Source organism: Nematolebias whitei, chromosome 9 (genome assembly GCF_014905685.2).
Source record: "Nematolebias whitei isolate Nwh7 chromosome 9, NemWhi1, whole genome shotgun sequence".
Taxonomy (NCBI): Eukaryota; Metazoa; Chordata; class Actinopteri; order Cyprinodontiformes; family Rivulidae; genus Nematolebias; species Nematolebias whitei.
Window position 1 is genome coordinate 27061658 of NC_056506.1, and position 72089 is coordinate 27133746.

Sequence of the window (72089 nt, forward strand, 5' to 3'; positions counted from 1 at the left end):
ATCTGTCACTGTGCGAGAGGCGGGGGACACCCTGGACAGATCTCAGTCCATCACAGGGACATAGAGACAAACGAGACAACACTCTCACTCACACCTAGAGACAATTTAGAGTTACCAATCAGCCTAACATGCATGTTTTTGGTCTGTGGGAGGAAACTGGAGTACCCGGGGAAAACCCACGCATTCATGGAGAAAACATGCAAACTCCACCCAGGAAGACCCTGGGCTGGCGACCTTCTCGCTGAGAGGCAACAGCTCTACCAACTGAGACACCATGCCGCCCTTTTGAAAATCATATTTCATATATTATGTCTCGGTCTTAACTGGATGGTGTTGTCCAACAGATTTGTAAAGCTGAAAAGGAGCTCATGGAATTGGACAACGAAGTTGAAAAAACTAAAGAGAGAAAGCAATCGATGACTGAACACATGAAAAGTGCTAAACAAGAGCTGAAGTACGCTGAGGTGAGGATGTTAGAACATTACTGCATACCAGACAAGTCTGGGTCTTTTAGTCAATTTGATTTCTTGTAGGCTCTGCTGAAGACAAAGGAACAAGAGGTGGAGTTGGAGCATCACCTGACTGCCCTTGCCCAGAGGGAGTCGGGCCGTCTGGCTCAGCAGTCAGCCATGATTCAGAAAGAACTCAGGTTTTTAAAGGAACAGAGAGAGGGGATAGAGGTCTGTACTTAAGAGGAGAAAACATATCAGCTTACAGCAATTTGTGCCAAAATGCACTTCTTAACTTTTTCAATTATTATTGTTTTTTTCAGAAAGCCTTGTTTACAACAAATGAGAAACTTGAGGAGTTTAAGCATCAGATGAACTGGGACCAGCAGACGTTGGATGCCTTCTTGGAGGAGTCGACTCTCAAAGAGGAAGACACGATGGCCATCATCAAGTACGCTCAACAAGATGAGCAAAGAATCAAAGTAAACAAAAAAATCTGATTATTTTACCTACAACTTTTAACATTATTTTAAAAATGCTATATGTTTTATATACAGTTTGTTTATTTTAGAAGATACAGTATAAGTGATGCTCAGTTTTCATTTTTTAATACCTATATGTTTTAGCTAATTCCTTACTGTGGACACCATGTACTGTGCATCAATCTAAACTTTATTCAGTTTTTTTGATTACAAAAATATCAAAACATCTCCCATCACTTCAACAAAGTTCATGCTCAATCATCCAGGTATCAAATCCAATAATCTCCCATCACTTCTTTTGAGGATTAGCTTTTGCTGAGTTTCTTAAATGCATCTTATATTAGAACTAGAGAAAATGCAGTGTAAATGCTTATTGCTGAAGAACTTGATGAAAACAGCTGATTAGCTAAAACATGCTGAAATGTAGCTGAAAAGGAAGAACAAGCCTAAGCTAGCAGAAGAAAGCAAAAAGAACACATGTTTTCTGCATTAAATTTAAATAAGCAGAAATGGACACAAAAATTAGTAAATTGGTTTTAAAAGTTGAAATTAGCAGCAAAAAAAAAAATAGCTGAGAAGGTAGAAGCTTAACTTATCACAAGGAATTGGAGAGAGCACAATTTTGCCCAATTAGGCTGAAAGAAGCAGAAATGAGCACAAAAGTGGAAATGAACTGAAACCCCGCCCCCTACCAGAAATTAGAAGAAAAAAAAAAAAAAAAAAAAAAAAAACCAGCTGAAAAGCTTTAAAAAAAGAAAAGAAAAGAAATAAGCTTAAATTACCAGAAGGAAGTGAAGAGAGCACATTTTTGCTGAATTGGGCTGAGAAAAGTAAAATTTTAAAACAAGCCCAAAAAATGTGGAATTAACTGAAAAAGTTAAAACAAGCATAAAAAAACTAAATAGAAGCAGAAATAGCAGAAATGGTTAAAACTTGCATAAATAAGCTGAAAGGAGCATAACAAGCTGAAATTAGCAGAAAGATGTTAGAAGACGCATAAAAATATTGTAGTTAGAAGAAAGAATATCAGAGGATCATAACTGTGGAAGAACAGCTGAAAGTAGCTAAAAAAATACATTTGCACAAGGAAGCTGAAAGAAACTGAACCAGAACAAAATGTGAAAGGAGCAGTAAAAGGTTGTAAACAGATCTAAAGATGTGAAGGATGGAAAATGAGCTCAATTCATTTTCTATGAGAAAAAAACGTGGCAGAAAAGGCTAAATATTTCAAAAAGCTAAAGTTGCACCAATACCAAAAGTCATAGCAGGATTGTCCTGAAAGAGCTGAACATTTTGAAATATGATTTGTTGAAATAGCACAATAGTGTGGAATGAGAAAGATGCTGAAAAACATACAGAAGAAAAATGGATCACAATGGTGTGAATGTTTCATAAACATTCACGCAATGAGAAGATCAGCTAGGCACTGTGCTACATTCATTTTTTTTGTCAAGCCCAGGTTTTGAATTAAAAAAAAAAATTTGTAGCACCTAAATATGTATACTGTGCTCAGTTTTATTCATAACATTTTCTAGTAAAAGTTGTCGTGTACACAGCCTAATCTGTGTCAGGAGTGATTTCTCAGTTTCTACATTTCTTTTAGGGTTTTATTCTTTATTTCACCCCTGAACCTCTTCTGGGTTTTAAAGAAGTGCCTAAATATCTCACTGGACTGTGACTGTTGGCAACAAACTGCGAACAGCATTCGCGAGGGGTTTTCAAAATGTCTCAAAAGGTTCTTTAGGATTCTTAATTTTCTCATGTACTGAAAGGTGCAGTGTCTTACTCCCACTTCGTTGGAACTTTGAACATGTTCGACAAAATGTGCCAGACAAATTGCCTCTTACAGTGAATAGCCACAGACATGTTGGGCATCTGTATGTAACCCTTCTGGTATTCTTCTCAGTTTAGTTTCTGTGATTCAGAAAGTGTAAGAAATGTGAGACAGTGGTGCTGTTGGAGGAGCTGGTGGTCTAACTAAAGGAGACAACCCCTCATCCCTGAGTAGGACATTTTTTAGGACAGGTGCAAACTAATAAATATACTTTCTTACTAAACTGAGATGAAAAGCTTGCACAAAACAGAAGTGTCTCATAAGTACCAATTCAGTGTGATTCCAAGTGAAATTTTGCTTATTTTCTTGCAATTTTGTGCCTCCATCTAGTCAAGTTCAAGAATCTTCATGATGTCCAAGAGGCAATTTCTTTCACAGTCAGTAGAGATATAAAATATCCTTACTAGAGAAGACATTGAGACATTACAGTAACAGTATAGGAATCATCAGTGTTCGTTGAGAAGACTGATGGCTGCAGGAATGAATGAGTTTTTCAGTCTGTTCGTCCTATATCTGGGCAGCAGATACCCATGTCCAGATAGATTAAACCTGAACTCACCATGGAGTGGGTGATCAGGATTTGCCAGAATCTGCCTGGCCTTGGTCACTGACCTCGCTTTGTGTAGGTCAATGAGGTTTTGTAGGACTATGCCAGCAGTTTTGATATCTTCCTGACAATCCCAGAGAGTTTGAGTTAGAGTCACTAACAGTCACAACCCAGTGAGATACTACCCTAATATGAAGATATGCATCCAAGTACTATGGAACCGGTTTTAAAAGTTGAACATTTTAATGACCTTTGTGAGGGAAAGGGTCAAAACTATAACTTACAAAACAGTTTCCAGGTTTGACCCTTTCTCAGTTAATAACTTTCTAATGTGCCCTTGTGCAGTCCCTCACTCTGGATATTGAGAGGAAGACAGTGGAGGCCAATGAAAAGCACAAGACACTTGAGAAAGAGGTGACAGAGACGAGATCTGCACAGGTAATGTAAAATACCCAGCACATCTTTGGCATCTGTCCAAACATGACATGGCATTACAGATTTTAAACAGAACACCATGCAGGGTGTTTAAAACATACATTTAAAACTTTGTCCTAACCAAGGGCCAATCGTAGTCACTAACATCTTGTGCCTCAAGAGCTCACCATATTAAAACATACTCATATTTTGAAGACTTTTTTGTGATGCACAATCCAGCTGCTGTCATCGTGACTTCTTCTGACAAAATTATAATTGTAGTTACCCTTAATGTTTTTAAATAAGTTGTGTGAGAGCAGTTCAGATATGCCAAGCACAATATCCCTGGCTCACATTTGGCTGAACAGATCGCATTATAACCGCCCACAAGTGTACAGTACAGTACACAACAACTACAAACTACAAATACCAGAATGCACTGGAACAGTCAGCTTGGTCACATCACTCAAGCCTTGTGAGCCCAGTTATACCCACGTCTCTGTTATTTAGCCTTCTGCTAAACCTGCAGCTGCATGGTGACAGCAGAGTGTTCACCTTTGTTTACCTGATTAAAAAACAGAACATAGTTCTGAGTTCACGTGGTGATCTGCCTGTTTTGAAGCTGAGGAAATTGAGTTTGAACCATTTCTTCACTTGTATTAATTGAAAAGAAAGACGACAATTCAAACTTGCAAGTGATGTGTTGACATAAAACACACGATCATGGGAAATAAGCTGCTTATTGATCTCCGTGCTCCTCAGAATATATCATTTTGTAAGAAACTTCTTATGTAATGAAAATAATCACAACTTCTCACAGGTGTTTCACTCGAACATACACTTCAACCAATCGGTGCTGAGAACGTCAGCACTCAGACTTCAAACACAGATCAACTGACAGCATGACGAGAGGCAGGCTGTAGTTTATGTCAGAGGTATAAAATGTCTGATGGGATTTATATTCATTCATATCGTCTTTTTGTGTTTCTTCAGGATATATATATATATATATATAGTGTTGTTTTAAAGACCTTTGGTAAAATGTTTGGTAAAATTAGGCAGATTTTGAGCAGTGGCAGGACTTTGGACTGGAAAGTTACAGGTTCAATTCCCCACCATGTCTGTATGTCATATTTCCTAACTGCTGCTCGGGAGCTTACATAGCTGCCCGCTGCTCCACTTGGGTGTATCTCACGTGAGATGGGTTAATTGCAGAAAACAAGTTTTATCGTTGCAATGATTATGATGTCAATACATAACACTTTCACTTTCATGTTTTCATAAAAAGTAGCTAAAACCACCCCCACAAAGTAAATAAGGATGGGAAGCATAAAGAAAAACAAGTCATTAGTTACACATTTTCCAGGAATCTGTTTGGACAGATAAATAGAATTATTTGAGTAAAGTTCTTATTTCTGTGTGTAAATTTGTAACTTGGCAAATTTATTTATTGTTTAAAAATAATTTGATCGGGGTTGACCCTTAAGCAGTTTGACCCCCTGAATTCCTTAGACAACTTTTACTAATTGGCTTTCGTACAGTGCCCTGAGACGACTTCTGTTGTGATTTGGCACTGTATAAATAAACTGAATTTAATTCATAGGTCACGCAGCTTTAACAAGAAGTTCAAAGGTCGTAGCTGAAGCTCCGTTCTAAGATCTGAGACGAGAGAAACCAGCCGAGAGACAAATCATAAGAGTTTGTGGTAACACCTCAGAGTGCTTTATAAAACACTTTGATCCAGCATATAGTTCATTTTTATTTCTTTTTTAAAATGCATTAAAATCTTGTCCTTTTTTGTTCTCATCAATCTTTTCTTTGATATTAAAAAAAAAATGCTTACACCAAACAACTTTCATACTTGATCTTAAGACAGTGTTCAAGAATAAAATATCTTCCAATCCATGTGTTTCAGTCTTAGTTTATTTATTATGTTATAATGCATTGTGCATTGTTCATTATATATAGTTTGTCAGAGTGATAGAGTCTCTGGAAGAAGACCCAATAGATGCTCACCGCATTAGGATGGATGCGCCAGGTCATGTGACAGTTCTCTGTAAAACACTGTTTTTCTAACAGATGGGTTTGGATAAGACGACAGAGATCTCGCAGCAGGTTCATTTAGAAATCCAGCAGCTCATTCGTCAGTGGGGAAATTCTATCAAGCAGATGAAGCAGCAGGACTCTGAGATGCATCAGTGTGCACTGGTAACGTTTCAGACCTCGAGCTTCAAATCAAACCTGACAGAATGTACACACTGTCAAACTTGAGCAAACCCCATTTAGTTTCTTTATCTTTGCAGCAACTTGCTCAGGCTAACCAGAAGATCAGGGAAAACAAAGCCACCGTCTCAGAGAGCAAGAATTTACTGGATATTCAGAAGAACAACAACAAGGAAATTGAAAGGAAAATCACTGTAGCAAAGACGCAGTCAGCAAAACTACGACAGGATCTAAAGGAGCAGGAGACTAACTTCATCAGGCTGCAGGATGAGGTCAGTATCTCAAACTGTACAGAACGAGACCACAGATAAACTTGTTTGGTATTAAACGCCTCTGATTCTCACGTGTCCTTGCAGCTGAATAGCTACACACACGCCCTGAACAGATCGAGCTCTGATGTGAAGTCTCTGATGTCCAGTATTTCCAGGACAAAGAAAGAGCTTCTGGACAACAATGAAAAGTCGGTGAAATACTAACATGCTTTTATATAAATCATCAGTGCTGTACAAACTCTGCTGGTGTGTGTGTGTGTGTTAGACTAAAGAAGGCCAGGGTCCACAACGCTGCACTGGAGGAGAAGCTACAAGCTGTGACTCAGTCTGCTCTGAGCGAGGAGGAGAGAGCTGCTCAGATGGAGGAGTTCCTGAAAGAGACAGAGCAGGCCATCAAGGTGAGGAGCCTGATTTACCAGCTTTGCTTTACTATTCAGCTGAGTGAAAGATGTTGCTGTGATTTTTGTCTTTAACATTTATCAGAATAGCAACAATTTTTATGCCACTTTTTTAAAATAACATTGAGACTGAAGAAGTTGTTCAAATATCTTTGAGTATTGTCCAGACATTGCATATTTTCCACAATCCAAACCAAACTAGATCAATTGCATTTGCTGTGGAAATGCAGTGTGAATGCTTATTGCAGAAGAAGTTGCTGATTAACAGCTGAAATTAGCTAAAAAAACAAACAAAAAAACAACAAAGAACTGAAATGTAGTTGAAATGGAAGAACAAGTCCAAATTAGCAGAAGAAAGCAGAATAAACACATTTTTGCTGAATTAGGTTAAATTAGAATAAATTAGCACAAACATTAGGAAATTAACAAAAAAAAAGGCTTAAATTAGCAAAAAGTTGCTGAAAAGAAGCTGAAAAGTCAGAAAGAAGCTTAAACTACCAGAAGGATGCAAAAAAGTGCTGAAATGAGCTAAAAAAATGTGGAATTAGCTGGAAAAAAACTAAAATTAGCATAAAGAATAGCTAAATATTAGTTGAAATTGTAGAAAAACCTAAAACTAGCAGGAAAAAAGCTGAAAGGAGCATAACAAGCTGAAATGCTTCATAAACATTCACACTATTAGCATAAACTCTGGGATACTTGATGTTTTCTCTTGTGCTCAGAGAAACAGTGTTGTGCTGTCATTGTGTCACCCTGTTCTTATGCTTTTTTTTATAGGAGTTAACTGTTCTGCAGCAGAGCCTCATGGGGGAGCTGCTAGGTCACAGACAGCAGCAACAGCTCCTCCAGGCAAAGGAAAAAGAGAGTATCATGCAGGTTTCCAGGAGTAAATCCACTATTAGTGGCCTGCAAAGCCAACTCAGAAAGCTGGAGAAAGCACTGAGCAAACAGCAGAGGACCATGAAAGCCCAGGCATGTCTTCTAACAATACCACAGTACAGATGTTTCATACTGTCAAGCATTCAGCCCTGTTTCTTTATTTATTTAGATTATTTTCTCACTTTCCTGCATCGTGTAGGACACTGAGATAAACAAGCTCAATATAAAACTAGAGTGGCTGCAGGGGGACATTCACTCAGAAGAGAGACAAATGTTGGAGTTAAAGATTGCTGAGCTGCACAAAGATCTGGAGGAAAAGGAAAAGGCAGACAAGAAGCTCAGCAACGTCCTCAAAGAATGTGAGGTCTGTCCAAACTGCTGCCACATTATTCAGCATTTCCCTCCTCAGACAGTGAAATGTAGTCATTTTTATCACATGTTTCTCCTGCAGGATGGTATTCGTCATTTGAGGAAAGAGATGGAAAAGTCAGAGGCTCAGAAGAATGATCTGAGCGAGGAAGTAAAAAAGCTTGAGCTTGTTTGTGAGGGCAGTGAGAAGGAGCTGAAGAGTGTCAGTCTGAAGAGACAGGTAACTGATGCCATTAAAAGGTAACCTGACACACACAGACCAGTTCAGGTTTGTACATTTTATCAGGGCTCACTTTTGTCCTTATTGTCTGTCTGCATGAAGTTCTCAGATACAAGTTTTTAGAGGTATAGCTCACATTCATTGACAAAAGCTGTCTGACAGTTCTAGCAGTACAACAGTCTGGTGTTTTCTGTGGCTCATATGATGCTCCTAAAACTTGGCTAGAGTCTGTAATATGTAACTACTGTAAGTTTACTGAATGTAGGTCAGAGAGCCACATCAATCTTCAAAATTCCTTACTGTTTACTTTTTACTTTTTGTTTTTTTACAAGCACTAATGTAGCATGGTGTTGCAACTGGTAGAGCTGCTGCCTCTCAGCGAGAAGGTTGCCAGTTCAAATCCCGGTCCAGGGGCCTTTCTGGGCCGAGTTTGCATGTTCTCTCTGTGCATGTGTGGGTTTTCTCTGAGTACTCAGGTTTCCTCCCACAGACCAAAAACATGCATGTTAGGCTGATTGGTAACTCTTAAATTGTCCCTGTGAGTGAGAAAGTGAATGGTTGTCTGTCTCGTTTGTCTCTATGTGTCCCTGTGATGGACTTGCGACCTGTCCAGGGTGTACCCTGCCCCTCGCACTGTGATTGTTGGACATGGGCACCGGCGACCCCTGTGACCCAAAATGGAAGAAGCGGGTAAAAGATAATGGATGGATGGAAGCGAAGCACTTACTGTGCATGGCATGTTGTTAATCGGGGAACACTCAAGGAAAATCTCACGGACGTAGAAAGGGAACCACACAAAGACCAGACAACGCCTAGACAATAAGCAGCACAAAGACACAGACTTATATACACACAGAGTAACCAGACACAATCACACACACCTGGACAGGACACGTAGGTGGAAACAGTCAGGACAATTAACATGGAAACCAGGGGGTGTAGGGATGGGAACCAGCCACCAGAGGGTACCATCCCTACAACTAACTAGTTTGTAAATCTCCTGATGCATGCTCAATAATCCAGGTAGAAAAATCTAAAAAAGTTAAATCTGGTCCTCTGGACATTAAAAAAAAAAAACAAAGCAAAACAACAAAAAAATGTAGCTACGTTTCGTCTTTCATCCGAAGACTTCCTCAGTCTGAGGTGCTGTATTCAGCTCAGTCTCTTCAAAAATCAATCAATCAAAAATTACCTGGATTCATTTAACAGCTTACCTCTACATCAATCTGGTTTCAGGAAACAACACAGCACGACTGCTTCACTGAAGGTTCTTAATGACGTTGTTGAAGCACTGGATGCAAAGGATTTTTGTGCTGCACTTTTCTTAGACCTGTCTAAAGCTTTTGATACTGTGGATCATAACATCTTGTGTCATAAGCTCTCAGAAATCGGTTTCTCAGAACACACCATTGGTTGGTTCACTAACTATCTTTCAGATCGGAGGCAATGTGTTCAACATAATGGTACTTCCTCCAGTTATTTAACAGTCAACAATGGTGTACCACAAGGCTCAGTCTTAGGGCCCACCCTCTTTACAATCTACATACATGTAGTTAATGTAGGTCAGACCATCTTTGATGCATCCATACATTTCTATGCTGATGACACAGTTGTTTATTGTCGAGCTAAAACAGTTGATAAGGCTTTCCAGCTTTTGCAATCTGCATTTGACATCATCCAGTCAGATTTGTTCCGTCTCAAACTTGTCCTAAGTGCCGATAAAACCAAAGGGATGCTTTTTTCAAACAGGAGGTCGGTCCCAGCAGTTCTTTCTCTGATTTTTTCGTCAAATGGTGTCCCCATTGAGTTTGTTGATTCCTATAAATATTTGGGTATCTTGGTTGACTCTCATCTCTCTTTTAAGCTCCACGTGGAAAACCTAGTAAAGAAACTGAAAGTTAAACTGGATTTTATTTTTTTTTTTCAGAACCAGATCCTGTCTAACTCTGAATGTTAGGAAACACCTTGTAACTGTGACTTTCCTTCCCTCCATTGATTACGGTGACATTATTTACATGAACGCTCCAACGAGCACTCTGCAGATGTTGGATGCTGTCTATCATGGTGCACTAAGATTCATAACTGGCTGTGATTATCGTACCCACCACTGTACCCTGTATTCACTGGTTAACTGGACATCATTAACTTGACACAGACTCTCTCACTGGTACATTTTCATCTTTAAATCACTTCTTGGTCTGTTGCCTTCATACATCTCCTCCTACATGTCACTTTGTCAGTGCAGCTACAGCGTGCGCTCTCAGGACATTATTACCTGCAGTGTTCCCTCATTGAGGACTGAACTTGGCAAAAGGACCTTCTTCTACTCCGCTCCTGTTTCCTGGAATATCTTACAAAAAGATCTGAAGCTCTCGACCTTGACCTCTCTAAATGGCTGTAAAAATCTGTTGGACTCCTGGCAAGGATCATTGCAGACATGTTCCTGTTTTTAGTTTTCTACATTTGCCTTATAATCTAGATGTTTTTGCTACTTTTTTTGACATCTTATTTTAATTTGTAAAAAAAAAAAAAAATCTTTGTATGCCTCTTTTATGATTGTCTATTGTTTTTTTGGGAGCATCAGTGTCAAAATTTTATCTTCAGCTGTGAAATTTGAGTTAAGAAGAATGTCCATTGTCCAACTATCTGCTGAAGTTGGCTACTGATGATCTGAGTAAAAGTCCACCTTTTTTGTCCATGACATAAACATGTTGCAGTCCCAGAAAAATAAACACTTTGCTTTTAGTTTTCAACAGTCACTGTTGTTTATGTCACATATTTCTTGTCAGGACAATATGGTGGAGCAGAAAATCACCCTGCTGGGCGTGAAGCGTGTACGAGACCTCCTGTACAACAAAACAGACAGTGTGCTGTCTTTGGAAAAGAGGAAGTCCGAGCTGCAGACTGCCATGAAAGAGAGAGAGAAAGAGATCAAGGACTACATCAAAATGCTCAGCCAGCAGCTCAAAAGCACTGAGCAGGAAAAACAAAAACTCAGGTGATGCTGCAGCATTCAGCACTGCTCTCAGCTGTTGTCATCTTGAAAGAGAACCATCTATAACACGTTAGCATAGAACACTTTCTAGAGAAATGATCAGCTAATTTAGCCTTTGATTCTGTCAGTGCTGAACTGCATAAACAACTGATGAAGATTGACAAAATGAAGAGTCGTTTTGAGGTCATGGTTCTTCAGATGGCTGTGCCTGAGGGGGAAGAGGAGAAGTCTCAGGCCTACTACATCACTAAGGTCAGAGGTCCTCCCACATGTTGTGGCTACACAAACTCACACTGTTCTGTTTCAACCATGGCTGTGTGCTCTTCATTAGGCTGCCATGGAAAAAGAGGAGCTCAAGCGGAAAGGAGATGATATAGATGCCAAAGTCCGCAAGATGGAACTGGAAACCAAAGCTCTGGAGAACACTGTCCTGTTGTTCAACTGCGGGTTAAACTCATTTCGCAGCTCTCTTGGCAAAAATAAAGAGTCCAGTACGTCTGACAGTGAAAAACAAAAGACAGCACTGTAGTTTGGAGCAAACGGTTAAAAGTTGTGTTTCTGCTGCATGAGCTGGTCATTAATGTAAACCTGATGTTGGCTGTGTTTAAGCTCCTGAGTACCAGAAAAAACTGAAGCTGGAGGAACAGCTGAGGGCCTCAGAGAAGATGCTGAAGTACAAAAAACAACAAGTCCAAGATCTGCAACAAGACCTGCAGGTTATTGTTATGGAAAGCCTCTGAGAGGAGACGTACTTAGGAAAAACTATGACTGTATTCTGTCGTGGGAAAAGGGTAGTTTGCATTTTGTCTTAAAGATGATGTCACTGTGAAATCATAATCTGCAAAACAACAAGGAAATGGTGCAACGTAACAGTTCAAGCTATGAAAGTTTTGAAGCTTAAAGTTGATAGAAGGTGCCAAAATCTGGTTCGTAGGTGGATCCACTCAGATCAGACCTGAAGCTCGTCAATATACAATAGTTTGAGCAGACTTGAAGCAAATTTTGACATCTTAAAACATCTCATATCTTTAGAGTTTTAAAGCATTTCAAGCAAAATCAATTATTTGAACTTTGACATTGCCATCAGTTTTTCATTACACAGCTTTATTTTTTTGGGGGGTGCAGAAATATATTTCTGTCAGATTCAACTGTACCAGTTCAGTCAAAATTGTACAAAATTCTATGTAACTAACTGTGCATTGCGAAACTGATGGCAATAAAAACATTTATGAAATAGCATATGCATCTCTTTGAAATTAGTGGATTTAATCTGTTTCAAGTTTGGACTCAGCTGCACGCAGACTAGCTGTAAGCTCTGCAGCCCTGTCAGAAATGAACTCCACTTCTTCTAACTGACCTCATCTTCAAAGTTATCTACAAGTAAATTAATGTTCTTTACTTTTCCAAAGAATCACACACTTCAAAATATACAAAATATTTTATTCTATTCTATATTCTATTCTATTGAGTCCACTCTTATCTGGTCAAATCTGAACAATCAGGAAGAAAACCGCGTTTAACTTTTGTTTCATTTTACTTTTTCAAGGTGACGTGAAGAAATCGAAGATTTATTTACCTACAAAAAAACACTTTTCGTCTTTGTGCTGTTACCTTCATCTCTCATTTCTTGTCTCATAAAGTAGCTTGTTAAAATATGTTGGTGAGCTTTACTGTTTAGTGAAAATAATAAAATAAGTGTCTCTGTCGTTCATCACAAACTGATCTGTGTGTATTATTGTGATGTGTGTGTGCTGCTCTTCATTTCCAGGAGCTGACCGCTTCTCTGGAGACTCTGATGCAAGAAGAAAAGGCAGAGAAAGAGAAGATCCATCACAAACAGACCCTCACTGGTAAACTGAACAAAGACATTGCTTCCCTGCAGGAGAAAATTGGCAGAGCCACAAAGCAGGTTTGATGTGCAGTTTATTCATCTTAAATAAAAACATTTCACAAGACGGGCAACGTAAGACGTCATACAGTTAAGATTTCCAGTTAATTTGGTGTTATCCTATTTGCTAGTGCTCTAAACTGACCAAAGAGATCCGCTCAGCGAAGAACACTAAAACTGAGACTCTTGAGGAGCAGGACGTCAAACTGAAGGAGTTAAAGGAGTTTAACAAAAATATCAACAAGATGCTGAATGAAGCCGTTAAGGACAATTCTGAACTCCGATTAGTGCTGGACAAATACCTCCTGCAGGTCCACAAACGCACTGTTTTTGGAGGATGATGACTACTGTGCATGCAGGTGTAGCGTATTACCGCTTAACTTCAACATTTCTTTCTGTTTCTCTCAGGCCAACCTGCATCTTCCAGCTCCTTCCTCCATCGTCAGCAGCCAGCGAAGCTCTCGGATGAACGTTTCCCGCGACTCTGCCTCCTTCAGGTCTCCATTCATTCAGTCCAAACAAAACCTCTGACTCATAGAGAGGTTCAGTCCATGTTAGAGACAGAAAAGGGGTTGTATTATTGGTATAAACTGAAAAATGTACATGGAGAATAAGACTGAGTCACACTGAATGCTGAATGTTTTTTGTTTTTTGTGCTAAAGATAATAGTTTTTTTCTAAGTAAAAGAATGGATTAACATATTAAACCTTCTTTGGTAAAGCTTGGACCCTGCATATAGTCTGCTTTCTGTTCTGCAGGTCCTCAGCTGGCAGCAGCCCTGGAGGATCTGCACAGTCTTCCTCACAGCTGAGGAAGATCAACCTGAAGTTGGATCTGACCGGTGCCTCTCCTCCTCCCGTCTCCTCCAGAGCTTCTACCTCTGCAAGCAGCAGCAGCAGCAGCAGGTCAAAGCACTAAGTTTCATAACATGCTGGAGTATATGAAACAGTAACATCTGGATAGGAAAATATCCAGGTGTTCTGTTTCAACATGTCAGTAATTTTAGCAATATTCTTAAATTAACATTTTAATTTATTTCTTACTGTGAAACTATATGTGACTCAACCGACCTTAATTTGTTTGTTCCTTTAAACAATGTGCTCAATCTATAATTTAACAGTTATTTAGATATAATTTGATGTTTTTCTCAGACTATTCAAGCTATCTTTATTTATTTATGTATTTGTTTGTTAATAGTGTGAATGCTCATGAAGCATTCTCACTGAGATCCATTTTGCTCCCACATGTTTTTCAGCACATATCTCGTTACACGATTTTTGTGCAAGTTCAACAATTAAATATCCAGTGTTCAACTCATTTAAGACATTTCTGCTATAACCCTTTGGTATTTGTCACGTTCTACTTTTTGAAACATTTAGCTGCTTCAGACATGAAAACAGCGTTCGTTGTGCTGTTCAACCTCATTTCAGCTTGTGTTCTAGTTTAGCTTTTTTGTGCTAATTTTAGCTTCATTCTGCTAAATTCATTTTTTCGGCTACTTTTTAGGTATTTTTCTGCTCATTTTAACCCCTTTTCTGTATTTTTGTTCTCGCTATTGTTTGTGGAGTCGAGTTAGAATAAACGAAACCTTTTCTCTGCACCTGTTGGTTGCTGGCATCGTGTTTTTGTTGCCATCTCTTACGCAACAAGCCAAGAATGTGCAGAATGAGACATCTGGTCATCCCTGACTGACTGTGAGTTATGCTGTCATGTCCTCCCTTCTTTATCTGATCAAGAGAACCCAAATGTCTCTGAGAACAAAGGACGTGAACCGTTTTCAGTTTGTTCGTGAGCGGTGCAGCTTTTATTAGGTGACAGATTGGGAGTTCTTCATACCAGACATTAAACAGGTTTTTTATTTAAACATTTATTTTAAAGTTCTAACTTAAATGTGCATTCTGCTTTCAGAGAGTTATCTGCCTCCTTCTGTTCACATACAGTCCTATCATCTTCTCTCAGTTCATGAAGGGAGTTTGATCCTGTCAGCTGGACCTTTTCAAAATAAAGATGAGGCAAAGCTTGATCGTCACTTCTGACAAGATCTGTGTGTAAAATATTTTTTACTGCTCTGCCTTACAATCCTTATTATTTTACACCCACTGTCAGATCATGGAGTTAACAGAAACCCAGATCATGATCTCTCATGACCATAGGTGAGTTGGAATGGACCATCCTCTCATCTGCCAGGAGCAAGACTCAAGTTACTGACTGACACGGGTTAAATCCTCACACTGAATCAGGATCCACAAGTCTCAGGTGTCAATTAACCTTTAATTAATTAAAGATTCTTATTATATTAATATTATTTATTATTATTAACCATATTCGTTTGTGTAATAAAGCTGAAACACTCAAAAATAAATATTAAAGGTGACAATTTATACATTAAAAAAGATAAATAAACGTATTGGAAAAACAATTTTATGGAAATCCTAATATGTTCAGAAAAATAAATGTGGAGGGAAAATAAAAATAAATGTATGAATAAAATGTTAAATTTTCAATTTTGATAAAACTTTAGGTAAACGTTTATATTATTGTGGCTTTCTTTGGTTTTTGAATTATTGTTGATTTTAATCGTTTCAGTTTTTCATGTCAGCTCACTTTAATAAACGAGGTCAACAGCAGAACAATTCACAAACACACAAAACAGAAAGAACACCAAAGTCTGTTCATAACAGAAACAATTCACTTAATAAACATTTGTTTTAAATTCATATTTCAGCCATTCTGAGCTGAGGTTCAGGGTAAACATTATGAACAATCAACATCTTACCTGTTATACATACTTCAAAATGGCTGGAATATCCTTTAAAGTAAAAAGATTCAATTCTTTGGACAAAAAGTTGCAATCTTTCTGAAGTTCATTAAACAAACAAACAAAAGTAAACATTTTAGAACAAGTTTAAAATATCAGTGTTTGACAAAATTTCAGCATGTGGCAAGTGACGAGCTAAAGAAAATAATAATTTTGAAAATGTTAAACTAATAAAGTGCTTTTATTCAGAATTGCATGTTTACAATAAAATGTCAGTAAAATTTCTATTGATCAAAGTTTATCAGTCCAAGAATTGATGTTTGTGAAAAAGTAATGAAAATATTCCTGAATAATTATCATTAAACATGATTCTGCCAGCTGACACTACACAACTGATTTTAAGTCTTCGTTGTTGTTGTCTTAAACCATCTTCTGTTTATGTGTTTCAAACGTTTCATTCAAATCTTCACCGACACTTTTCAGTAGAAAAAAACTCTAAACTCAAGAGAAAGCAACAGTTTGGTGTATCTTTTGTGATTGTTTCTTCTCTGGGAGTCATCTGAGAAGGCAGGACTGTTTACTCCACCTGACAGAGGTTCTCTTCAGACACTCTGGTCGCTCTGTCCTCACAGCGCAGGAGTCTGACTCCAGCTCACTGTGTTTTACTGCTCTCTTGTGTTTCCGTCTCTGAGTCAAACTCAGTCAGGCAGCAGTAGAGTAACATCTGAGTGTATCTGGTGGCAAAGCCTGGGAGGAATGAGGAAAAAACGGTGCACAAAGGAAAGGAATTATGGGAAGCACAGACAATGTAATCAAAAGTGTTAAAATGGGCAATAAACACAAACATCTAGTACTTTCATAAATCTCAGAACATATAGATTTTAGATTACTTATTTTAATAGTGAATTTTATTCATACACCAAAGTTAGTAACGGAGTTCCTCAGGGTTCAATGCTTGGGCCAATACGCTTTAATTTATATATGCTTCCATTAGGAAATGACATGAGATAAATTTTTATTGTTATGCTGATGATAGTTATATTTATCCATGAAACCCAATGAATCCATTCAGTTACTTAGATTACAAGCATGTCTTAAAAACGTAAAGTCCTGGATGACCCTTAATGTTCTGCTTTTAAACTCAGACAAGACAGAGGTTGTTATTTTTGGACCAGAGAATCTTAGGAATAAACTTTACAGCCTTTCACTTCCTCTGGATGACATCATTCTGGCCTCCAGTTCTAATGTAAAAATCCTTGGTGGTATTTTTGATCAGGGTGTCTTTTAACACCATAATAAAAACGTTACCAGGACCGCTTTCCTCCACCTGCGTAATATTACTAAATTTTAAATTATTCTAGTTATTAATTCATAATTATTAAATCTGCTGGTTTCCTTAGATAGATAACTTTTACTAATAAACTGAACTGAATTGAACTAAAATTTAAAACATCTTCTCTCAAAATCAATGGAGAAAAACTGAGCTATGCTTTTATTACTTCAGGTTAGACTATTGTAATTCTTTATTTTGCTGTAATTTCTTTCTATGTTTGCATTTGTATACATTGCTGTCATCAGTCTTTGTTTTTGTCATTTATTTATTTATTTATTTATTCATTTATTGCCATAAAAAACACCTGGACCGTTCTTTCTGTCTGTCTCTCTTATTTGTTCTCTAAAACCCAGCTGTTTGAGATAGATAGCTGTCCATCTTGAGCCTGGTTCTGCTGAAGGTTCTTGTTTAAGGGGAGTTGTTTCTTTCCACTGTCACCATTATACTGCACAGGATGAGAGAATGCTCCAAAGTGAAGATTTTGCCTAATCTGCTGGTTTCCTTAGACTGATTTTTTTGTTGTTGTTGTAGTATGTCCAATTGTTATTGTACTAATAACAACAACTGACAATAACAATCGTACTGTAAATATTGTACAATTGTTATTGTCTGTTTCAGGCTGAACTGGACTGAATCTATTTTGATTTGAACTTATAACTTCTTTGAATCATGTCCTGAGATCACATGTGTTGTGTATTGGTGCTAAATCAATTAAATGAAGTGAATTGATAAATGGCCCATGACACATTGCAACAAAATTATCACTCAAATGTGTACAAAACAAACAATCTAAAGAACATTAAAGTGGAACACCTACGGTTTAGTTTACGTAGGAATCTGGGTCTCCTCTCCTCAGGAAGGTAAATGGCTACATAATAAACTGGAACACCCGATAGTGCAATACCAATCCCTATGAGGGAGTTAATGGTGTCTCCGTACAGAGGGACAATGACCAGGAAGATGCTGCACACGCAGTAGAGGATGGGGAAGAACAGGCTCAGCTGTGGAGAAGGGGAAAAACAAAATGGTGAATATTTTTGTGTCCACATTTGTGTATGTTAACAATCCATCCATCCATTTTCTTTACCCGTTTATTCCATTTTGGGTCACGGGGGTCGCTGGTGCCCATGTCCAGCAATCACTGTGCGAGGGGCGGGGTACACCCTGGACGGGTCACAAGTCCATCACAGGGCCGTATGTTAACAATATTTAGTCAAATTAACAAACTCACTGAAGCTGTTGATCTATTATTATTTTTATCATTATTATCATTATTATTATGATTATTTAATCTTAAGCCATACCATCCTTTTTACAGTTTTGTAGCTTTATGCAGCAGTCTTTTTTATTTTATTTTAACAAATTATTTTTCAAGCCTGTGGTGGTAATTTGATCAATATACAATTTGGATTTATTTATTTACTTATTAGTTTATTACTTACTTATTTACTTGCTTACTTATTTTCTTACGCACTTACTTATTTAATTACTTATTTACTTATTAATTTTTTTGCCCATTACTTTTGTCTAAGCTGTTCCAGATGGTTTTACAAATGATACCTCAGCTTTGACAGAAACAATCTGATTAATTAAAACATTGAAATGATGGTTCTGTGGAAAAGTTATGAACAATTAACATATTACCTGTTGTAGGTAGTTTAAATTTTTTTTTTTAAAGACTTCAGTGTTTGTTTGTTTTTTTGGGGGGAGGGGGACAAAAGGTTCCATCTTTGAAATAAATTGTGTTAAGGTTATTGAATAAAAATCACGTGTTGTATAAATGCAGTGCACTATGTAAATAAATGCAGTATTTGTAAGTAAAAATGAACAAGTGCACCTTGACAGGCCTGTGCCTGTCAGGCTGAGTGATGCGCAGGTAGATGAGTCCGGCCACAGACAGCCCAACATAAAACCAGTAACTGAAGCTGAAATAGTTGATGAGCTGAAACACGTCCTCCACGCACAGGAAGATCAGACCCATGAGCCCCTGCAGACACAAAAACATTTAAACTGAGTAAGAATCCTCCTGTGTGTTGATGAGCCATCTTGGATCCGCAGTGATTTCTCACATTAAACAGCAGAGCGGGTATGGGGGTGTAGCGGTGCAGGTGGATCAGACTCAGACTGTCCGGGAGATGACCCTCTCTGGCTCCAACAAAAAATAGCCTGCGAGATCAATAAAGACAAAGGTCAGTGGGAAGTACCTTGGATTTTTATTCTAACCTGAGCACTACATGAGCACCTTCTCGGGGTTTTCTCAGTACCGTGAGGCAGCGATGAGGGAAGCGTTGAGTCCTCCATAGCACGACATCGCCACCGAGACAGGGATGATCCAACTGAACGGCCCGAGCACCGCATTTCCAAACGTCTGTGGGGTCAAACGTAATTATTATTAGATTATTATTAGAGTCTAACATGGAAGTGACAATTAAAAGGAATCATTTTTATCCTCTAGCATATTAGAGAATAAAAATGAGCACACAGAATATAGACATTTTCATCTCACTCTTTCATCTCTTCCTTAGATTAAAAAAAAAGATTAATTCAGAATGTTGCATCTGTTAAAATGGTCAGCTACCTGTGGCACACCCATCCTAAGCTGGATTGACTCTGTAAGTTAATTAGCTGTAGAGGTACATCCAGTGATTATTTCCTGAAACTTTCATGTAAGTCCAACACACACAAATTAGAAGCTGTTTCACATTCAGAAATAATCTCATTGTTTTAACTCAATAATAAAAACTGATTAAATTAAACACAAAACACCATAGACGTTGCAACAATATGTGACGTATCCCTCTCGCACTTAATTCAATTCAATTCAGTTTATTTATATAGTGCCAAATCACAACAAAGTTGTCTCAGGGCACTTTACAGAAACATTCAAATACATAAAAAAGCCAATTAGTAAAGTTCTCTATCTAAGGTATTCGTTTGGACCCCCACCCCCACATTTACCATAAAACATTAGTTCACCCAGTGCTGTTTCTATTTCTCTGTGAATTAATCCATTCCACTTGAGTAATAGGAAAATACTCAAACCACTAAAAAATCCACTCCGGATTTTCCTGGTTACCTATTATAACTCACCACATGCAGTGTCCCCCGGAGGTCAGTTTATGGGGCTGGGGGATGAAGGGGTGACACCTCTGCGTTGCGCACTAGTTTAGCACTATGTTAGTGCTGGCAGTTGTTGACTGGGGGGGTTAGGATGGAGAGGCGGAGAGCTACATCTATAGCAGCTAGCACATCTGTATTGCGCGTTGCTAGCTTAGTGCTACATTAGTGCTGGCAGTTGTTGACCGGGGGGCTGAAGGGGGTTCGTACGCGTGAGAGAAGTGGAGTGTGCTCTATTCACACAAGGAGAGCTGTTGGTCAGGTTACTTCTTGTTGGGCCGTGTTCTTTAAAATTGTTATTGAATCAAGTGTTTATTTATGTAGGTAAACTTAGACTTTAACAACACATTAAAATACACCAGAATGCAGGAAATGGCATCTACTTTATACAAAATTTTCTGGGAAAGGACCCCCTTACCCCCCACTAGTGTGTCCCCCTACATTACAAATGCTTCTGACGCCAATGCTAAACACAATAAACTACACCCTAACTATAAAACCCAAACACGCTAAATATCACAGATCTCTCAAGTCTCATTGCTGCTGAACTTCCATCAGCGTTCGGGTCTTTTTATTCTTCTTCCTGTTGTTTTTTGTCCTGACAAATAACTTTGGGCCTCAATCAGAAAGGAGGTTTGGGGTTGTTTGTTCGGTGGTGGTGGGGGTGAGGACGGACGGGGGTGTTTTCTCCATGAGACTGCCTGTCTTTGCAGCAGCCACCAGCCTTGTGCAATAGAGATCTGGAGGTCAGGATCAGATCCATGATGTGACGTCACACACCATATATGGAAGTGAAGGGGTCGTTTCCAAAGCTCCGACCTCAACAGCTTGAAATCATCGCAAAAACTATGGTTGGTATTAGACTTTAAAATAAGTCCAGTGGTTGTTGAGATATTTTACTAACAGACAGAAAGAGTTAACCTCAAAGAGTTACTTCCTATTTTTATGCTGGCTGATGGGAAAGCTCTGGCGAGGGTGATAAAGCAGCAGATTTTTACATTTTTACTATTTTTGTGAGTTTCAAGTTATTTTAGTGATCTTGGTGGGTTTTTCTTAAACACAAGAATACAAACAAATTTATCCTTGTCTGCATAGTGCAAAGATATATATATATATATATATGTGTGTGTGTGTGTGTGTGTGTGTGTGTGTGTGTGTGTGTGTGTGTGTGTGTGTGTGTGAGAGAGAGAGAGAGAGCCATGCCTGTGACAGTACAACACCCCTCAGAATGCAGCTGTGTTCAGCAGCAATGATGGATTTTTTTCAGGCTGCTGTCAGTTTCTTACCACAGCGACGGCATCACTCGCCAGCAGTGATGGCATGTCTAGAACCACATAGTACGCTGCGTTGGTCAGCAGATAAATGATGGTCACCATGGGCATGGAGACGGCGATGGCCAGTGGGAGATTCCTGCAGACAGCACAACAGGAGCAAACTGAACAGCTGCAACAAACACACGACTTGACTCGTTTAACTCAAGTTAAAGTTTCAGACAATAAAATCTATTCTTCAGATAAAGGTTTTAGACTAGACTATAACAAAAGCATGTTGTTTTTTTCCCTAAATGTTTGTAGCTCTTCTTGTACTATTAACTAGCTTTACAGATATCACAGTGGCCTAATACTGGAAGGCCACCAGCACATGTTGCAGTTTCTTACTACCCAACAACGTGATTTAAAAAGAAGACACAAGAAGTGAATAACTTCTAATAAAACATCTGAACTTGTCTTGTGCGAAGTGTCTCATCACACCCCTGGACCTAAGTCCTCTCTGGTTGTGATTTGAAGAACCTTGACAGATTTTGAGGACTCCAATCAAATGTGAGATCAGCTCAGATACCACCTCCGATCCAGTGCTGATCTGTCAGTCTCTCATCAATTTGATCTGATATTGTAATCATTGTACATACAACACTGAACTTGTGACACGTTCCTTCAGCATCATCGACCAGTACCTATAGTTACTGAAGGTGGACTGAATGTCCTCACTGACTAACAACTGGACTCATTCATGTCCACCTCATCTCAAAACATTATAGGATGCACGGACTGTTTCATTCATGCCTGACAGAGCAGCAGCTGTCCACCTGGGCTTCGTAAGGTTTATGAAAAGGTCTGTAGTAAGGGTACATACTGTGGTATCACAGAGTGTGACTCAGAGTTATTGACTGTCCTTAAAGACTGAACACAACTCAACATGTAATGAGTTTCATTTCATTTCCACCCCTCTGTCTGGATGATTCGCTTTCTTTTTGTCAGTGAATGTCTTCTGCAGATTGGTGACAAATGAGCCAAGAGAAAAAAAAAGAAGCCCAATCCCACTAGAGCTTGTGTGTGATCACCTGTCAGGGTTCTGGATCTCCTCGGTGACAAAGTTGAGTGTATCCCAGCCAGAGTAGGAGAACAGAGCGGAGTAAAGAGCCAACGCTATCGATCCTGAGTCTGTGGCGGAGCCCTCAAATGGATTCTCAAAGCTCTTTGCTTCCCCTATAAAAAGACACATTGGAGCTTAAAGCACATGGCTCTTCCTTCTTTGATGAATTCTTCATTTTCCTTTCTCTTACCAGTCACCATATGCAGGATTCCAACAACGATGATGAGGAAGAGAGCCATGAGTTTTGCATAAGTGAAGACGTCCTGGACCAGAGTCCCCCATTTCACATAAGCACAGTTAATGAAGATGAGAATACCTGGACAGGTTGGAGGAAGAACGGGGTGCAGAGACTGTGAAAGTTCATTTACACAAACACCATTATCTGAAAAGTTATCAGGTTCACAAAAACAAAATTAACATGACAAATTAATTTAATAAAATCAAAGGAATTTATTTCCAATATTTTACCATCTTTTAGAAATTATACATTTGAAACCACTGTAGGTTTTGGAAAAAAGAAGTTTGCGCATTATGCACATGATGACACTGCAAACTGATTTGTGATGGATGATGGTGCCAAGAATGAAGATAAAGGAAGCATCAACCAAAGACTTTGTTATCCTTGTATTGCCCACTGCCCAAAACTTAAAGGTGATAATGTTTTTACCCATGTCTGTGTGTGCACGTGTGTTCAGTTGTCTGCTGTGTTTGGAAGATTAACATAAATATCTTAGAAAGTAATCATCGGACAAAGCTCTACAACCCAATGACTTTCTGAGTCAGCTCAGATTCAATATGGCTGCCGCAGCTCAGCAGGCCTCAGAATGGCTTCAACAGTCATTTTCACAAAGGTTGAGCTAAAATATGTTTTGAAGTAGCTGAGAGGTATTTAAAACTTCAAAAGCACTTTCTGATTAAATAATTTTTAAAATGTTACCATTAACCTCTGGAGTCAACTCTGTCCGTCTGTCAGCAAAATATCATTATCCACTGCATGGGTTTAAAAAAACGTCTCAACGGATATATATTAAAAATATATCTACAACTGATAAACCTTTGGAGCAAACTGTCAAGATTGCTGCCACAGCCAACTTTTTATTTTTCAACCTTTTTTAGACAGGTTAATCCCATTGAGCCACTCACACAGAGACATGTAGGAGGAGATGTATGAAGGCAGCAGACCAAGAAGTGATTTAAAGATAAAAATGTACCAGTGAGAGAGTCTGTGTGAAGTTAATGATGACCAGTTAACCAGTGAATACAGGGTGCAGTGGTGGGTACGATAATCACAGCCAGTTATGAATCTTAGTGCACCATGATAGACAGCATCCAACATCTGCAGGGTTCTTGTAGGAGCGTTCATGTAAATAATGTCACTGTAATCAGTGGAGGAGAGGAAAGTCACAGATACAAGGTGTTTCCTAGCATTCAGAGTTAGACAGGATCTGTTTCTGAAAAAGAAACCCAGTTTAACTTTCTTTTTCCTTATTAGGTTTTCCACATGGAGCTTAAAAGAGAAATGTGAGTCGACCAAGATACCCAAATATTTGTAAGAATCAACAAACTCAATAGGGACACCATTTGAGTTGAAGATCCACAACCTCTCCTCCTCCACCATAACCCTCAGCACTGGCTCTCCTCAGGGATGTGTGTTGAGCCCCCTCCTGTTTACTCTGCTCACGTATGATTGTGCAGCTACCCATCCAGGCTGTCACATTGTAAAGTTTGCAGATGATACAGTGGTGGTGGGATGCATCACAAACAATGATGAGTCCAGCTACAGGCAGGAGGTGGAACACCTGGAGAGCTGGTGCAGAGAGAATAACCTTCACATCAATGTGAAGAAGACAAAGGAGATGATTGTGGACTTCAGAAGGAACAAAAACATCTACACCCCCCTGAACATAAGAGGATCTGCGGTGGAAGTGTCTCCAGCTACAAGTACTTGGGTGTACACATGAATGACAACCTCAGCTGGAGCAACAACACCACCAGCCTGATCAAGAAAGCTCATCAGAGACTCTACTTCCTCAGACAGCTGAGGCGAGCTGGTCTGGGAAGCTCAGTCCTCACCTCCTTCTCCAGGTGTGCAGTGGAGAGCATCCTGTGCTCCAGCATCAACGTGTGGCATGGAGGCTGCACAGCTGCAGAAAGAAAAGCTTTGCAGAGAGTGGTGAAGGCTGCACAGAAATCTGTTGGAATCAGCCTCCCCACCATCACAGACATCTACACCTCCAGATGCAGGAAGAGGGCCACCTGCATCATGAAGGACCCCACTCACCCAGCACACACACTTTTTGCCCCACTCCCCTCAGGAAGGAGGTTAAGGAGCATTAAGTGTAGAACCACTAGACTGAGGAACAGCTTCTACCCTGAGGTTGTTAGACTTATGAATCTCTAACTAGAATAATCACTGTGAAAAACCATATCATGTTGCTGCTGATCTGTTTCATGTTGCTGCTGATCTGTTTTAATGTTGATGTGTTCATGCGTGCACATCTGCTCACAGACTCATGTTCATGTTTGTGCTGATGTTCAATGTTTTATGTTATGAGTGCTTAGTGTATATTTAGTTGATGTTTTTCTTAGTTCATATCTTAGATGTTATTACTGTTTTTCTTATACATTTTATTGTTGGATGTAACTGGGACCCTGTGTACATAATTTCGCTCCACCACATGTACCACATGAGGTGCGAATGACAATAAAGAAACTCTGACTCTCTCTGACTCTGATTTGAGGATAAAATCAGAGAAAGAACTGCTGGGACCGACTTTCTGTTTGAAAACAACATCCCTTTGGTTTCGTCTACATTTAGGACAAGTTTGAGACAAAACAAATCTGACTGGATTATGTTAAAAGCAGATCGTAAAAGCTGGAAAACCTTAGCAACCGTTTTAGCTCGACAATGAACAGCTTTGTCATCAGCATAGAAATGTAAAGATGCATCAGGGATAATCTGACCTACATTACCTATGTAGATTATGAAGAGGGTGGGTCCTAAGACTGAGCCTTGTGGGACACTATTGCTAATTGTTACAGTGCCTTGCGAAAGTATTTGCCCCCCTTGAACTTTTCAACCTTTTTCCACATTTCAGGCTTCAAACATAAAGATATAAAATTAAATTTTTTTGTGAAGAATCAACAAGTGGGACACAATCATGAAGTGGAATGAAATTTATTGGATGTGTTAAACTTTTTTAACAAATAAAAAACTGAAAAGTGGGGCGTGCAATATTATCCGGCCCCCTTGCATGCTGCAGTTCCAGCTGCAAGTCTCTTGGGGTTTGTCTCTGTCAGTTTTGCACATGGAGAGACTGAAATTCTTGCCCATTCTTTCTTGCAAAACAGCTCGAGCTCAGTGAGGTTGGATGGAGAGCGTTTGTGAACAGCAGTCTTCAGCTCTTTCCACAGATTCTTGATTGGATTCAGGTCTGGACTTTGACTTGGCCGTTCCAACACCTGGATACGTTTATTTGTGAACCATTCCATTGTAGATTTGGCTTTATGCTTTGGATCATTGTCTTGTTGGAAGATAAATCTCCGTCCCAGTCTCAGGTCTCTTGCAGACTCAAACAGGTTTTCTTCCAGAATGGTCCTGTATTTGGCCCCATCCATCTTCCATCAATTCTGACCATCTTCCCTGTCCCTGCTGATGAAAAGCAGGCCCAAACAATGATGCTGCCACCACCATGTTTGACAGTGGGGATGGTGTGTTCAGGGTGATGAGCTGTGTTGCTTTTACACCAAACATATTGTTTTGCATTGTGGCCAAACAGTTGGATTTTGGTTTCATGTGACCAGAGCACCTTCGTCCACATGTTTGGTGTGTCTCCCAGGTGCTTGTGGGAAACTTTAAACAACACTTTTTATGGATATCTTTGAGAAATGGCTTTCTTCTTGCCACTCTTCCATAAAGGCCAGATTTGTGCAGTGTATGACTGATTGTTGTCCTATGGACAGACTCTCCCACCTCAGCTGTAGATCTCTGCAGTTCATCCAGAGTGATCATGGGCCTCTTGGCTGCATCTCTGATCAGTCTTCTCCTTGTTCCAGATGAAAGTTTAGAGGGACGGCCGGGTCTTGGTAGATTTGCAGTGGTCTGATACTCCTTCCATTTCAATATGATTGATTGCACAGTGCTCCTTGGGATGTTTAAAGCTTGGGAAATATTTTTGTATCCAAATCCAGCTTTAAACTTCTCCACAACAGTATCTCGGACCTGCCTGGTGTGTTCCTTGGTCTTCATGATGCTCTCTGCGCTTTGAACAGAACCCTGAGACTATCACAGAGCAGGTGCATTTATATCGAGACTTGATTACACACAGGTGGATTCTATTTATCATCATCAGTCATTTGGGACAACATTGGATCATTCATAGATCCTCACTGAACTTCTGGAGTGAGTTTGCTGCACTGAAAGTAAAGGGGCCCAATAATATTGCACACCCCACTTTTCAGTTTTTTATTTGTTATAAAAGTTTGACACATCCAATAAATTTCATTCCACTTCACGTTTGTGGCCCACTTGTTGTATATTCTTCACAAAAAATTTGAATATATATAAATATATATATAAATATATATAAAATTTTATATCTTTATGTTGGAAGCCTGAAATGTGGCAAAGGTTAGAAAAGTTGAAGGGGGCCGAATACTTTCGCAAGGCACAGTAAATAACTGGAGGAAATACCTCAGTTATAGATTTTTATGGACATTTTTAATATGGTTATAGAACAGCTATAGCTAATCTTAGAAAATAAAAAAAATGATATTTCAGTTAATTTCAATGCTGGAGTTTGATGTGGTAGTAGCTGAGTCATTCAGAACAAACACTGAACTTGTGATATTGTATGAGATCACTTAGGGTTATTTCTAAGGTTTGACTGTAACAGTTATAGAATAGATATAACTCTGTCCCGTTAACCCCTTTGGAGCCAGGCTTGGTGGAATGAGCTCATGGGCTGGATATGGCCCAGGGACCTCCATTTGATGATCACAAATATACAGTAGACTTTTTATATTAATAGTACTCTGAAAAACTACAGAAAGTACCCCCGCTGTTTTAAAAACATTTACAGAATGCATAAGCATCAACACTCTTTAAACCAGTCTGCTGTTTTTATATTAGTTTTGTCACAATTTCCACATTACTTGCAGTTTTATTAAATATCATACATAAATCCATTCACACATGGACATTTAGTCAGATCATTACAAAAGGAAGTTCCATCTATTGGACATTATAGAAGAAATTTGATGAACGTTAGTGTTTCTAATGGTTGCTGCAGTGGCCTTGGTTTTTATGGTGAGGCGAAGAATTATGGATTCCTTCATACATACAGTATTTTTAAAACGCAGTGCTGTTGCATTTAACTTTATCTGGTTTGTTAGACAGGTTTTGTAGCATTTTCGAAATGTTGGACTCAGTAACTCCTGTCAGTCAGATTGTAATTTAAAATTTCACAGCCGGCAAACGTTCGACCAAAGTGTCTTTCTCACGTGTCGGCTCTCTCAAACACAGAATCTCTGATTACAGAAGTAGAAAGTCACTTCCTAGAAGAGCAGCTCAGGTCTCAGGAAGTTGCTGCTCTTTCACCTAAATTGCGCTTCTGATCACTTCAGCCTTCACAGCACAACCACCGTTGTGAGAGCTCGTTTCATCTTGAGCTTCTTATGCATCTTATGCTTCACCATAAAACGGACACTGCTTTTCAAGATTAATGTGAATTACCAAGAGCTTGAGCAAACGATAATGCACGGATTAAATAAACTGGTACGAGGAAGTAAAATAATCAGAGGCTGTTAAGGCAGCGGCACGTCGTGGATCGCTCTGTTCACTGTCCACTAGAGACCTGAGCCGGATGAGAAGCTGCAATAAAAATGTAGCTCACAATGCAAACTGAATTAAAAATGTACAACTCAGAGGTTATTCTACACCTCATGTTACTGCACTCTCGAAGCCCCATTCAGACCTGGCACCAACATCTGTCCTTGGTGTTCAGACTGCATCCTGATAACACTAAGTGCAGGTGTGAACAACCTCAATTGAAAGTGGCGGTCTAGAGTTTGCGTATATTAGGTAGTCTGAATACAATTCATCAGAACCCTTCTCAAGAACAATGTCCATTTGTGAGGATTTGTGTATTCTTGTGTCTTCTGTCCTGCTCTCCCCAGTATTCTCCATCGTGTAATCAGCTCCTGCCACCTGTTGTCTTTCCCCAGGTGTTTGTTATTGTCTGTCATTAGCACCCCTACATAAGTCTCTGTGTTCATTGTCTGGGCATTATCCAGTATGAGTCCTGTTTCTGCCTCACATTGTGTCTCCCCTGAGTTCATGTAAGTTTATTGCATGACAGCTTTTGTTTTTCTTTATTAAAAAAATAATTGTGTATACATATATATATATATATATATATATATATATATATATATATATATATATACACACACCTTAAATCCTGAGTTCTCTGTGTCCTGCCTTCAAATGGGTTCCAAACACAAGAAACACAATACTGTTAGCTGTCAGTGGATTATAAAAACACTATTTCTCTTTAATGTTTGTTCTTTATTGCTTTTGAATCTGTCCCATCATGGTGACGTGGTAGAGCAGTGGTTAGTGCTATTGCCTCACAGTAAGAAGAAGGTCACTGGTCTGCATCCCACCTGAGGCCTTTCTGTGTGAACTTTCCATGTTCTCTCTGTGTTTTCTCCAATTTCCTTCTTCAGACTAAAAACATATACAGGTATGCTAGGATGGTAACTCTAAATTGTCCCTAGGTGTGGGTTGTTTGTCTCTGTGTCCCTGTAATGGCTTGGAGACCTGTCCATTAGTGTACCCCATCTCTCACACAGTGACAGCTGGAAGTAGGCACCTGGTGGTGCCGTACAGGGAGTTTGTCCAAAGACAGGACAACAGTCTGAGCAGCATTATGTCACATGTTTTTCGTCTTATTAACCACACAGCCCATGTTAAACTCACTGTGAAGCTGTAAAGATCAACGCATTGTCTTCACGTGAAGAAGTTTTTGGTTGCATGAGTAAAAATCTTTAATCTTTGCTATGACATTGAGCTCCATGAAGCCCCAAATCATTCTATGTCCTCTTATTTCTCCCATATCACATCTGCTATAATTGAGATCATCAAAAGTTGAGAATACAGAAAAACAACTCAAGCTGTGTTCATGTCAGATGCCCATATGTATTGTCATATTTACAGAAACATCAGCAGATCTGGTGTCTTAGTGTTGTGTGATGCGGCTGTATGTGGATCTACATGTGGAGCAGGTAACGGAGATCGGATCACTCCAGACAGATCTTAACACTAGGTGTGAATCATTGTATTTAAAGTTGTCCTCTTGCCACCACAAATTAATGCCAGGTCTGAACTTGGCCAAGGAATTGGTTTATACAGTCTATTCCTGATGCTCAGCATCATTTCACACACAGGATTACTTACAGAGGCAGGCTGCAGCGATGAGTCGGACACCATCATATGGTGGCTGGCAGGTTGGATAAAAAGCCTCAACCAGATATTTGGCGAAGGTCAGTGAAATAGCAGCCTGGCTGGCTGGTTCAATCAGCAGGATGGATGTCCACAGACGGATGAAAGCCAGAAATCCACCAAACGACTCCAGGATGTAGGCGTAGCTGGCCCCAGATTTGGGGATAGTGGTGCCAAGCTCTGCATAGCAAAGAGCCCCGAACACCGAGAAGATACCCCCGATAGCCCAAATCACCAGGGACAGCCCAAAAGAAGCACTGTACATCAGAACACCCTTCGGCGAGATGAAAATCCCAGAACCTATCATGTTGCCCACTATGAGGCAGATCCCATTAAGGAGAGAAATCTCCCTCTTCATCTGCAACTTCTCTTGGGTACCATTTGGAACCTTTAAGTTCTCCTCAGAATCCGCTCGGGAACTTGGACATATTTTCTGGGACATGACCTCGATCGTCTGCCTTAAATCCCCCATTGATGCTGCAGTGCTGAAACAAACACAAGGAGTGATCTTTACTGGCCCAAAAACTGTGACTGCAGTTTCTTCTTGTCCAAAATACAGAAGCTGAGCCAAACACAATCTCAGATCTTCTTACAATGCTGCCAGGGAAGATCTGACCTTAGTAACACGATGAAAGATAAAGTCAGCTCACCTTGTTTACAAGAGAAACCCGACTGCTGGTTCCCCCAAGCATAAAGTCCCTCTTGGGTCAGCGGTGCCCCTCTGAGACACCAGTCCTACTGTGGTGAGAGAACATCTGAGAGGCAGCAACAGTCGGTCGATGGGGCAATCCCTGAGAGCCGGCACAAACACAAACTGTACTTTTCACCAAGGAGAAGTACACCCCTCCCCCCACAACCCCTATCCAATGTGCTATTTTAAGGATTGAGCAGATCCCATTCCTGCATGCAGAGACCCTTCAAGGCCAAACACACAGAAGAAACTAAACTGTTTTTGGGCTCATTTAAAGGATCCAGATAATGAAGCCTTTGCTATATAAACTTCAGTAAGATGTACTGTCAGTAAATGTGTTCTGATGAACAGGTTTGGCTGACCAGTTGTCCCTATCTGTCAGAAAGGCAGGCTGTAATGTTTAGGGATGGATTTAGAGACAAAGGGACTCCCGGGTACAGACGTGTCAAAATCCTGACCCAGTTCTCTGTGACAGAGCTGAAAGAAGATCCCTAATGTCTGTTTAGGAACCTGTCCACACTGCTCTTGAAATTTATTTAGGCAAAAGTGTTTAGAGTTTATATTCTTTAGTCCATCCACGTTCTAACAAAAACATTGAAATACCCATACCACACCACTAGGTGGCGATTCATCCAAATTCAAAACGGGGAAAAATGCTTGGCTAATGATTTTCCTAAAATAATAGTGGCTTTTATTTATTTATTTATTTTTTTAATGATGTTGACAATTTTCTCAGTTATTTCAGCACAGGACCAAAGTTTATTGATAACAGGATCAGAATGAAACAAAACTAACAAACAGTAAAAAACAGTTTGTTTTTCAGAGGCGCAAATATGACTGAAAATGTGGTTTTTGACAAGGACTGAATCTTTTATTTTTATGTGTACATGTGACATTGTTGTCTGCAAAAACTTAAACTGGTTTTAAACACTGGCAAAACCAAGCTCATGGTGTTTTCTTATGAAAGAGCTACGAGGATGTATCCCACCAATGTAACCACACGGGGAAAACGTATAGAGCTGGTCTCAAATTACAAATAGCATTTGTTCTTGATCGTGAGCTGTAATCTGGCAACTAAACTCAAGCTGAAGGTGGGTTTTTATTGTAGAAATAAATCTTGTTTTCACTCAGTGCAAGGAAGATCTTAGAATTTGCTACCTTTACGCCTCTATTCAACTGGTCATGTGCTTCATTCAAATGTTTCCAGTCCTCAGACACCGCTCATCACAGAGCTCCGAGGTTCATCACTGTTTACAGTTGACTCACTCTTCACTCTGAACTGTACTCCAAATCTGGCTGTTCTTCTCACATGTACAGGTCCTTCTCAAAAAATTAGCATATTGTGATAAAGGTCATTATTTTCCATAATGTAATGATAAAAATGAAACTTTCCTATATTTCAGATTCATTGCACACCAACTGAAATATTTCAGGTCTTTAATTGTTTTAATACTGATGATTATGGCATACAGCTCATGAAAACCCAAAATGCCTGTCCCAAAAAATTAGCATATTTCATCCCACCAATGAAAGACAAGTGTTTTTAATACAAAAAACGCCAACCTTCAAATAATCATGTTCAGTTATGCACTCAATACTTGGTCGGGAATCCTTTTGCATGAATGACTGCTTCAATGCGGCGTGGCATGGAGGCAATCAGCCTGTGGCACTGCTGAGGTGTTATGGAGGCCCAGGATGCTTCGATAGCGGCCTTAAGCTCATCCAGAGTGTTGGGTCTTGCGTCTCTCAACTTTCTCTTCACAATATCCCACAGGTTCTCTATGAACCAACTGAAATGTTGGTGTGCAATGAATCTGAAATATATGAAAGTTTCATTTTTATCATTACATTATGGAAAATAATGACCTTTATCACAATATGCTAATTTTTTTAGAAGGACCTGTAGATATACACACTGGATGACTTTAATCTATAAGATTCTACTGAAATTAGTTCTATTTTATTTAGGCACCTTTCTACAAAGAAATGCAGTTGCTAGTCTGACACTCCAACAGTGTCCTCCTGTGGTTCCTCGTGTCAGAAGTGAATTAGGGAAGAGTGTTCAGCTTTGCTGCCTCCTCGGCTTGGAACGCCCTACAGACTGATCTGAAACTGCCAGGCCTCATGTCTTTTCCAGCGTTCAGTTTAATCCTGAGACGTCGTGTCAGCATGACCTTAGAATGATGCTGATATTTTTAACCACTGCCTCTGTACCCATTGTAGTAATTTCAACCATTGCTTATGTTTTTCAACTATTGCTTGCACTTAAACCACTATGTACCTACACAAGGTGAGGTCAGTGAACAAGGCCAGGCTGATTCTGGCAGATCCTGATCATCCACTCCATGGTGAGTTCAGGTTGCTTCCATCTGGACACAGGTATCTGCTGCCCAGATGTAGAATCAACAGACTAAAAAAAATCATACATCCCTGTAGTGATCAGGCTTCTCAGAGAACAGTGACGATTTCTGTAGTTATTTTAATGTCTCAATGTCTTGTCTAGTATGGATGTTGTGTGTGCCTACTGACTGTGAAACAAATTGCCCCCCGGGATAAAGATTCTTGAACTTGAATGTTAGTCACAGTCAAGATCATTATTTTGCTATGTCCTTGCACTTTTTTTTACTTTATTTTTAACCAGTATTTACATAAGGACAGGTTACATAGATGCACATAAAGTACACAAATGCCAACTAGTCATGAGAATCTGCCAGGAGTCGTCTGCCCAGCTTGTTTTTATACTCAGCCCAACTCACAGACTCGTCGGTGTCCTTAGAGCGCCAGCCTCACGCTACAGCCTCACCCAGCTCATCATCCAGCTCTCCTCGCTAACCCAAACATATGGGCAGAGTTAACTATGTCCTTGCACTTTAACATAAAAAAACCAAAACATTTATGTGGGTATAACATTGTTTATCCTATATTGTTAAATGTTTTGATTATTCTTTCATGGCATGTGCAGCTGACCTCTTGGCCAGGTCAGACTTGGAAAAGGGATCTTGAGCTCGGTGGGTTTTTATTTGGTTAAATAAAGGCGACGATGAAAAGCCAATCATGTTTACGCTTGCTGATAAACTATGTCATCAATCACTGGATGGATTTTAATGAAACTCTAAAGGGAGTGATCAATGTACATCTATGACTGATTAATATTTGGAGTTGATAATTTCAAGATGGCTGCCACAGCTAATAAATCCAAGCAACCTCAGTAGTTTAGGTTTAAAATGGTCATGACTATTGGCGACAATATGCATTTCTTGAGGGAACGCTTGGTCTTATTTATGGTGATACCTTACCTCAGTGAAACTCGTGTGTTCGCCAACCTTTTCATGATCAAACATTTAATGAAACATCCGAGGATCATAAAAAAAACAAGAGGCAGAGGTACAAAACAGTTTATATTTTAATGAAGATCATGATAGTTTGTGAAAAATGCGAGCTTCAGTTGTAATCACAACTACACAACTATAGACCGACGAAGATTTCTGACAAGTGTAGGTCAGTTCAGTACAAGTTATTTTGTTCCTTAATCTCAAAACTGGACAAAAACAGTGCACGAGTTCTCAACGTGTGAAGAGCATAAAAAAGGAAACTTTTGTCTACAATATAAAATAAATTACAACATATACAGACTTTTACTCAACTTTGCTGATATGTGTGTAAAAAAAAAACTTTTACACCTCCTTAAAGTCGAGACCAAAAGTAGAATAAGAGGCACAAATTTCAAAGACAAGGCAACCTATGGAAGAATGTGATGTTCCTTGGCCTTCCTGCTGTCATTTCAATGACTAACGTTGTTTTACCAACAACGACCTGCCTTGGCTCACTTCCTGGAGTCACATGTTTGTTACTGTAGTTTTTTGGGGATCTGCAGAATCCCAACACTAAAACGATGCGAACGTGATGAGAATTTATTCACAGAAATTAGCCCAAAATAAATGTTTTTTTGAGAGAATATCCATGACATATACTGTATGCTACAGCAGCAGTTTTATTTTAAGCACCTTATTGAGGAAGTGAGGGCAGGAGTGACGACAATAAGGCCCATTATTAAAAATATTTACACAATTTAAACAGCAGGGATGGCACAATAAACCAATCAAAGTGATATTACAGCCATTTTAAAGTGGGACTTTGTGTAAAAGCTACTACTGTACATATAAAAAAAATAAAAAATTACCTGTAATTTTCTTCTTTTCTTAGTATTTCTTTATTCACATTTTAACCAGTTTAGTTTCCCCTGATAAGTTTTGACTTGAAAATGAACTTACAATTTAAATCTGAACACGCTGCAATACACTCTGAACGTGTGCAGTCCGCTTCCTTCAATAACAGAAAAATCTTTAACTTTCTGTCATCGTTGGGAATTCCCCATCCACCCCCCCCCCCCAAAACAAACGAAAAGAGTGAGAGCAGAACTCTGCTGTGCTGAAGCAGAGTGATGCATTCAATGTGTGTCGGACGTCTCCTTCGTGTCATTTACTTTTAATTAACTCACTTTAGCGATCCTCTTTGTGGTTAACTAACTACTTTTATAAACTAACTACAAAGTTGCTGTGCATCATCCTCAATGTTCTCTCGGTAATAAATCTGTATTAAAGTAAAGATGTGTGAAATGTGTGAGTCACGTCCCAGAGCTTAGTTTGTGTAATAGTGAACACCCAGCAAGCCTTCAGATAAATCAGCTTCTACTCTTATTATTTATATAAAAAAATATTTGGTGCTACCGTCTTATAATAATGTGTACTTTTTGTCAAATAACAGTATGATGTACCAAACACTGATTTACAGAGAGAACAACAATATTTTCAACAGTTGCTGCTGTGTAGAACAAAAGCTTGAGCAGATTATTGACTGGTACAGTTTGGTTATGATTTAAACTGGTCTGAAATTCTTCCTTTAAGCCTTTCAGCGGAATGGTTCTTCTGAAGAGCAGCTCCGTAACGAGTTAAAAACAATTTAAAGAGTTCGATCAGAGGTTCTGGAAAAAAGGCAACTCTGCAAACATCAGTGCGAGTCCATAAAAAGGAACATAATTAGGAATACTGTGAGGCGAGGCCACGTCTGAATAATAATAAAATAAAAAAAGACTACAGATCATCTTGGTCCACTTTAAACTTTTTCTCTCTTTTACACACATGCACGCACATTTTGTGTGTTATATTTTAATTGTAGCATTTGAGCAGGAAACAGAAGCTGCAACATTTGCTCTTGTTTCAAACTATGCCCTGCAGGCTGCTGCTTCACGCTGCCGTCACGAGACTCATGACTCGGTGCACGTTACAGGAAACAAACCAGTAACAGGAGGAAACCTCGTATGTCTGGTGGGCCTCCCAGCACAGCGGCAGTGTCTTACTTACATTAAAGTAGCAAAGACATTTGTAATCTACAAGTAAATCTAGACACACACACACACACATACACACACACACAGCTGCCATATTTGACACAAACAGCAGGTAGCGAAGGAAAACTGAAAGAATGAAGGAAATATAAATAAATTACATCAAATCCAGAACATGTTAAATAAAATCATTGTCTTAAGTTTTCATAAATTCAGGTCAAACACAATAAAACCCATCACTTCTGGTGGGTTTTAAATTTGTACCTGTAACTTATTGCTCCTCTTCAGTTGTCCCAGGAAAAGCTGGTTGGAAACCTTCTGTGTTTCCTGATGACATCAGAGCATGAACTAGTTCACTGCAGAGTGAAGTTGGTCGTCTTTCCGTTGCTCTGGCTACATGTTCCTGGGGATGTTGTAGGACATGGACAGTGGGGGCACGCTGGGGGTGGCAGTCGTCGGGGAGGTGATCTCAGGCGGATACGGCTGCAGGCCTCCCTGCTTGTTTTCGAGTAGCTTGCAGACGATGATTCGGCAGAAGTCCTCGTTGTGTTTGTGGCAGTGGTCCAGCAGCTGACGGACTCTGGCAGTGCGTGTGAGCTGAGTGGTAATTAGTTCGTAATCCTCTCGCATAATCATGTTGCGGGCGACCAGCGCGTCCAAACTCTGGTTCAGACAGGCCTCTGTCATCTGGGAGACGATGTTCTCTCGTCGCGTGGCGATCCAGTGGGCGATGGGGCCTTGAGACGAGGGAGAGTGTTGTACAGGCGAAGTGTTACTAGCTGCAAGAGAAGAAGTTTAGATTTAAAAATAAAAACCACTAGTTTATTTTATTTTACCTTTATTTAGCCAGCCAAATTCCATTGAAATCACAGATCTCTTTTGCAAGGGAGGCCTGGGCCTGAAGGCAGCCCAACATGCATGTTTTTAATGTTTTATGATTTATGTAGTTCATTATTTTTACAGTAGCTGTTGATTTTATGGTTTTTATGCTTGCTTGTATGTGTTAGTGTACAGCACTTTGGCCAATGGTGTTGTTTTTAAAATGTTTTATAAATAAAGTTATATTGTATTGTATTGAACTGTGGGAGGAAACCAGTGTTCCCAGAGAAAACCCACACAAATACAAGGAGAACAAACAAACTCCACACTGAAAGACCCCAGATCCAAACCCAGGACCTTCTTGCTGTGAGGCAACTGTGCTAACCTCTGAGCCATCGTGCTGGCAAAAAGTGAGCAAAGTAATAAAAACAAACACCTTTTCTATTTAATTTGAAGAGGCTCCTTATAAAGCACATCAAGGCCCTGCAGCACCCTTCACTAGACCCCCTGCAGTTCACCTGTTGGTCCAGTTGTTAAACGACAATCATGTCACCTAGAACCAGGTCAGAGAGTAGTCAGATCCAGGAGGAACAATGCAGGTTCTGTCCTGGGCATGGAACACTGGACCAGCTCTTTACCCTCACTAGGGCCCTCAAGGAGTCATGAGAGTTTGCCCATCCAGTCTACATGCGTTTTGTGGACTTGGAGAAGGTATTCGACCGTGTTCCTCAGGGTACACGGTGGGGGGTGCTCTGTAAGTATGGGATTGGGGCTGTTGTTAAGGGCTGTTCAGTCCCTATACAAGCAGTGCGAGAGTTTTGTTCACATGGCTGGTAGTAAGTCGGACCCCTTCAGGGTAGGAGTTGGACTCCACCAGGGCTGCCTGTTGTCACAATTCTGTTCATAACTTGGTGCAGTCAGTGGCCTCAGGATTCCATCTCTGCTCTTTACAGATGAAGTGGTCCTGTTGGCGTCATCGTGCCGTGGTCTTTACTCTCACTGGAGCAGTTCACAGCCGAGTGTGAAGCAGCTGGGATGAGAATCAGCACCTCCAAATCTGAGGCCATGGTCCTCAGTCAGAAAAGGGTGGATTGCTCTCTTCAGGTCGAGGGTGAGGTTCTGCCTCAAGTGGAGGAGCTCAAGTATCTCTGGGTTTTGTTCATGAGTGAGGGAAGAATGGAGCGTGAGATTGACAGATAAATTGATGCAGTGTCTGCAGTATTGTGGACTCTGTACTGGTCCATTGTGGTGAAGAGAGAGCTGAGCTGTAAGGCAAAGCTCTCTGTTAACCGGTCGGTCTACATTCCTACCCTCACCTATGGTAAGGATGTTTCCTGGGTGCCTCCCTAGGGAGGTGCTTCGGGCATGTCCAACTGGGAGGAGACCCAGGACACACTGGAGAGACTGTGACTCTCAGTTGGCCTGGGAACACCTTGGAGTCCTCCCAGAAGAGCTGGAAGAGGTGGCTGTGGAAAGAGATGTCTGGGCCTCCCTGCTCAAGCTGCTGTCCCCGCGACCCGACTTCAGAACAAGCGGAAGATAATGGATGGAATGGGTACATAGATTTTCTAAGTGGTCAACACAGAAAACGTCAAAACAAGATAACACAGGATCACACATATGCTTTAAGAGTTTGTACCTTTGAGGGTGGAATTATCCACATGTGTTTCCAACTCCGTGGCAGGCAGGACCGGTTTGACAGGCATATTTAAATCATTCAGAGGCTTGGCGCCCTCAAAGCCGTTCACATTGTTAGGCTGTCCGGGATCCTTCAAAGACTCTGGAGCCTCCAGATTAGGAGCTATGAAGGAGGATGGAAGGCTCTCTAGACACCAACAGGAGTAGAAGTAGTAGTAAGACATGTTAAGGAAGAAATGCACACAATGAACATAACAGACTCAAACCTTTGCATATGTGCTCCAACATTCAAGTAAAACAACCTCCTTTAACAAATTGTTTAGTGTGAACGGATGTGAGAAATAGTTTGAAGTGGAGCTCTGTGGAACACAAATAAGTCAGTATCTTAGCAGAAAAAAAGATCTTTAAGTTTGAAAAATTAACAACAGTTATCATGGGGTACTTAGATAAGAGCCTATAAAGCCAATAAAATCCCTGTTAATTATTGAATTGGCTAATAGATAGTAGCTTCTGTGGCCTATATCACTAGACAGAATCCAGCAGCAAGTATGCTGTACAGGCTAAATCATGCTACAATTTACTACAAATTATTAAATTATTAAATAGTGCAAGCTGGCATTGCCTCCGGTAACAATTCATTATCTGCTCCATTTGCATTAAAATTGTACTTTTTAAACTTAAGTATAGATTAGACACGGATCATCGCTTTTAGCTGGAACTAGTAAAGCTAACAAACAATTTACATGTTAAAAAATGTAGGTGAAAACTCATCAACTAGTTGAAGTCATAATTATTCAACCAGATAAAGTCTTGAAATCATTGTGTCAGTCATTAGTTATTGACCTGAAGTCTAGTTTAGATCATTAAGACTCAATATATTTTCCTTGTATATCATCTAGCTGTTTTACATGATTGTTGTATATAATTAACACTAATTATGAACTATATAAATTTAATGTAAAGATAAAAAAACAATTTGTGACACAAATCCAGTTGGGTTTTGCTGTTAAACAGTTATTTTGTTGGCTGTGAGCAGTTGCCTGTTTTGGATGCCATCTTAGCTTCTCCACAATGTCACAAATGTAAACAAGGTGTGGGACGGGCAGAGTGCTCTCTGGTTGTTTAATAGAACTGTGTGGTTGCGCTCCACTTCAGACCAGCTGAGCTCTGCTCCATGCATCTTTTGGTTCTGCACCGCCCACTTCATTTCTGAAAGCACATATCTGTTGGGGACGTGGCCGGCTTCACCTGTGATTTATGAACGACCAGTAGGAGGATGAAGACAGACTGTTCTGTGTGGCCATTTCACAGAACTGTTCAGATTAATCGGATCAGGACAGGATAAATTCATGCCACGTACAGTACATGTAGCAGCACAAATCTTGATCAAATGAAAAATTTCTATCAATTTATACAAGCAAAAGTGGTGAGCTAAGAAAAAAACATTTAGTCTGGTGTTTGTGCGAACAACTCGGACAAGTTTGAGTTGTTTAAGAAACATCCTCCATTGTCCCTCCTCAGAGCAGCTGTTAGCTTGATTGCACCAACAAAACTTCCTTCCAGTGCTTTAAATGACATCACTCTGAGGGCTCCTCGTCAGAAACGGATTATTTAAATCCCTTTTTGTTGCACATAAGTGAGACAGTCCTGACAGTCTGCATGATGACAAATATAAATAGCTAACCTTTAGAGGAGGGAGCACTGCTGATGGTGAGGGCTCTTGGTAGAGAGATGTCTGCGTCCTGATAGGAGCACAATCCTGAGCCAGAACCTGATGTGGAGTGCTCCTGGGACACAACAGCATCTGAGTGTTAGCAACATTTCCACACTAGAATGACACGTATACTAAAAGCTTAAAACATGTTTTTAAATATCCTGCTGAGTCACAGCAACAGAATGTGTTGTCATATGTTTCTAACCAGGTAGTTTTCTTTATAATGGTCATCTGACCAGCTTGAACACAGCAACACAAAGAAACATCTGAACTGCTTCACATTAAAGACATGCACATTCTGCAGATGTTTAAAGGAACCAAACACAATAAAACAGAACTGCCCAAACTTTTCTTCTTTATAGTTTTTTGTCTAAACTGATCTCCTGCAGCAGACTCACTTTTTCTCCTACAGTATGAGCTAAAATGATTATCCATGCTGCTGTATTCATTCATACCCATCTGCTCACCACGGACTCACTTTTCAGGCTGCTCTTTAATATATCATATTATTTTACATTATTAGTGCTTAGTGTATATCTTAGATCTTTTAGTGTACCGTTTGGTGTTTTGTTTAGCGTATATCTTAGTTCCTTATTTGCTGTTTCTTACGGTAACTCCAACTTGTGAGCAAAATTTGCCCAAACCATCTATTGCTTTTCACCATCAAATTAATAAAGCTAGCAGCACTGATGAAAGTATGTTGGTGCAAATGTGCCTAAGTTCAGCAGGAGTGGACAAACCACATTCTTCTGTGTCAGATCATAACTGCATGATGCACGTATAACCATCCACCACACAGCAGCACACACAAGTGAAGAAAATATTTTCTCAAAGTGAGCTCCAGGTTTCAACAAATGAAGAACAGACACCCTTTAAAACTGCATGACCAACATCGAATTTTATCTGTGAGGATAATGTTAGGGATTAAATTAAAAAAACATTTAGTGCTTTTTGGACCTTAAATGCATCTGTCCTTTGTTTTCTATCAAAGGAAACGTGATTCAGTTTGCTTCTGTTTCAGACAAAGGGATGATGTCCCCACCTCTGCCCAGCTGGGAGGGTCAGAACGCCCCTCATCATTTACAGAGTTAATAACTTGTGTTCTGTTGAACACCTAGATGGGAACCACCATCTGATGAAATGTTTCATAATCAATGTTTTCTGTGCTGAATGTAAAACAACAACAGCAGAAATTACAATGTTTGACACTCCTTACTAGGAGAGGAAGAATTAGACCTTTCCAAACATTCCTGCTCTTTTTGTGAAGGCAGTAGTGCAAAAGTTGCTCTTCTTCCTCAGTTTCTTCCCATGAGATGCAAATACCACCACTTTTCAGATGACAAATACTTTGTTTGCAAAAAGCTGTGATCTTTGTGAACATGCATAAACTCTCATTTAAATGTGAGCCAACAGTGCTCACAGAGAGATCAGGTATGTTGTTTGGACGCCCGCTGACTGAGTTTGAGGTACATATCTCCCTTTCTGAGGGTTTGAGAAAGCACAAAATCCTGATTAGTGCATGCAAAAACTATGGTAGTCATTGCAGCATTTGTGCCACCAATTTAAGCTGCAGAAGTTTACTCTGTGTCTGTGTGTTGTGGAGTCAGACAGTGAATTCAGCGGAGAAGATTCAGCTTGGAACCGTCAAGTGAGGGGGAGGAGGAGGGATGCTTGACAAAAGTGAACTGTTTACAAATGTAGGTAAACGTAGATGTTTAACAACCCATTAAAATGCACCAAAATGCAGGAAATCTCATCTACTTTATTCAAAATTTTCTGGGGGAGGACCCCAAGACCCCAAGCCAGCCCACCTGCTATTGGTGGTCCAGCATCAATCAGTTTACAAATTAAGCCCCGAGTACACCACTGACGTGTAATGACCAGCTGCTGCTAGATTTCCAAATAACAACAAACAATCTGTGACAGCTCAGGAAAAACACCTCACTTGATCTGCAGGGACTTGAAGAACTGAACTGTTATGTTATGACTTTTATAGTTTTCATTTAAAAAAAATTAATGAAATGTAAAAAGAAGAAACTAGTTAACTTGAAGGAATGCCCATCATCTTCTACATTTCTTGTCAAAGTTTTAACTGAAGATCTCGATGGATCTTTTAACACTCGGGATGTGTGTTAGCTTTAACGCTCAGCTACAACCAAACCAAATTATAGCTCAGAACCTGTAAAACTGACCAAAATACATTTTCGTGTTTCCAACTTTGAATCGAGTTAATGCCAAAGTTTAAAAAAAGATAAAAAATACAATAATTGTCCAATAATTACTTTTGGGAGTTTCACTGAAATCAAAACAGTGAGCATGCATCAGGATACAAAACAGTGATTCATGAGATTTTTTGCTAACAGAGAAATTAACACACCGTGAACATCAGCCTTTCAATGAATTCCAAGGATTTTAATGGACTATATTTATATATAGTGCCTTTCAAAGCACTTTACAACACAATCCGTGTCCTCATTTACCTCCACACACACGTTCATACAGCACTCTACTAGATCTATAAAAAGTTGATCTGAATCTGTAGAGACTAATCAGAGCTTTATCACATTCATACACTGATGGGACACCCAGAGACAATGAGGGGTTCAGTGTCTTGCCCAGGGACACTTCAACATGCGACTGCTGGTGGAATCGAACCCCCAACTCTACCGTTGGAGGGCGATTGCTCCAACCACTCAGCCACAGCTGCCCCATATTAATGAAATCAATATTGTTACTCACTCATGTCTGAAAAAAGTTCTGTTTTAGCTTCTGATGTCTATTTGCTGCAGGAGGGACTGAGTGAATACTGACCATGGGCCAGAGGCTGGGTCGGTTCTTCAGTATAATCAGCGACTCCTGCTCGTTTCTCTTCTCACAAACCGGCTCAGGTGAACAACAACCTGTTCTCTGTTTCAGCTGTAAAAAGCCACAAAGACACGACACCATCAGAACACAGAAGAACAAATAAATAAACAAACAAGGCCATGTTGAATTTATAGAAACTGAACCTCAACAGTCTAACCTGTATTGAATTTCTGACCACAGATTTACTTCTATTATTCCAACAATGGAGCCATATTATAATATTTAACAGAAATACTTTAAATGCTTGAGTAAATATATTATGTCAATACTAGCCAGCAATTTTTTTCTTGTTCAAATATCATCATTAAAAGTGGGGCCTGGATACAAAACAGTGTTTTTCAATACACAAAAAAAACGCCATTGAAGCTAAACGATAAAGACTTTTGAATATTTTCTAGTCCGACTTAAACTGTGTTTCTTTCAGCAATTTTCAAAACTATTAACCAAGAAAAACAGAACTATAAAAAATTAATTCTGGAAAAACTAACCTTTTATGATACACACACACTTTTTTTTTTTTTTACTTTTTCCTCATCTATATTACTACCAATTATCATGAAGTCTTATTCAATTAGCAGTTTTTACTACAGACAGTTTTTTGACTGAAAGCAGTGATCTCACTTATGTGCTCTCCCTCACGCACACACACACACAGGTTTGTTTTGCTATCTTTATGGGGCCTTTGCATTGACTTCCATTCATTTTTCATTAATTTCTATAGCCTAACCATGACCTTTATCCATAACCTAACCATTACCAGTACATACCTAACCCTAAACCTAACACATCCTCAATTCACACCTTAGTCCTAAACCTAGCCCCTAACCCACCAACGGGACTTCTTCTTATGGGGCCCGGGCTTTGGGCCCCATAAGGAGCAGTTGGTCCCCACAATGTAGTATAAGTTGGAAAAATGGGCCTCACAAAGTAGCATAAACAAGGACACACGCACACACAGAATAAAGGAAGGAAGTGTTATGGGGAACTTGTACGTTGTTTGTTTCGGTCTCAGTTAGTCACACTTGAATCCAAACTGTCCCAAATTACACTGTTTCAAAAACTCTTCCTGAACAGAGATTTCTATTGATCCGAGTAATAATTAACTCTGTATGTGAGAACTTACCAAACTACAACACTTTGACCTTAATGGACTGGTAACGTCAACAGTCTATTTAAAGGGATATACTGGCTAATTTGAAGTGAGGTTCTGATGAAACATAACCATTAATGTCTTACCTGTTATAGATAGCAAGAGTAGCACTACAGCTAAGCCACAGTTGGGCTGTGATCAACACTGACATCTTTGTTGTCTAGTTCCTGTATCTGGTTGGCTGTATCCAATGGTTCTGGTATGCATGTATGTACCATGACACTCCTGGTCATGGCTCTTTGAACAAATTCAGTTTGGAGAAACAGGAGTTTAAGTCTGACAGGACTGATGGGCTAACGACTAGCCTGAAGGCAGCTCACACAAAAACAACTTCAATGTTCAAAATGTTAGAGATTCATGCAAATGCTATTTTAAAGCTTTTACACTGCCATCATTTGTGTCATTACGCAGTTCTTTAGTCAGACTTCTTTGTTTATTTCATGCATCTAGTTGCGGCGGCAGCAATGTTCAACACTGCTGCTGTAGCCCCAGGGCACCTCAAGCAAGCATGTCATAAGATTTCTGCCAAAATAATTATTTATGGCAAAACTGAGGGCAATGTAAATATTTAAATAATAATGTTTGCATGTGCTTTTGTGAAATTTGAAGACTAAAGTTATTAAAAATGGCAACTATCCGCTTTGAAAATGGTTCAACTCAAAGCATGCTGACAAGCTCCTCTGAAATGGCCCACTTCTAAAATAAATCACAGTCGTATTAAAACAACTTTGATCCTGAGAGTTTTACAGAGGTCTATGAAAACATTATTTAAACCATTACAATGTCATCAATTTCACATTCCATAAATATTTTGGCAGAAACAGGAGGTAACTCTAGATGCCCCAGATGTGTTGCTGTTGTTGAGTAGCTGCTGCGTCTCACTCTTACAAATAACTAGAAATGTAGATAAATAAAATGAGAAGCTGACAACAGTGTAAATGTCTATGAAACAGCATTTGCATCAGCTGCTCAAAAAAATCAGAGCTTTAGCTCAACTTTACCGATAATACTAGAGCCCAACTGATCTAGGCTATGGGTAGGACTGATATTTTAGGCCGATATAGGTGTTTGGGGACATATTGGTATTTATTTTATTTACTGTTTATTTGATAGGGACAGATAGAAGAAACAGAGCAAAACAATCTAATGTCTGCATCACAGTGTATATGGCCAAAGCTAATTTGCAACACCCGTCCCTAGATGGGCCTTTAACAGTTGGTTAAATGAAAAGTTAAGATCAACAGTAAAAACCAAAGTGTAAAAACTTTAAAATAGCATTTGCATGAAACTCTGTCAACTGGCCCATTATGCGCCGATATAAACACTTCTAGTTTTCACCCTTAAAATGCTGGGAATGAGCAGTGTTTTTACTTGCAAATGGCATATTTGTACAATGTATCCAGCAGAGGGTGCATGAGGACTACTTTCAAGTCATGACCATGCTGAACACTTGACTCACAGCACAGCCGAGAAGAGACCCAAGAAACAGGGAGCAACTAAATACTGTGTAGCGTACTTTGCTGAACAGAGCATGACACATTTATTGTAACTGATTTGTAAAATAATGAACAATAATAAATTCTCTTCAATCCTCCAACCCGCTTGTCATTAGCTATGTGCCTCTCAAATAAGCAAGCTAACGTTTAGATCACCTAGCATAGACTATTACCTTTTAAAACTTTATCCAGAACAATAAATCTAACATAGAGGTAAAATATATCAGTGTTAGTAACATTATCTTTGTCGTCCTCAATGAAATTCATTGTCTAAAATCTTTACTTCTCTGCAAAAAAAACCAAAAAAAAAACCCAGTTGCTGCTGCCGTCAATACTAATTAGTCCTTCACCATACGTGACTGTTTAACAATGACCAGAGAAGGACATTTCTTTGTTTAATTTATATTTGTGTGACTCACTTGATAACTTTATGGCGAATAGTGGATAGAAAATGTGAACACGTTAGCAAGACTGTTTGAACACTTGAAGTGTTCAAACAGTCTTGCTGTTTACTTAGATTCTTCGTAGTGAACAAAGCTAAAAAATTTCAGCCAATATATCAGTTATCAGCATTAAGCCCAATATCGGTATCGACAAAAGCAAAAATTTCCATATCGGCTGGGCTCTAGATAATATCACCCTTTTTCTAATGCTCCTTTCCTCGTTTCCTGTTGTTACTGCCACTGAACACAAATCAATCACTCAACGATCACGTGTCAACACAACTGTTTATTTCTGTGGATCAGGAGAGCAACAAAACATTTTATCATGTGCAATAAGTGTTTTGGAATGAAGCTTTTTGGATGCTTCAAAATAAAACGTCTTTAAGCTCATTAAAGAGATAAAGGAAAAGAATCCTGGCTGACCTTTGCCCTCTTGATCTCCAGCACAGCCTCCAGGAAGTCTATGTCATCAAACTTCCTCACCATGGGCTCAAGCTCAATTAAACACTCTGAAAATGGTGACAAACACACGTTAGCCTAGCAAGACAAAGCATTCATCATCTGGTTATACTTTTCTTTCTTGTTTTGTGGTTTATGAACTACAGCTCCTCTGACCGGAGAAATGAGCAGAAACTTCCAGTAAACACTGATCTTATCAAAGATTAGGTTGGGCAACAACACTGTTACCTACAGTGTCTTCTATTTTTGGTGCACTGGGTTAGTGCCTCAGTGACAGTTTGTCAAGAAGCCAAAAGAGAAAGTTGCTACTTAGTGCTTGGTCAGAAAAAAGTCATGATTTTTCCTGTTCCTCAGCATGAAAACAAACATGGAAACATGGAAAACAAGCCAAGACAATCAAGTGCTCTGTCTCAAGCAGGTGGAATGTGTGATAAAGGATGGATTGTCTAGTTTTATATGCTAACCAGAACCTCTATCTAAGAATCAGAAAAACAAGTTCAGCTTGGTGGTTACAGTAACTGTTAGCGCTCCTGTTTATTTAGTTGTTACTGTACAGTAATCTTTGGCAACTGGTAGTAATTCTTCAAGACTAGGTACAAAGCTATGGTGTGTTAAGTAGTGTTGTATTTCTAAACTAACTTTTTCTTTAATAAAAAACAAAACAAAAACCAAACTGTCACATTATATATTTATATTGATTCAGAGACACAAAAAGTACTACATACTAAAGGCCTAGCATTCACTAACGGAAGTAGAGAGATGCAGCCATTTAGATCAAAGCTTAAAAAATGATGTTATGTGCAAAGTCATGCAACGTGTCACACTCAAAGTTATGTGTTTTTTATTTTGTTTTCTATCACTTCTTATTTTTACGTTTCATTTTATATACTTTCATATGAATGTTTATTGCTGTGTGTACCTCATCTGTGGTTTTTGTTTAAAACGGCTCTCTTGTAAAAGAGTCCTCGTGACTCAATGAGACTAACCTGGATAAATAAACATCAAAGTTCATGCTCAGTCATCCAGGTACAAAATCCAATAATGGTCAATCAGGTCATCTGGACAGTTTCTTTTTTGTGGAAAGACGTTTCGCCCTCTATCAGGAGGACGTCATCAGGTCCAGATGACCTGATTGACCCATTATTGGATTTTGTACCTGGATGATTGAGCATAAACTTTGATGTCTTGAACCACTTTGGCTGTGGCTGCCTGGGAGGAGTCGATGGGGACAGGACAGCCCCCAGAAACCATCTTATCATCAGCAAACTGGTTGGTCCACTAAAGGAGTGTACTGCTTAGTGGGGAAAAGTTTACTTGGGACTCCTCAGACTGATGAAGCCCTCCAAATAGAGGAAGAAACGTCTTCCCACAAAAAAAGAAACTGTCCATATGATCTGACTGGATAAATAAAGGTTGAATGAATGAATTTAAATTGGCTGCCTCAGCCATCTAAATTTGGATTACCACCAAAAGTTAATTACTTGTACATGTACATCCAATGACGACTTTCTGCAAGTTTCAGTAGAATCTGTTCCGTTCATGAAATATTTTGGCAACAGAAACACAAACACATGACCTCACAGACAGGCAAAAACCAGCGGCGATACTAAATTAGAAATCTGATCCAACGATGCAAAGACCATCTAGGAAACATTCACTCCAGGACATGAGCATCATCGTTCACAACATTAACAATTCATTTAAGAAACAGTGCTACCGTGTATCTATATGTCAATGAGCTGAGAAGATTTTTTTTAAGGACTGCTCCAGTTGTCAAATATTTTTGTGCAATTGTAACTTGTAACTACGGGTAACTCATAAACAATAGTGTTAACAAAAAAAAAAAAAAAAGGTTTGTAAGCTCAATCATCCAGGCAGATAAAAACAAAAAAGGTTAAATCAGGTCATCTGGACCTGGATCTTTAAGTGAGAAACGTTTCATCCCCCATCCAGAGGACTTATTCAGTCTAAGGCCTGCCAATCAGATCTGTTCCATAAGTAGCCTTCACTGCTGTGTTTCAAGCCAACCTCCTGATGGAATCTCATTAGTAGTTTTTAACACATGCAAATAGAGCCAATCCGTCCAAAACAAGCCCATCTGGCCTAAAACATTAGATTGTTGTACATGATGATTGATTGTTTTGGATGGGTGTATGTTTTGCAGGTGTTAAAAGCCTATTTTTGAGATTCTAACAGGTGGTTGGCTTGAAACACAACAGTGAAGGCTATCTATGGGAAAGATCTGGTTGTTAGGCCGTAGACTGAGGAAGTCCTCTGGATGGAGGATGAAATGTTTCTTCACTTAAGAAACTGGTCCAGATGACCTGATTTAACCTTTTTTTTTTTTAATAGTGTTAACAGTTACTACCTACCCCCAGAGAAAAATACGAGGGAAGCAGGACTTAACTGTGATGCGTGTAAAGCAGACCTGGTGGATGTGTATAGGAACTGTGTGATTCTTGACTGACCACAAACAAACTGGTGTGTTTGTTTGAACTTACTGAGGAAAGAAGGTCGTTCGTCAGGGTTAGCCGTCCAGCCGCAGGTCATCAGGCTGATTAGAGTCTCTCTACTGGGGATGTCGGCAGACAAATTCTCCAGGCTGGTGTCGGGACGATTCCCACGCAGCACACTGAACATGATCTTCATGGGATTGTTCACCTCTGAACACAGTAAATAAAACTCAGATCAACTGAACAAGGGCTACAAATCCATCATAAGATACAAGTGTGGTATAAATACATTACCTTCAAATGGTATCTTCCTGGACAGCACTTCCCACATAATTATGGCATAACTGTGATGCAGAAGAACGATACAGGTCAGGGAAGTTAAAGTGACATCACTTTAGATGGTATTCCCCTTTCAGAGTGGGGATTTTATGACGGATGACCAGAAAGAGAAGCTGCTTTAGGGAAGTGGGGTCACTTCCTGACAAAACTCTTTGAGCCAAAAGCTGAAAACTCTACAGGCAGATGTAATCACACAGCCACAGGGAAAAGTGGATTCATTTTATTTTTAGTGTCCAACAATCACCACTTCCTGTAAAAATTTTCTGAATGATATCATTACAAATGTATTTTTCTGGAACGATCAGCAGAAGATTAACCTTTAGCACACCTTCCTGCTGCGTTCTCTTTTGGCATGCCAACTACCTGACCCCACGCATGCCCATGGAATGACCCTGACAGGCAGGAAAACCTTTCACCACACACACAGTTACTATCAGTTTTTAAAAAATGGCATCCAGAGTTTGAACGAGTTTAGTGCTTAGCGTATTTTTAGTTTAACGTTTTTCTTAGTTCATATCTTAGATCTTATTACTGTTTTTCTTTTACATTTTATACTTTTGTTGCATTAAACTGGGATCCTGTGTACACACCTTCATTCCACCATATGCACCACATGTGGTGTGTATGACAAATAAAGAAATTTTGACTTTGACTTCGGACTGCTGACACTGGAGTACGATGGAGGTTGTATTTATAGTATGAGAACAACACATAAAATAGGAACTGAGCACAAAAATAGGAATTGATCAAGAAGACCTACAGTGTGAACGTACCAGTAGTCTAATTCTAATAACTGCTGCTGGGTTCTGTTACCTGTACATGTCATGCTTCACATCTGCTCGTCGGTTCTTGGATGGTTCGTACTCCTCGGGGGGCATGTAGATCACTGTGCCCTCCATTTCTGTGGGCTTGGACCCAGAACCTTTACTGACAGACAGCTGTCGCCACTTAGAGAGACCAAAGTCTGCGATCTGGAGAGGGGATTAGCAAACGATTAGCAAGCCATCGAGACCCAACACACATCAGTAATTTGTAAATTTTCTTCTGTTGATTACAGATAATCACCATCCACACTGATAGACTTCTGTGAACGCAATTCACAGTCACACAATCAGTTTGTGTGTCTGAAACATACCTTCACATGAAACTCGCCATCCAACAGTATGTTCTGCGTCTTTAGGTCATGGTGTAAGAGAGGCGGGGTCATGTTGTGAAGGAAATTTACCCCGAGGGCGATCTCATACAGAATCCTCAGGCGCAAAGGCCAGCCAAGGATAGGGTACATTTCCTTCTGCAGATGAAAATATATCAGTAAAATTGGAGAAAATTTGCTTCGTGGCCTTTTAATTTAGTGATGAAAGAGACAGCCAGGGGCACAAGCAGGGATTTCCCCAAACACTGGTGAGCTACTGTTCACTCTGATGTTCCAGACTGGATGCTTCAAGGTTTTGCTTTCACTTTCTGTTTTACTTAGAAGAATCACATGGAAAACTGCCCCAAGTCATGGAAGTGATGCACAAATAAAACTTACAGTAAAGGCAGCACGTCAATCTGACCTCACCCATTCTGACAACAGATGTGTAAAACAGGAAGTGTGTGCGTGATAAGAAAACCTGTGCAGCATGTGAAACTTAATCCTTATGTAATCCCTATGATTGTTCATAGTCGTCTTACTGGAACCTGAGAAGTTCTTAAAGTAAAGTGTCTTGTTGCATGTGCGAACCTCGTGGAGCAGCAGATCCATGGATCCATTGCTCATGAACTCGGTGACTATGCAGAAGAACTCGGGTTCATTGCAGATACCAAAGATCTGGATGATGTGGTTGAACCTGGCTTTATGAAGGACCTCAGCCTCCTTCAGCAGGCATTTCCTCTCTCTGAAAAACAGCGAGTCCCGGTTAATCTTTGCCCTTAGACGGCAGTAAAAATACCACAAACACGAACGTTTTATTGTTGAAGAAGCAAAAGAAACGTGCATGATAAACAAAACCATTGAGGCTGCCTGACACTTTCAAAATAACTTTACAGTTTCAACATTTTGAACATTACATGTTAACACAAGATGGAGTTTGTTTGTAGAAAAGTCAAGCTGATGTTTTAAAGACTTGCACGACACAGTAAAGTAATCATTAACACTTTAAATACTCATTTTGTTTGTTGGAGCCATTTACTACAAAACGATTAAAAAAATCTGCAAGCATGTGCACAATGAAAATGAATCTTAAAGTGCAAATGTTTTGAACATTTGTGAAAAACACTTTAAATGTGTAAAACTGTGAAGATTAGGGCTGATGCTGTCGTTATCTAGAAACACCCGTCACAGTCTGACAAACCTCTGAGTCCATCTGCTGATATAACTTTTGTATCTGCAGATGTTCGTCAGGATGGAGCACTTACACATGCACAGATACATTTGATCAATTTACGTCTCTTTAATGTGGACGGCTACAAAATAAACTTATTTATAAGAAATCTTGCATGGTTAAAGGTACTCATTGTCAAGTTATTCATATTCAAAACCAAACAACGAACAATATATGTAACAAATCCTGCACATTTTTCTCATACTGATAATCGATGTGCATAAATTAAAAATCTGTAAGCAAAATTTGTGACCGGACGCCAACTATCACGTGTTTGTTTACCTGTGCAAACAGATAGACTGAAAATAGGTCACAGAAAAACTTGCTGATCCTCAAAACGCAACGTGTTTAAATGCCGAGCTCTGTTTTTATGATGCTCCACTGTCCTGCCTGGTCCCTGAAAATTACTCTCAACATTTACTTGACTCCATCTGTGTCTTTTCTTTTGAATTTAGTGCCAGACTCACTTGTAATTTACCACCTAAATGTCTGAGGTTTTTCCAATAAATATTTGGTTACACCATCACTACAGCTAAATGTAGGTGAAGCTTTCCCTGGATTCTGGGGGAATCTTTCTACACATTGGACAATAAAAATTAATCCCGCACTTAAACACTTTGTTTCTGTCAGCACCTGACCTGTTTAGACCTTAATTGTTGGTACTTCTATATTCTCTGTGACTTTTGTATCTTGTGTGACTTCTTGTTTATGTTTCATTGTATTGAAAGTCTGGCACAACAATTTCCTGCAGGATCAATAAAGTTCTTTCTGATCTGATCTGATCAGTCAAGTGCTTTGTTTTACACACAGTGTGGACTCATATTCCAGAAGTGCTCATCACTGTATCTGGAAAACTACTCAAGTAAACTCTTTCAAGCTGCACTATTTGATAACTTCAGGATAACTTTGTTTGATTTCAAATTTTGCAGTGAGTACTGTTACATTGGCATGACATCATCATCATCATTATTATTCTTTTGGCTTTTCCCTCTTCAGGTGTCACCACAGAGAGTCATCCTCCTCCATCTCTCTGTCCTCACTCCAACTACCTCCATGTCCTCTCTAACTGCATCCATGTTCTCCTCTTTGTCTTTTTCCTGGCAGCTGCATTTCTAACATCCTTCTACCAGTATACCCACTGTCCCTCCTCTGGACATGTCCAAACCACTGTCCCTCCTCTGGACATGTCCAAACCATCTCAGTCTGGCCTCTCTAACTTTATCTCCCAGTTGTTCAACCTGTGCTGCATCTCTGATGATCTCATTCCTAATTTTATCCATCCTTGTCACTCCTAAGAAGAACCTCAACATCTTCATTTCTGCCACTTCCAGTTCTTTCTCCTGTCTTTTTGTCCATGTCTCTGTCTCCAGTCCATACAATATAGCTGGTCTCACCACTGTCTTGTAAACTTTTTCTTTGACCTTTGCTGACACCCTCTTGTCACAAATCACTCCTGAAACTTTTCTCCATCCACTCCATCCTGCCTGGACTCTCTTTTTCACCTCTTTACCACACTCCCCATTTTCCTGGACAGTGAACCCCAAGTACTTGAAGTCCTGCACCTTTGTGACCTCTGCTCCTTGTAGCCTCGCTGTTCCACCAGCCTCCTGCTCATTCACACACATGGACTCTGTCTTACTGCGGCTGACTTTCATTCCTCTTCTTTCAAGCGCATACCTCCACCTCTCCAATTTCTCTTCCACCTGTTCCCTGTTCTCATCACAGATCACAATGTCATCTGCAAACATCATAGTTCATGAGGATTCCTCCCTGACCTCATCTGTTAGTCGGTCCGTCACCAGAGCAAACAAGAAGGGGCTCAGAGCTGATCCTTGATGCACTCCCACCTCCACCTTGAAGCTATATGTGACTCCTACAGCACATCTCACCACTGTCCTGCTGCTGTCCTTAAATTGGCAGGACTGTTTACCAAATAATGGAGATATTTACTGAAAATAGTCTAAGCAGATGACGGAGATCAAGGTACAACATTTATTGGACGTCTGTACGCCAGATATTTAGTTCAGCTTGAAATCTGTTCTAGTTTTCATGTTGATCTTTGGGTAAAACACAGTTTTGTTAACTCTACCGTGTGACATCATCCAACAATGCAATGAGGTCAAGTGTAGCCTAAATTTACACGGTCCATCTTTTTCTCTACAAACGCACTCCTCGTGGTCTGAAGTGTCATGTGGACGGTACCTTTCTCCCACAGAGTCGAGCTTCAGGCACTTGATGGCCACGGTTGTCCTCCAGTCGGAGTGCTGCGCCTTGAACACGGTGCCGAAGCCCCCCCTGCTCAGGTAGTACAGGTCCGTCAGCTTCTGGTACGGAATCACCGGCAAAGTGCTCGTCAAGCTGCCGATGTTCACACAGCCCGCGGCTCCGAGCGGTTCCATTAGCAGCCTTTTTCCCGAGAGGTATCAAACTGGGTCAGACTCCGGCAGACAGCGGAACTCTGTCTATTTTGGTCAACACAATGAGGAACGGCGGCTCTCCCATTTACTGCCAAAACGTCGCGGCTGCTGTTAGCAAGGTTTGCTAACGTAAATATATAAAGGACGACGGCCGAAGGAGAGCGCTCAGTACACGGTTCCCCCTCTTCTACTGGCAGCAAGCCTCGCGGCTGAATATGTTCGCTTTCACTTCTTGCTCTGCTGGCAACATAACCGTGAAAAGATGAGTTTAGCCTGGCCGTTACTGAGCGGCTGCCGAGCTCCGCGGTTATTTAAGCTCTGTGGTCTGACGCAGCCAATCGCTGCACACCTCCGTGATGCGTTCATAGTCATCGGTTTTTAGAGTTTCAGGAAAATAAAATTTAGTTCTTAGAATTTATTTTATGTTGGTTTGAGCAAATATACAGATATTTAGGACGAAAATTGATGGTTTGATATGTTTTGTGAATCATTATCCTTTCCGTAGTAGGTCTAATATATATATTTTGTCTCAGTTGCGTTTGAGGACTAAAATTCTCGTTTGGCGCAGACGTAATCTGGGGTTTTTCAGACGTGGGAATTACCCGAAACTGGGAGATTCCTTTAAATGCACCAGTTCAAAAACGTATACGTTTCAGGGTTTGTTTACTTTCACTCCAAATGTTTGCATCATTCACACCTTTTAAACCAGAATTTTAGCATTAGGATTTAAAAATAAAAAATAACAGATGTATACTTGTAAAAAATAATAAGGAAATAGTTATGAAATGTTTAAATTCACTGGAAGCACTAATATCAGTCAAAAGGCATCCTTTAACGAACTGAACACACAAACACAAAATGTACAATATTTTGCTGTCATTCTAATTGATTACATTAACAAACAACTATTGAATTAATCTTTAAAAACTTGTTGTGTTCTAAAGATGGTAAGATGAGGAGTTTTGAAGAATTAAGAGGAAAATATCAACTGGAGAAAACTGACTTCTTTCGATATTTGCAGCTCAGAGACTATTTTTGAGGGAAATACAAAGCTCTCAAACATCATATGGCTTTTGGTTAGGTGATTAAACCTACAAAGGGATTCAGTTCAAGGAAATAACACCATTATAGAAAACTCAGAGGAAGGACACACCAAGCTCAACCACATGATTCTTCATTACACCAAAGATAAAGAGTAAACAAACCAAGCCGTTTTGGAGAATGTGTGGAAATAAAGAAGCAAGCCATACACATATATTCTGGGAATGTCAAACATTAGATTTGTATTTGTGAATTGTGAATACTGCCCAAACTATTTTGGGGTACCAAATATCAAAAGATTTTAAAACAATGTGTCTGGGAAACATAAAAAAAAAAGTGATTTGAATGAAGATGTACTTGATTAACATACTGTTAATTGCCTTCAAAAAAAGCTATAACAAGAAACTGGTACCAGATATCTGCTCCCTCCATGCAGCAGTGGCTAAATATTGTTAGGGAAATTGATGAGATGGAGTGAATGACTTTCCTTCTTAGGCAAAAAGAAGACATTTTTATGAATAAGTGGGTAAAATGGGACACAGTACGACACTAAAAAAGAGACATGAGGAAATTCAACACCATTAACAGAAGAATTTCTAGAGCCTAGACACCGAGATTTATTCATTTATTTTGATATGTGTATATATATATATATATATATATATATGTATATTCTTCTTTCGGCTGCTCCCTGCGTTAGGGGTCGCCACAGTGAACTAAGTCGCACGAAGACTTGGCAGTTATTTTTACGCCGAATGTCCTTCCTGTCTGACACAACCACAGACACCGAGCTACCACATCCCTCTGTGTGGAGCAGAGAGCTGCCATCTAGGACACCCGGAGGAGCAGATGGTGGGGGTTAAGGGTCTTGCTCAAGGGCCCAGAGTGGGGCGAATGAGGGTGGGGACAGGTGTGAGTTCTTCACCTACCCCACCCATATTTTTGATGTTGTCGGTACCGGGCTTGAACCGGCGATCTTCCGATCACAGGCCCACCTTCTCTAGCCTCTGCGCCATCACTCCCCAATTTGTATTATATATACACAAAGAGTACATATATTTATTTTGGATGTTCACCCCCTTATGTTTTGTGAATTATTACTGTAAAGACAAGCCTGCTTAGGCTATCATAATCTGGAAAATGTATGCAATATATCTTTTAAATGTCATCTACTGTTGAAACTGTTAATAAAAATTAAAGTGGAAAAAAACCGTAGTGTTCAAATGAATTGAATTAGTGCTTGTTTTACTGTATCAATGAAACAGGAAATGTGTTGTTGTTTTTTTTAATTCCGAAGAAAAATGATATTGCCTGAACGTATGCTGCAATCAGAAAACACAGTGTATAGTCTACATTTTATTTTTTTAATCTTACATGGATGCTTACGGTCCTAACTCTTCAGAATAAACCAGGTGACAAACATCTGTTAAAGTTGGTGCAGACTGTTGGGAAAAACAAACATGAAATCTTGGTGCAAAGCTTCAGCCCAATCTGGAGAACTCAAAGTAGATTTTGGTCCAATCTGTACTTTAACTGGTGACGCAGTTGTAGTGAACCTGATGACCTGATGATCTGACCCTTATCTGACCCTGATGACCTCAAATCTACCAGATGGACAGAGACTGTTATTTTCATTGATCTGAATAAGTCTGAGCCATCTGATGACTTTCTTTCTTGAATTAATCAAGCAGAAAAGACAATCCTCTATAATCATTACTGTCTTACAAATGTTTTGATAATCAAATTGTGTTAGTTTCACTCAATGCTTACAGGTTGAAAAGAACTACTCATTTTTATTTTACATAAACAGTAAGTAATGATTTTTATTCCTCATTCAAAGAAGAAATCACCTGAATATGCATTTCTTGATTTTCTGTCTGAAATGAGCCAAGTCGTAAGTATGTGAAAGTTGAAGCTTCGGTCAACTAAATGTTTACTGAAGAAGAAATGTCATGTTTAACTATTTGAGAAGATAATCAGAATAGAGACTCCACGAAGTCTGCTTTTTGCAATAATCTCTCTGTCAGTTGTTAAACAAATCTCATTTCCTGACCTCGACTTTTGATAATACCTTACGTCAAAAACCACACCTCTTTCTGGTACATCCACGAATCAGAAAGCTCTAAATTGAACCGGAAGTCGACCCATTTAAAATGTGGCAACTTTCCAGTTCAAGTTAGTTCTGAGAGTTGGAAGAGTGCTGGAGCGGTTCTCATGTAGTTCGGAAGCAGTTCTGAAGCAGTGCTCAAGGAGTTCTGAAGAGAATTGGTTAGAATTCATGGAGAATGGTGAAGTGAATGGAAGAGAATTCGAGAATTCAGGAGAGTCAGAGACGTTGGAATTATAACTTCTGTTTGAACAACCCACGCACGACTATCTAAGGATTTCAGCAGCTCTCAACGGAGACGCTGAAAGGTCTGGAGGACTCTCTATCGAGCTGATCTATCATCAACAAGGTAACGGTCTCTTCTTCGACTAAAGTGTACCGGAGGCGAGCTGAAATCTGATGAAGCGTGCACGTTCTGGTCAACAGATATTAATTCTCTCACATAGTTCTCTGTAAGATAATCTCCATTTCATCTTAAACTCTTCTCTCTCTCACAAAACTAGTACAGATATTTTAGAAATATCTGAAGCAAAGTCCTCAAATCACCGCCGAGTGATTTGAAGTTCATTATTTGTGAAACTGTCTGTTATTATTTTCATATTTTGCCAAATTAATGTAAATGTTTGATGTTAAACTTTGATTCTGAAAATAAATGACCACATTCATTTGATGGGTCAAAGATAATAACGTCTCTCGTTCGCATTTCTGTTAAATTCAATGCACGGCATTACACAGTCAGAAAGATGAGGAACTCGTGAATATAGTATGCATATAAACGGGGATATATTGTCATACTACAACTAGTGACACGTACCCACGTGACTCACTACACAGTATTCCTGGAATGTGGTTTGTATCCAGCAACACTTAGCTTTGAGTTTGAATTTAATTACTTTGGCCAAGAGTTTCTGATAAGGTTACATTTGTTGTGGCTACTTTTAGAACTGTAGGTGGGACACATTCATCTAAATACATTAAAATAGAACATAGTTTATATATTTTTTAAATTTATATTTGATGTAAAATGATTTTTTTCTGTGTTTTTGAGCCAAAACAACAACAAAAGAAACAATGTCTTGATTTAAATATAAAAGAAGCATGATGACTCAGAAAATATTGGCAAGTTCACACATCTCTGCTCTGAATCAAGTAACTCCTCGAGCAACGATCGAGCAGAATAACCTCTCATGTCCAGGCGCAAAAAGGCCAAAATCCAAACTTACATATATGTTTTTTTACAAATAATAAAAATGTGGGAAACTGATAGATCATATGAAAAAGAAAGGTTTATATTGTTTTCATGATTTGTAGATAATTTAAGCCCTTTGTGCAAAATATATATATTTATCCAACATAAATATGATTACAAGTATTTACAGTGTCAGCAAACTGAATACGTCCGTGTCAAACAGGGTCGGCGCGCTGGATGTGTTTGGTTTGTAGAAACAAGAAGTTCCTCCTGTCTGTCATCACATGACTGTGTCGTCCTGCAGTAATGTGAAACCTCTGTGGAGGAAAGTGCGTTGACTAAACTCCACTCCCCTGATTAACTTAAGGATGTTTGATAAGTCAGCAAAACGATGAACCAAACTATTTTTTGAAGGATTTGGGTGACAAACATAAGTTAGAACCAAAGAAACGTTCTCATAGAAGCTCCAGCATGTCATGTTTTCCAGCTCTGATCCACACAGCACACTGATCAGGTGTAAAGACACCCAGTGTGTGTTTCTACACACTTCTGTGTAAGAGCGTGGTAAAGAGGAACACCAAGTTCACATTTAGACCCAGCAGTTTTTATCAGTATGGTGCTGCAGCACAAATTCACTCTGATGACCTCACTGCAGAGACTGTTCTCTCTGCAGCACCATGACCCACCAAGACTTTTAAATCATGACCCGCCAAGACTTTTAAATCATGACCCGCCAAGACTTTAAAATCTCTTCCCAAATACTTTGTACACTTTTGGACAGTTTTTTTTTTAATTACTCAGCAGTTTGATTAAAGAGTTGTTTCCTAGCTGTTGTCAAGCACTGTTTCCTGACTGCTTCTTCTGCTTTTATACCATTGAATCCAGTTCAAATAGCCGCAAAATAGGAAATAGCTACTGTATAGTGTGAACGTGTCTAAAATGGCATGTTGTAAGAACCACTGACATTGACATGAGCAATCTACTTTTTTGTTTCAGACCTCATCAGTCCGGTCATTTCTGCAAACTGAGGCTTTAAAAAACTATCAATAGCAGGTGCGATATTAAGCATTCATATTTTTTAACCTTTTTTTTCTCAGTCATGGTTTTGCAAACGTAAGAGGAGACACAACAACTGAAGAAATTTACTCAGGATCGAATGTTGGTCGAAATATCGCATGGTAAGATTTTATTACAGCATTCCTTCAGAGAAAATCAAAAACATCCATCCATCCATCCATCCATCCATCCATCCATCCATCCATCCATCCATCCATCCATCCATCCATCCATCCATCCAACCATCATCTTTACCTGCTTCTTCCTTTTTGGGTCACAGGGGTCACTGGTGTCCATATCCATCCATCACTGGGCGAGAGTCGGGGTACACCCTGGACAGGTCTCCAGTCCATCACAGAGACACATAGAGACAAACGAGACAAACATCCATTCACTCTCTCACACTCACCTAGAGACAATTTATCAGCCTAACATGCATGTTTTTGGTCTGTGGGAGGAAACCAGAGACAACACACACTTGTACGGAGAGATCATGCAAACTCCACCCAGAAAGGCCCCTGTCCGGGATTTGATCCAGCGACCTTCTTGCTGAGAAGCATCAGCTCTGCTAACTGACTTCAGCATCCTTTCAGCTAATTAAACAGATCACATTTCAAACATTCAGCTGGTTCAGGACATTACAACTACAGCTCTTGCTATTTGTAACTTTTACACTTTGAGTCATTAAACTTGCGTTGTACAACTTGTAGCTAATAGTTTAAGCTTTAAGCCAGTTTGTTGCTAATTTCAAAATTTAGCTACAGTTTTGCTTCTTTATTTTTTAGCTACTGTTCAGATAATTTAAGCTTTTAGCTACAACAATTGATTTGAGCTTTTAGCTAGTGTTTTGTTTTCTCTGATATTTTTACCTTTTAGTTTTTGTGTTGTTCATTTAATCTTTTAGCTTTAGTTTTGATCATTTCAACTTTGAATAATTCCTTTTAGTTCTGTCCCTGAGTTTCTAGTAAATATTATGCAGTGGTACAGTATGTAAATATCCTGATGCATGCTCAATAATCCAGGTAGAAAAATCCAAAAAAGTTCAATCTGGTCCTCTGGACATTCAAAAAAAAAAAAAAAAAAAAAAGCAAAATAATATAGAAACGTTTCGTCTCTCATCCAAGAGACTTCCTCAGTCTGAGGTGCTGTATTCAGCTCAGTCTCTTAAATAACACCTTCTCAGGGTGGATCAACCAGTTTGCTGCTGACAACCAAAACCAGCTGATCACATGATCAAGAAGGACCATCAGCCTAACAATGGATCATTAGCACACTGATGGCTGTTTACTATTCACAGAGGGCTGAGTGATTCTAGCAATCACAGCATTGTAAGAGGGGGACAGTTGAACCCGGAGGCCTCCACCCCTGTTTAATGATGGACGATTTCTTTTCACAAAGATGGCCTCCTTTACTCCTCTCTCAAACCATCGTTCCTCTCTGTCCAGGATGTGAACATCTTCATCCCTGAAAGAGTGACCGCTGGCCTGGAGATGAGTGTAGACCACAGAGTCCTGGCCTGATGATGTTGATCTTCTGTGCTGGGCCATCCTTTTGGCCAGTGGCTGTTTTGTTTCCCCGATGTAAGACTGATCACCCTCCTGACACTGAACAACATACACAACATTACTCTGTTTGTGCCGGGGGACTGGATCTTTGGGATGAACCAGTCTTTGCCGTAATGTATTTTGGGGTTTAAAAGCCACTGGGACGTTATTTAGAAAATAAACGTCTCAGGCCCCCGCCAAAGATCCAGTCCCCCAGCACAAACAGAGCAATGTTGTGTATGCTGTTCAGTGTCAGGAGGGCTGTGATCAGTCTTACATCGGGGAAACTAAACAGCCACTGGCCAAAAGGATGGCCCAGCACAGAAGAACAACATCATCAGGCCAGGACTCTGCGATCTAAACTCATCTCCAGGCCAGAGGTCACTCTTTCAGGGATGAAGATGTTCACATCCTGGACAGAGAGGAACGATGGTTTGAGAGAGGAGTAAAGGAGGCCATCTTTGTGAATATAAATCGTCCATCATTAAACAGGGGTGGAGGCCTCCGGGTTCAACTGTCCCCCTCTTACAATGCTGTGATTGCTAGTATCACTCAGCCCTCTGTGAATAGTAAACAGCCATCAGTGTGCTAATGATCCATTGTTAGGCTGATGGTCCTTCTTGACCATGTGATCAGCTGGTTTTGGTTGTCAGCAGCAAACTGGTTGATCCACCCTGAGAAGGTGCTATTTAAGAGACTGAGCTGAAAACAGCACCTCAGACTGAAGAAGTCTCTTGGATGAGAGACGAAACGTTTCTACATTTTTTGCTTTTTTTTTTTTTTGAATGTCCAGAGGACCAGATTGAACTTTTTTGGATACAGTATGTAAACGTTTTTTGTGAAAATACTACCATCTGGTGGCCAAAACAAGTATCGTTGCTAAGGTCATGTAATTTTAGTTTCTCTTTCATTTTGTCGTGCACGTGGCAGAAGATGATTCATAGCATGTTGGTCATTGTTGTAGGTGCTTGATACAGAACAATGTTCTCTCACCACTCACACACACACACACACACACGCACGCACGCACACACGCACACGCACACACACACACACACACACACAAAAAAAAAGTGGTTTAAGTAAACTGTAAAATCTCTTTGGACTTGGGCCATTTTGGGTATTTTCTCAAAGTTATTCGAGGCACACACTGGTGAACCCTGTAAAACTTGTAAAAGGTTCATGTAATAAATAACTGTTACAACATGCCAGTACCTCTGCTGCCCAACACTTCACCCAGGATTTCAACACCCTGCTACTTACTACAATATATGAAACCACCACAAACTTGTTGTAGAGCAGGGGTGTCAAACCCACTTACAAAAGGGGACCAAAATTAAAACCTTTTTCAAACTAGGCCGGTTTCAGAATCTTCATTAGTTCAAATCAGATACCCAACATCTTTTCTTGGATGCAGGTTCCTCAACAAGAGTTTGATTGGTTTCATTTGACGTTCTTTGTTTAGCTTTCAACATCATAATCAAAGATTACTGAAAAGATTCAAGTGATTCATTCAGCACGGTGGCGCAACTGGTAGAGCTGCTGCCTCTCAGCGAGTAGGTCCTTGGTTCAAACCCCGGTCCAGGGGCCTTTCTGGGTGGAGTTTGCATGTTCTCTCCGTGCATGCGTGGGTTTTCTCCGGGTGCTCCAGTTTCCTCCCACAGACCAAAAACATGCATGTTAGGCTGATTGGTAACTCTAAATTGTCCCTAGGTGTGAGTGAGAGAGTGAATGGTTGTTTGTCTTGTTTGTCTCTATGTGTCCCTGTGATGGACTTGCGACCCGTCCAGGGTGTACCCCGCCCCTCGCACAGTGATCGCTGGACATGGGCACCGGCGACCCCCGTGACCCAAAATGGAATAAGCGGGTAAAGATAATGGATGGATGGATGGTTGAATTTCTTTGATCCCCACAGATGTCTCGCCACATGCTCCGATCCATCATGGACAGAGTCTTGTATCCACCATCAGCCTGTTAATGTTGCTGGTCGTCCTCTTCCTTTGTGACCTTTGTGCTGGTTCCCAGAATCAAACCCAGCTGACAGTCCTTATTGGCTCTGTAGCAATGACCAGAAAAATGAAGTCATCTGATTTAATCACTTCTGATACTGGTGGGAGGTCTCTGGTCCTTGATTGTTAATGTATTTTGCTGTTTGACACTGAGGGCATGTCTAATAGTAAAACACCTATTTAATCTCTTGTGTTGTGTTTTAGTAAGTTACCATGTATCTGACCCATAAAACACTTTCAGCTGTTGCCTTGAAGAACATTATTTTTCGTTTCCTTGAGTGTGACGAAAGCCAGATTTTACAGAGTCTGACATTCGCCTGAGCTGTTCTGACACTCAGTTCCTAGGAGAGCCATGCTCCGAGGTATAAATCATTCAACTGTTGGATCACGTCTCCAGTGAGTGCACTCACTTTCCCAGAAGTATTGTACATCATTACTTCCATATTGTTGGCATGCATTTGTAGTCCAACTTCTTGAGCTGCCACTTCAAGGCGAGTTAAAACGACCTGTGCATCAGACACTGTGTTCGACAGCAGACCAAGGTCATCCAGAGTCAGTGATGTTTTCTGGAAAAAAACAAACAACTTAGGTTACACTGTTCTAAAAGCTGTTTAATTAAAATGCTTTGTTGAATTGTATTAAAAATAGAATGACAGAAGCATCTATATGTAAAAAAAAGCCACAAATTTAAATAAATTAGAACAAAAACACTATTTGGAACAGAAGTTCAAATGATGACAAAACAACGTCACCATGAGACTAATAAAATAAATAAAGAAAACTGCTGTCAAGATAAGTTGTTGGTATGGGCTGAAAAAAGAAACTTAGAACAATATGTATATAAAATAAATGTGGACAGGACAGTATTTTACAGTAATTGTGGCTTGTCAACTAAAATTGATCAGGAGGTGGCGTTGCAGGTCCAGAACAAAACCTGTCTCGACATCATATCTACTCTGGGAACTTCATGTCCTGTTTTCATCTCAAGAACATCTCAGAGAGGTTTTATAAGCACCAACAGCTGAAGTGTTTTCCTTCAGTTCTCAATGAGTAGAAAAAATGTTTTGTCCAAAAGAGAAGTCATTCACTCTAATCTCATTTTTTTATTCAATTCATTTTATTTATGCATAAAGCACCAATTCACAACAGAAGTCGTCTCAGGACAATGAACAGAAACATTCACATACATAAAAATCAGTTAATAATATTTAGCTAAGGAGCCAGCAGATTGCTTCGAGTTTTTACTTCGTCCCAGTCTCCCATCCTAGGTGAGCACAGGTGCAACAGTGGAAAGGAAAAACTCCCTCGTGAGGAAGAAGCCTCCAGCAGAACCAGGCTCAGGAGAAGCGGCCATCTGCTTTGACCGGCTGGGTTTGAGAGGACGAGGAAGGAGGAACAGATACACAATGGCAGGTCCACCAGCAGAACCAGGCCCAGGACAAGCAGCCATCGAAGAGACTAAACTATCTTTTTTACGTTGTTTCTTCACTTATCAAACATGTAAGACACAAAGTTATTACTGTACCAGAGCACATTCACAGAGGAGGAAAAAATGTGTGAGTATGTAAATAAGTTAAAAATGGGTTCAGTGAACATTCCCACAGTTGATCAGCTCTTGCTAGTTACAATTATTATATTGTCTCTTCACATGGACAAATGTTATGCTATTTTCTAAGCTTTGAATAAGTTTTGTTCTTGTACTACTTTCTACATCTCTTTCTAAACGTAAAAACATGATGTATGCAGAAATAAAATCTGTCCCTTTGATTATGAAATCTTTTGAAATGTGAACAATAAACGGTTTTCTTCAAAATATGAGATACAAAGTCATAATATGTGATAGGATATCATAAATGTTTGATAAGTAATAAAAATCAGATGCTAAGTCATAAATTTGAGTTAGTCTTTATGACTTAGAAGATCTTTTTATTCTCAGTCATTTTCAAAAGTAAGCTTCCATACATCTACCATATGCCTAAATGCAATTCATTCAACCTTTATTTATACAGGTTAGTCTCACTGAGTCATGAGGACTCGTTTAAAAGAGACATGTTAACTGTGACATGCTACAGTTATTGCAATTGTGACGTGATTACAATTGCTCAAATTATTAGTTTAATCATTTTATTAACAAATGATTTGTTGAATTTGTTGAAACAGCAGGATGTCAACATTGCAGGTTTGCGATAACAGAAGAAAAATGTGCAAATCACAAATTGTTTGAGTTGGACAATGAAGGCGAGGACCAAAATATGAACATAAGTGAGCAATTTGATAATGAAAGAAAAGTGATTCTCTGCCGTCTTTCAAACAACCGGCAGTTTTTACAAAACTGAACTCTGGTGTCTGGGAGCTGTGCCCACCATACTGGTTAACAAAGTATGCTTCCATGGTGTACAAAAGCTCTTAAAAGACAAATGCAAACTTTAACTCAGCCTCAGAAAACAACAAAAAGGAACACAGTTCAAAGATCCTCTTCACCCCAGCAGGAAACCTTGCTTTGCCAGCAAGGTCAGGTGAATGGAATTACTTCTGAGAAAATATTTCCTCTCCTCCCCAAGGATTACAGAGCAATAAAGGCGCTCAGGAAAGTAAGCAACCAAAAGATTTCATTGGAAGGACAACTGTGCCTGTTAAAGAAATGTTTGCGCTTTTCAAGAGGAGAGACAGTTTGTCTTAAACAAAGCCACAAACAAGTATGAACGTAGCCGCTAACATCGGATGTATCGAAAGATCCCAGAATGATGAAGAATCAGAATAAAAAAACTTTATTGGCCTTGCACCGAGATACAACGCGAATATGTACGTACAGTCGTCTGAAAGATGGGCGGAGTGCACGAAGCTGCAACTACAGAAAGCGCGACCTTCTTATTCTTAGCAGATAATAATCTTAGATAGGAAAAGGGGTAGAAACATGAGGGTAGATAGTGGTATTACAAAAAAGATCTTTCACATCTTTTCTATCAGGACACGATTTGAGACATCAAAAATCTCTACCAACAAGCACAAATAAAAAGCATGATTACATTTGCATTGGACATCAAGGTGTTGCGATAGATGAAGCTTTTGTCCTTGGGTACTCATGTCCCAGGAGAAATTTGATAGTCGGCCCATCTCCGAGGCCGTCGGGGAGTCAGATTCAGATAAGCTTGATTCTTGTTTTTCTTCAGGCGGACAGATTACTTTTTTCCAGCCTTGAGTCCATCTGGACGTTCTGGTTCAGAAAATGCCTAATTGTGGGATTCCATTCCACTGATCCGTGCTATGAGTCTCCTTCAAGGTCGAACCCACCACGCTGACGAGTCCCAGAAGCCGCAGATGGCCTGCGATTCTCATAAATCATCTCCACCTTATGGTTAAGCTCGTAAACCAGATGATTTAAAGTTCCTACTGCACGGACCAGACCTTCACACTGACTCGGAAGCTTTTCCATGGCCGAAACTGCCCACTGATCCATGACGTACCCCACAGCGTGAGTCTCAGCTGGACACGCCGGTTCTCCAGGACCTTGTCGCTTTGATGAAAAATCTTATCAATAGAGTTGAACGCCCACAATACTAAATCCATAATCTTCTTAATTTATGTTCGGGAGATGTGAACCAGGCACTTCAGCCACACAGAGAGCAGAGCAGGAAGAAGGAAAAACGGGGGAGGAAAGACAGAAGCAGACACCTCGATGAGAACCAGGGAGGACCTGGAGTAAAAAAACCCTGACCCTTCATAGGAGTAATTGTGCATGTTTGTTGTGTTTTTTTTTTCTTCTGAGTTCCCTGGTTCACCACAGAAAAAAAAGTCTTGTAGGTACATTGAAGTTTCTAAATTACCCTTGGGAATATGAACATACATGTTTGTCATGTGTGGATTTTCATTTATCCATACAAATCAGGCAATTAGCAATTCTTAAACGTAGTGGGGTTTTTATGTGTGACTGCTGTTTTCTGCATTTATCTTCTGTGACTGCACAAATACAAAACACTGATAGATAAATATATATTTAAAGAAAAAAACAACACAAAAAGTACATCTCTCTGCAGAGTTGCCACTTTAACATGATGGAGGAGTTTGAGCACCTTCAGGGTTCTGGGGCTATGTTGTCATAGGCGTCACGTGTGTCTGGGTGTACACAAAATGTACCAGTGATCTTTGTCCTGACAGACTGAGGCCTTGATACTTGAACCCCGGCCTCAAACAAGAAATCTGTCAAACATGCCTAACTCTAATGCTGCCTGACAGAATATCAGAACTTTTTGGGTCCACAGTTCATGTGGTCACTCATTCATAAGCCAATGCTGCACATGATCTTTCACAACCAAAACATAACATGGTTTTCATTAACCCTGCAGTTTTCAATGACAATTTCAGTACTCTTCAATTTCTTGATTCTGCAATCAACAATCTCATTTTTTATTTTGCCGACCCTGTCTCAAATGACCTGTCTGTGCTTGACCTTCACAATATTACAGAGTTGGCACTATCTACAAATTATGTTTGTCACTTCAGTCGGTCACTTTAGTGCATGTTTCTGGCCAGATGATGATGATTCATGTTGAGACCGATTGAATCATGTTCCGAACTCATCGACATGTGGTGGAAACAACACACACAAGTTCTAATAAACGATAAAGGTTTACTCTGAAGCCCATTCTGGAAGCAGGAGAATAAAAACAAGAACTTTATTTAGCTCACACTGGGGAAATTCTCACAATGCAGTGATGAACCATAACAAAAATGAAACACTCAGGAAAAGTCAGGAACTATAACTATAACAATGAAATATAATCATAATATAAGGTAAAGCAAGAAATATGCCGATGTCCTGTCACTGAGGGATTTGGTCAATGATTGTAGATTTTGAGATTAGTTCTTTCGGACTGGAATTCAAGTTCAAGTCATCTTTATTGTCGTTTCCACCACATGTGGTACATGGGGTGGAACAAAATTATGTACACAGGGTCCCAGTTACACACAAAAATAGCTTAATATAAAATATGAAAAGAAACAGTAAATAAGGATCAAGATACACACTAAGATATACGCTAAACACTATTAATGTAATACACTACCGTGTAAATACAGCAGCCGAACATTAGTCTTTGGTGAGCAGATATGTATGAATGAATACAGCAGGATGAGATCAGCAGCATGAATAATCAGCAGCACAGATAAGTCACATATCACCCATTAAAGTGGCACTGCAGTGATTTTTCTTTTTTTTTTTACAGTGATTATCCTGGTTAGGGATTGATGAGTCTAACAGCTTCAGGGTAGAAGCTGGTCTTCATTTAGTGGTTCTACACTTAATGCTCCTCAACCTCATGCCTGAGGGGAGAAGGGCAAAAAGTGTGTGTGCTGGGTGAGTGATGTCCTTCATGATGCAGGTGGTCCTCTTCCTGCATCTGGAGGTGTAGATATCTGTGATGGTGGGGAAGCTGACTCCAACAGTCTTCTGTGGAGCCTTCACCACTTTCTGCAGAGCTTTTCTTTCTGCAGCTGTGCAGCCTCCATGCCACCCATTGATGCTGGAGCACAGGATGCTCTCCACTGCACACCTGTAGAAGGAGGTGAGGACTGAGCTTCCCAGACCAGCTCACCTCAGCCGCTTGAGGAAGTAGTCTCTGATGAGCTTTCTTGATCAGCCTGGTGGTGCTGTTGCGGTTGTCATTCAGGTGCATACCTAAGTACTTGTAGCTGGAGACCAAGCTTCCATTATTCTTCTATGTCCTGGGGGGTTGGGGGTTGGAGTGGGTAGGTGTGTTTGCTTCGTATGAAATCCACAATCATCTCCTTGGTCTTCTTCACATTGATGTGAAGGTTGTTCTTCCTGTACCAGCTCTCCAGGTGTTCCACCTCCTGCCTGTAGCTGGACTTATCATTGTTTGTGATGCATCCAACCACCGCTGTATCATCTGCAACTGTTACAATATGGCAGCCTGGATGGGTAGCTGCACAGTCATATGTGAGCAGAGTGAACAGGAGGGGGCTCAACATACATCCCTGAGGGGAGCAAGTGCTGGGGGTTATGGTGGAGGAGAAGTTGTGGATCCTCACAGACTGCGGTCTGTTGGTTTAGAAACCCAGGACCCAGTTGTATAGGGTGGGGCTTAGTCCTAGTGTGAGTAGTTTGTCCATCAAGGTCTGGGGAATAATATTGTTGAAGGCGGATGAGAAGTCCACAAAAAGCATAGGAGTCCTTCTGCTCCAGGTGGGGGAGAGCATTGTGAACCACAGAGGAGATGACGTTCTCTGTTGATCGATTCTTACAGCATTCATACTGGTGTGGGTCCTCGCTAATGTCAATAGTAGCTTTGATGTGGGCCATGATCAGTCTTTCAAAGCATCCTGATACATGCTCAATAATCCAGGTAGAAAAATCTAAAAAAGTTAAATCTGTTCCTCTGGACATTAAACAAACACAAAAAAAAAAGTAGAAACGTTTCGTCTTTCATCCAAAAGACTTCCTCAGTCTGAGGTGCTGTTTTCAGCTCAGTCTTATAAACAGCACCTTCTCAGAGTGGATCAACCAGTTTGCTGCTGACAACCAAAACCAGCTGTTCACATGATCAAGAAGGACCATCAGCCTAACAATGGATCATTAGCACACTGATGGCTGTTTACTGTTCACAGGGGGTTGAGTGATACTAGCAATAACAGCATTGTAAGAGGGGGACAGTTGAACACGTAGGCCTCCACCCCTGTTTAATGATGGACAATTTCATTTCACAAAGATGGCCTCCTTTACTCCTCTCTCAAACCATCGTTCCTCTCTGTCCAGGATGTGAACATCTTCATCCCTGAAAGAGTGACCGCTGGCCTGGAGATGAGTTTAGACCGCAGAGTCCTGGCCTGATGATGTTGTTCTTCTGTGCTGGGACATCCTTCTGGCCAGTGGCTATTTAGTTTCCCCGAAGTAAGACTGATCACCCTCCTGACACTGAACAGCATACACAACATTGCTCTGTTTGTGCCTGGGGACTGGATCTTTGGGATGAACCAGTCTTTACTGTAATGTATTTTGGGGTTTAAAAGCCACTGGGACGTTATGTTTAGAAAATAAACGTCTCAGTTTCTCTGATACTCCCTCAACATATGGAATGACCACTGGTCTGGGTCTGGGTTCCTCCTTTTCACCTGATGGCTGACTGGAGTCCTGTTTGGGTTTCTTCTCTGCTTTCAGGAAGGCCCAGTTAGGATATCCACATTGCTCTAGAGCCTGTCTTGTGTGGGATTTCTCCTTCTGTCTGGCTCCTGAGCTAGTGGGGACGCTGTCTGCTCTGTGGTACAGAGTCCTGATGTATCTGAGGACAGCAGCTGTGTATTCCTCCAGATCCAGTTCTGCCTCATTTTCAGCTGCCTCCCTAAAGATCTGCCAGTCTGTGCATGCAAAACACTCCTGTGGTACAGAGTCACTGTCGTTGGGCCACATGGTGATGGTCCTCTGTGTGGGTCTGGACGTATCAGTGGGGAGAGGTAGACAGGGGCCAGAAAGATGGAGACATGATCAGAGAGGCCGAGGTGGGTTCAGGGTACGACTCTATATGTGGCTTGTGTATTGGTATTAACATAGTCTAGTGTGATATTTCCCCGTTTTGGTATGGTGACATGCTGATAAAATCTTGGCAGAGTGTCTTTCAGGTTTATGTGATTAAAATCACCAGCCACTATGTAAAAAGCCTCCGCATGCTTGTTGTGAAGACAAGCTGATGTTATCATGTAGCTTCTGCAGAGTGTCTTTAGCATTATCATCCACAGCTATATAGACAACGATATACACCACAGTAAACTCACAAGGTAAATAATCTGGTTGACATTTCACAGTCAGATGTTCTAAAGCCTCGGAGCAGGAACTGTTTATCAGAACACAGTTTGTAGACTAAACTTTGTTTACATAGATGCATGCTCTGCCTCCCCATGCCTTCCCTGATAGCTGGGATCGATCCACCTGAAAAAAAAAAGTTATTCAGTTGAAACACTGAGTCTGGCATGTTGATATTAAGCCATGTTTCCTTGAAACAGAGTACTGCACAGTTCCTCATCTCCTCTAAGACACTCACTCTCAGTCGCAGAATATCTAGCTTGTTTTCTAAGGAGTGGACATTGGCCAGAAACAGAGCTGGAGTCGGCGGTCTGTTAGCATTCGCCTTCAGTCTCGCTAACACTCCGGCCCATCCACCCCTCTTTTACCCCGTGCACAGCGCCTCCTCTTCCTGTTAGAGTGCTGCTGTTTCCACGCTGATGTTAGTAAAAGCTGCAATCTCCCAAGCATAATTTTCAGATTGTTGTCCATCGTTGCTGTTTGAAGCCAAACCTTCTTTTATGCTAATAAGTTTGGTTCAGCTATAATTTGCATGCTTAAAGTGAACAGAGCCAGGCTCGAAGCCGATCTCAGAACAGAAAAAAAACAGAGTTTCCACCAGGAGCCTGAGAAGCTGGTGCTCAGGTGTACACGGCCATCTTGGCATCTATTGCCCTCCTAAATACAATAAGGATTTTGTTAATAACTTTTGGTAATCCTTTTCTGAATTTATGCCTTTATACAACTTTATTTTTATTGTTGCTGATTTTAATATCCACATATTTTGTCCTGACATGCCTCTGGTTGCAGCCTTTTTAAACCTCATTGATTATTTTTTTTTAAATCTTGCACAGGTCGTCCTCCACAAGAGTGTGGGCACACACAGGATCTTTTTGAATCACACTATTTGCCTGTTATTAATGTAGAAATCAGTGATACCTGTACTGTTTAAGGTCACTTTGGCTTGTAAATTATTCAAATGTCACAATGCTGCCTTTCATTGCAGAGCAGTTAACCCCACCACTGATGAACGTTTCTCAGCTGCTTTAAATCAGCTCACACAGTGTCAAAAGCCAGAGAATAACAGTCACTTTTCAAACGAGAC

The 72089-nt window shown here is 40.0% G+C and overlaps 3 protein-coding genes across 3 annotated transcripts; 1 reads left to right on the plus strand and 2 right to left on the minus strand.

Moving 5' to 3' along the window:
- Positions 1 to 338: 338 nt before the first annotated feature.
- Positions 339 to 13888, plus strand: ccdc39 (coiled-coil domain containing 39; the record flags this gene model as incomplete). The annotated part of the gene is made up of 19 exons (XM_037681619.1): positions 339 to 464; positions 534 to 680; positions 773 to 931; positions 3658 to 3750; positions 5806 to 5934; positions 6030 to 6221; positions 6306 to 6409; positions 6487 to 6619; positions 7397 to 7591; positions 7698 to 7862; positions 7950 to 8087; positions 10877 to 11085; positions 11211 to 11334; positions 11414 to 11573; positions 11692 to 11798; positions 12851 to 12991; positions 13102 to 13281; positions 13379 to 13482; positions 13729 to 13888. Coding segments are annotated over 19 exons (2766 nt in total), but the record flags the coding sequence as incomplete, so codon positions are not given.
- A 2238-nt stretch (positions 13889 to 16126) lies between these two features.
- LOC119414524 (Y+L amino acid transporter 2) lies at positions 16127 to 30791 on the minus strand. The gene is made up of 10 exons (XM_037681620.1): positions 30706 to 30791; positions 30011 to 30540; positions 22742 to 22867; positions 22520 to 22664; positions 21465 to 21588; positions 19326 to 19429; positions 19131 to 19227; positions 18899 to 19048; positions 17879 to 18062; positions 16127 to 16475 (listed from the first exon to the last, which is right to left on the minus strand). The coding sequence occupies exons 2-10, from the start codon at positions 30525 to 30527 to the stop codon at positions 16381 to 16383; spliced, it is 1542 nt and encodes a 513-aa protein (XP_037537548.1). The 5' UTR covers positions 30528 to 30540; positions 30706 to 30791; the 3' UTR covers positions 16127 to 16380.
- Positions 30792 to 36483: 5692 nt separating this feature from the next.
- On the minus strand, positions 36484 to 54237 carry LOC119414525 (receptor-interacting serine/threonine-protein kinase 2). Its single transcript, XM_037681621.1, has 11 exons — positions 54032 to 54237; positions 51190 to 51343; positions 50602 to 50757; positions 50280 to 50437; positions 49422 to 49471; positions 49176 to 49337; positions 46639 to 46724; positions 43073 to 43177; positions 40232 to 40334; positions 38549 to 38734; positions 36484 to 36869 (listed from the first exon to the last, which is right to left on the minus strand). The coding sequence occupies exons 1-11, from the start codon at positions 54226 to 54228 to the stop codon at positions 36484 to 36486; spliced, it is 1743 nt and encodes a 580-aa protein (XP_037537549.1). The 5' UTR covers positions 54229 to 54237.
- Between the last annotated feature and the right edge of the window lie 17852 nt (positions 54238 to 72089).

What these genes read in the sequence shown, in the direction of transcription:
- LOC119414524 (XM_037681620.1), bottom strand. Translation starts at nt 30,527, where the DNA reads ATGGGGGATTTAAGGCAGACGATCGAGGTCATGTCCCAGAAAATATGT. An exon ending in CATCGCTGCAGCCTGCCTCT is followed by an intron (nt 22,868 to 30,010) that starts GTAAGTAATCCT and finishes CAACCTGTCCAG; the next exon opens with GTATTCTCATCTTCATTAAC. An exon ending in CGAGTGATGCCGTCGCTGTG is followed by an intron (nt 19,430 to 21,464) that starts GTAAGAAACTGA and finishes TTGACCCCACAG; the next exon opens with ACGTTTGGAAATGCGGTGCT.
- LOC119414525 (XM_037681621.1), bottom strand. Translation starts at nt 54,228, where the DNA reads ATGGAACCGCTCGGAGCCGCGGGCTGTGTGAACATCGGCAGCTTGACG. An exon ending in CAGGAAGATACCATTTGAAG is followed by an intron (nt 49,338 to 49,421) that starts GTAATGTATTTA and finishes TACTGTGTTCAG; the next exon opens with AGGTGAACAATCCCATGAAG. An exon ending in TGGAGATCAAGAGGGCAAAG is followed by an intron (nt 43,178 to 46,638) that starts GTCAGCCAGGAT and finishes GGCTTTTTACAG; the next exon opens with CTGAAACAGAGAACAGGTTG.